At 34.4% G+C, this 72089-nt stretch overlaps 2 protein-coding genes and 1 non-coding gene across 6 annotated transcripts; all 3 read right to left on the bottom strand.

The window, feature by feature from the left end:
* Nucleotides 1-56283: 56283 nt before the first annotated feature.
* Nucleotides 56284-56409, bottom strand: LOC149989263 (U11 spliceosomal RNA). The gene has a single exon (XR_016503186.1). It is a non-coding gene; the product is annotated as a U11 spliceosomal RNA (small nuclear RNA).
* A 1949-nt stretch (nt 56410-58358) lies between these two features.
* On the bottom strand, nt 58359-59406 carry LOC141045431 (uncharacterized). The gene is made up of 2 exons (XM_073534342.2): nt 58920-59406; nt 58359-58764 (listed from the first exon to the last, which is right to left on the bottom strand). Exons 1-2 carry the CDS (start codon nt 59254-59256, stop codon nt 58709-58711), a joined length of 393 nt encoding a protein of 130 aa, XP_073390443.1. The 5' UTR covers nt 59257-59406; the 3' UTR covers nt 58359-58708.
* Nucleotides 59407-59558: 152 nt separating this feature from the next.
* LOC112282841 (uncharacterized) lies at nt 59559-64333 on the bottom strand. Of its 4 annotated transcripts, none has more exons than XM_024520917.3 (5): nt 64189-64333; nt 63746-63819; nt 61028-63610; nt 60734-60929; nt 59559-60598 (listed from the first exon to the last, which is right to left on the bottom strand). In XM_024520917.3, exons 1-5 carry the CDS (start codon nt 64331-64333, stop codon nt 59805-59807), a joined length of 3792 nt encoding a protein of 1263 aa, XP_024376685.1. In that variant the 3' UTR covers nt 59559-59804. The 4 variants fall into 4 exon arrangements, with proteins under 4 accessions (XP_024376685.1, XP_024376687.1, XP_024376686.1 ...); XM_024520919.3 differs by having other exon boundaries at nt 60734-60911; XM_024520918.3 differs by having other exon boundaries at nt 61028-63595.
* Nucleotides 64334-72089: the final 7756 nt, after the last annotated feature.

Below are 72089 nucleotides of genomic sequence, written 5' to 3'. Positions count from 1 at the left end.
GATTTAATTATGTTAAAAGCTATGTAGCTATCATGATCGTCTATTGTTACTTTTATAGGATGAGTTTCATGAGTGACATCTCTAGAAGACAAGGGACGACCATCTATGACTTCTACATGTACTGGTTTAGGTTTTTGTACAAAGGGTATTTTACGACTTTTAACAAATTATTCATCTAAAAAACATGTTGAGGCTCCCGAATCTAATAAAGCAGAGGCTTTGTAATTCTTAGGTCCTAAATATAAGTCTATTATAAAACAAGGAGAGGGTTCTGAGGAGAGGATAGGACCTTCATTAGGAATTGTACAAGGTTCCAGCTGCACGGTCCCTATTGTAGCTGGACGAATCCGTTTTCCGACATGTTGTCTTCTTTGACCGTCGTACCCCTCATTTTATAATTGCGTCGTTTCTTTGGACAATGTTGAGCAGTGTGCTTAGGTTCTCCGCAATATAAACATAATCCTTCTTGACGACGACGAATCTTTTCTTGCTCAATTAGAGGTTTAAAACGTACCGCATCAATTTGCATGTCTTCTACTTCCGAATGTACGTTTAGTAAAGATGTTGATGTTGCCATTGAGTAATAACGTTGAGATTCCTGTGAATGATTCTCGGATCAAAATTTGAAAAGTCGATTATCACATTTTACCGCAAAATCGATTGCTTGACTCAAAGTTTGAGGATCAGGTAAGTTGAGCATCAATTTCTTTACTTCATATTGCAATCCATAAAAAAATTGACTGATGAGTGCAGCATCATCCCACTTGATGTCAATTACAAGTTGTCGAAATTGTGAAGTATACACTGTTACTGAGCGATTTCCTTGTCACAGAATTTGGATCTTATTTGTTGCAACACGAGTTGCATCGTGTTCACCATACATAGATCGAAACTTCACCAAAAAAGCTTCAAAATTGTCCAATATTGGATTTCGTTGTTCAAGAAAAGATGAAAACCACGATAATGCAGAAGCAGAAAGTAGAGTGCTAATAAACCTGACTTGTGATCCTGGAGGTGGATAGCTTTGCGGTTGAAGTTCAATTGCCAATTGTACTTGATTGATGAACCCTCGAAACTTTGATCTCATACCATCAAATTTCTCCGGTAAGGCAATTCTTGGTTCTCTAGTGCTTACAAGGTGTTGTACAATTGGAGAAGGAACGTGATTTGTTGTAGATGTTGAAGCAGCTCCGATCATCTCTATATCCCCACTTTCTGCCATTCTTGTTCTTTCCTGTGTTGGTGAATTGAGTTGATGCATCGCAAGCATTAACTCCCTCATTTGCTCTTGCATTTGTGCCATTGCACTCTTCATTTCAACAAGCTCTGCCATAATAACACTAAGAAGAAAAATTTGTTTGATACTGCTCAAGACAAAAGAAAAGAAAGACTTGATAACAAAGAAGATACTAAGAACAATATCAGTTTAGAAGTGGATAATCCGCAAACTTCTAATACGCTTATGTCTTGTCAAGAGAAAGAGGTAATCCACTCTTACTCAAGAAAAAACAAAGCTCTGATATTGTAAATGTACTCTTGTCAATCTGTCAAGGACAAGAACTTGATGAAAAAACAGTTCAGACAAGTAAGCCTTCACTCAAAGAAAAGTAACAAAATATGAATAATAAGTATGTATATTGAAAAGAGAAACTAGAATGGCTATTGCCAAAAGACAAGAAAACTAGAGACCCTTGAAACTAGACTAGAAGCAAGAAAGGAGTTGACAAGAGTGAAGAAGCCTTCACTCTTGTCTCTATATATACTATCTAACTAGAGACTACGTGGCGACGTTCTATAGGACCTCCAATATGTGTTGACTTTGTAGGACACATGCCTTGACTTACAAGGCAAGTTTTTCTACGTGTGGGCCACATATTTAGCTTGATCTTCAAGCTAACAACATATGTGGTACATGGCCAACTTGTTGACCACGTTTCTAATCCAAAAAGTCAATTAAAGATACCTATGAAGTCAAAGCAGCATCTAAGAAGTTTCTAGGAAGCTTCTATATTAAATATTATAGAATTAACTTACTTTTATCTACTTTTACTTACTTCTACCTATTTCTATATGTAATTATTAGCTTACATGATTATGGCCGTGACACATGGTTTCATTCTTCAATTTAAAATTTGGTAAATAATGATGCCTCTGAGTACTAAAGATTGTAAATTTGTTGAATTTGACTTCAAAATATTTTATTAAGCAACCTTCAATGGCTTGATTGCAAAACAATGGCTTAACTTTTAATTTTGCCAAAGCTTCACCTCTTTGTCTAGCTAGAAATAAAATTTCTTTATTCTTTAAAATCTTTGATTGCAAATTTTTTTCAACTCCTTTTGACAAAACTTTATTTGCAATGGCCTCAACTTCCTTAATTTTGAATCTTGATTTTTCTTCATTTATTTGTAAAACTAAATTACTATTATTATCAATTAATATAGTAATCTCAATTTTCAATTTTATATTCTTATCTTTATATTCCAAATTGTCATAATTCATATCCTCATGCAATTGTTTGAATGTTGTTTCTTTCCTTTCCATACATTCAAGGTTTCTTTCTTCTAATTGTTGAAATTTTTCATGCTCATATTGCAATTTACTTTTCAAATTATAAATAATCTTTTTTTGATTTGAAGTTTCTTCCAATAAATCATCTTTTTCTTCCAATGAATTGATCAAGTCATTTGTTTTTGTGCATAATTCATTTTTTAAAGATTCAATACACAATTCATAATTTTTTTTATTTTTCTGCACATTATGACTAAATTTGGTAAGATTATCCTCAGCCATATCACGTTGTGCTGTAATTGTATCACAAGAACTTTGAAGCATTTCCAAATTTTTTTCCATAACTTCAATATTTAATTGATAATTTTGCTTCTTGTAGTCATCATCAAGGTTAATTTTTTTCATTTCTTCCAATTGACTACTTAATTCTTCATTTTGTTGAGTCAATTTTGAAATATCAGTTTTCAATTATAAAGTTTTACTTTCAAATGTAGAATATACCTTTAACAATTCTTCTCTTTGATATTTCATATCGAACTCTTGTTGTTTCATATCCCTAAATATCTTTTCTTCTTGCAATTGATTTTCCCGAATTTGAAAAGTTTCATGTTCTTCTCGCAATTCCAATTTTAAATCATTGATCATTTCATCTCTTATTAAAATTTGATCAATTAAATCTTTTCTTTCACCTTGGAATTTTTCAAGTTCATACAAAAATTGCAAGCCATTTTCATGGAGATAACTTTCTCTTGATGACCTTGGCCAAAAATTCTCAAAGTCTAAATCAAATATTCTTATAATCCTTTTATTCAACTTCCAATATTTTTATTATTGGAATTATTTCCCTTTTCCATTTTACATTCAATTTTTAACACTTCGTACTGTTGTTCTTTCCCCGGCAGCGGCGCCAAAAATGTAATTATCGTTTGACTCGGACTCAAAACACCAAGATATTTGATCAGTATAGGTGGGTTCGATCTCGGGGAAAGACTCGTTGTATGAATTGGATATGTTATGTCACAATTGATTATGTATTAATTATCTAAAACTTCCAAAGTTCTCTTCCTCATCTCAATTCAATCCCTTCACAATCTCTACAATCATTCACTGCCCTGCAGCTACTCAATATCAGTGACATTCCTGACATCTACAGGATGCTTAATCTCTTTCCACAGTACTTCAATTCTCAATTCCTTTACTTTTACTCAATCTTCCAGTGTTACTAATACAATGTAATAATCTCTATTATCACAATCACACTTTCTTTCTCCAAATTAATTAATTCGAATTCATAATTTTCAATATCTCAATCACAGTTTCAGCAATCCTTTTCTTAAATCCAATACTAAAGAAAAACACAAAAGCAAAGAAAACAAAAGGGTAGCTCCAAGCTTTACCCTGGCTCACGACTATCACAGTTTGGCCCGGAGGTCATCTTCCTCAACCCACTTATCCTACTCAACTGACATGGCAGTTAACAGATTCCAAAAGGTACGTATTTTGGCCTGTTAACCGCTTTTCCCGCTAACTACCAATTCCTACCAATACCAATTGGTAACCATCTGACCAATTCCAGATTTTACCAACAAAGAATTGGTACGGGGTTTCGAAGACCAATTACCAATTCTACAGTAAGTATTTAGCAGTAGCGGTTAATTACGTGACCCTAACAATTGGAGCTCATATACATGGTCTTTCCTTGTGTTTGAATCTCCCTATATGGATTTATTCTGGGAGGTTTCTTTTGAAATAAGTAAAATGATAACCACATCTTGGCGCCATTGCCGGGGATTGGCAACATTACTCAGTGTTAGGAATTAACTGTCGAAGCAGTAAAGGAGATAAGGAAGCAAACTCAGTAGAAATAATGAAAGAGTATAGTTATTAAGAATGAGAATTTAACAGCAAAGAGAATAAAGCAATCAAAAAAAAGAACAGAGCGATCACAAGCAAGAAATTTGTTACGTAATAAGCAAGATCACAAATTAAAAAAGAAGCATCAACAAAGTTGGATTAAGCCATGGTTGCATACCTATCGGCATATTTGATCATATCCAGAAGATGATCGACCTCTAATATTTTAGAAGTACATACCGTTAAAGAAATTGCGAAGAGCACTCGTGGAGAGCGCTGCTAATAGTCCAGTATACCTCTCAAAGCCATTAACAAAAAACGAGGAAGGCACAAAGGAATTAGGTACCCCACTGGGTATTTTTTCAATTGAAAATACATCTGATCCTAACAAGACTGGTTCTGAAGATCGGCATAAATCACTTGTCAATAAAGACCAATTCAGAATATATCAAAACCTGTCGTTTTTACCTCATATTCAACTAATAAAATTATTTGGGGATAATAATAGTCAATCAAGAAGGCTTGGAAGTCTGAAAAAGACTTTTGTGGGAGACAATTTTTATTTTAATAAGGAATTGAGCAGAACATCGGCATATTTAATGACGTCCGGAGGACCAGTAGTTTCGATTGTAGTTCAAATGGGTGTAGTGGGCGATCGAACGACTAGCATCATGCCATTACCTACTTTTTAGGGTTTGTCAGATGCAGATCTAGATCAATATTTTTCTCAATTCTTGACGGCGTGTGTAGCCAATAATGGAAGAACAGAAGACATTTGGCTGAGATGGCTGCTAGCGACATTGAAAGACACAGCATTTGAGTGGTATAATCGCCAACCTGTGGGACAATTTATCAATTGGAAGGCATTAAAAAATACATTTTTAGCCCATTTTTGACCAATTGGTTTTGAAGAACATCTTAGAGAAAAATTAATGAACAGTAGATTGGTACCACGGGAAGCCGTATAGTCATATTATGGTCGTGTAGCGGATATACTTCGAAAATGGCCAAATAACCAAATGCCAGAATCATTTGTGTTGTCCATATTGGTTAATGGACTATATCTACTAGAATTGAAGATGTTTGTAAAGGAGGCCCAATCAGCCACCATTGCATCATTTCTTGAGTGAGCAAAAGTATGGGAGGAATGTCACTATGACCAGAACTTAACAGTTAGAGCCACGATGATTCTATCTCAAGGAAGTTATCAAATGACAAATTGGAATGATGCATCAGGAAGTTATTTGGGAAAGAATGATTATGATATAATTCCATAGGAAATAATAGATGCCGTTCCATTGCAAGTTGTACCACCATCATTATCACATCCGTATGCGCCTTATTCCGCATATCAAAAACCAATACTTACAAAGAAATTGCCAAATGCATTGATATCAAGGGATCCCAATGAATCATTGTTGTTAATATTGACGAAAAAAATGGATGAATTGGCTGTGAATTTGGCCAAGGATAAAAAAAAAAAAAAAAAAAAAGCATAAACCAACCAATATGTGTCCCAATGTTTGATGCAGCAATTGTAAGGGGCAAGTTCATTTAATAACAAAATGTCCTTCACCACCCCAAATGACTATACAATGTACTTTTTGCAGGGGCAAGCATATTACCACCAACTGTTGGAATTTACAGAAGCAACAATAACTCAGTAATCAGATAATGATTCAACCAACTTCGTGGAATGTCAATCAAATACAAACGAATAATAGGTTTGGTTGGAATAGAAATCGAGCGAATAAACAAAACAGGAGTTATTCTAATTTCCTCAACTCTGAATTTCACCAAGAAGGTGTATCCAATACTCACGGATTGGCAATGAACTAACCAGGATACCATCAATATCCATCCATGATAAAGCCAATGCTAGACTCTACAGTAACAATGGATCAACTAGGATCCTTTACTCATTCGATATGGAACAGACCTAGCCATTATATAGTAGTAGAGACATCCATTATCCCTAAAGGAGTTGGCAGAAGACCACTTTGTTGCTATCGTTGCAGACAAATCGAAAATTATGCGAGTGAATGTCCTAATCCAAGGATGACTATGCTCCAATATGTGGAAATTGTAAGCAGTTTGGTCACACTTATCAACAGTGTAATGCACCCTTTAATTATAATAACTGGGACCAGCAAATACAAACAGGCCAACTAGTAAAGGACAAAGGCCCTGTTCAACGAGACTCACTAGCACATCATATCGAGGTGGTGAACGCAATGCTTACCAGAGGCCAACAAAAAGACAAGAATCCAATTCAGGACCTGCATGAACCAATCGCAGGAGAGCAAGTAGCGCCCTCCATGGGACTAAACGAACCAATATCGGTATTGGAACGTATCCCAATATTGAGACCTCAATAGACTAAGGAACCCAATTTGGTCCCACGTGCCAATTTGTCGGGACCATCAAGATCGATCCCAACTGACCAAGTACCAATACCTATATAGCCCAATAAAAGATCTTATGCATTAAACGAACCTTTAGTGGTAGAAAAGTTGGCAAAGTTATCAACGGCAATTCTAATCGTCAGGAAGGAATTGCTACCGAATGGAGTAAAATCAAAACCAATGAAACGCAAAAGAGCATTGGAAATTACTCTCAATATGGAACCCTATGACATTCTGAAGGATTTGGATATTATTCAGCCTTCAATTACAATGAAGCGACTTTTGGCTGTAGCACCGGAATGTCGATCTACATTGAATTCAACGTTAATACGGCAAAGATCTCGTACTACAGAAATTCATGAAGTTAGCTTAAACCCAGATCCGGGAGCATCAACAATCGATGTATCAATCCATGGCATTTTAATTCCAGGGGTACAAGTTGATGGTGGCTCCAATGTAAATTTAATGAACGTGGATACAATGGAGGACTTGGATCTAAAACAATTGCTACCTACGACATTGGTCTTGCGAATGGCAGATCATAGTTGGATAAAGTCAATAGAAATCTTGTGCAATATTGCCACTGTAATTACGGGATTGATATACAAAATCGATTATATTATATTTTGATTACAGAGTTTTATATTATCATATCCTATTTTATTGGGCAGACCTTGGCTTTATCAAGCCAAAGCTAAGAACGATTGGGACTGAGGCACATTGACAATTGAAAAAGGCCGAGACCAGATTGTTCTATAGATGTACCCGATACAATATCATGGAGAATCTCAATTGCCAGAATCAGAATTTACATTGGACAATGAGAGTCAATTGATTGAGGCAGATGATGATGCTATAGGTTCATCGTAATTTGGAGTAAGACAAAATACTTCAACAACAAAGGCAGGAGTCTATCAATGTGGAAGTCCCGGTGAATATTTACTGCATCAAGAGGATGCGACTAACTTGGATCATGCTATTGCCGAATGCATGAACAATTCTGCAGTCAATAGAGTCAGCACATTGGAACCAGATTTGGAGGTTCCCATATGTCGGATAATACAAGATATTCAGATCAGAATAAGACAATTAAATCAAAGGTTGTGGAAGACCTTGTATGTCAATCTATTAACCTAGGCACCAATGAAATGCCACAGCTAATTAAAATAAATGCCGGTATTATCGGTATAGAATTGGATGCTTGAAAATAATTTTTTGTCCATTGTCGTATTATAACACGAGTATACCGTGAAAATATAAAGAAAGGGGACTTTTATTAATGTTCAATTATCTCGAATATTGGGAGCAACGACCAATTCCAGTGCAAATACTGAGAGGCCAGGTTCAGTCACCCTGTTACAGTCAACCGAGGCATACTGAAATGCTCCATTCGATTCCAATAACGGGAGTCAGGAGAAAGAGAAAGGACCAATTCAACGATGGATGAGCCTCGTTCGAAGAGCCAATTGGATCCAATTTCAAGACATCCAATCTAGGTCCTATTACGAGCCTCTTATCCAATATGAGACCTGACTTGGTCAGGCAATCCAATGCGTTCCAATTACGGGAACATCCAGGTCTTACTACGGGCCTCTTAGCCAATATGAGACCTGAATTGGTCGGGTGACTCAATGTGGTTCCGATTACGGGAGTTTCGATTCCGTTTCAGGCTGTCCTGTTCTCTATGCCGTTTCAGGAAATGTTGTTTCCGAAAAAAGAACCTTTTAAAAGGCAAAAAATGGAGGAAAAAGCTCTGACGGTGGAGCCAACTCCGGATCTTAGACGGAAGATTGAAGAAATTCAAAGGCTAGGATTTGAAAGGGAAGAGAATTAGGGTTAAAGGGAAGGATAGATTAAGAAATGAAGAAGGGAGAATAGGAATTTTTTAAGGGTGGGAGAGCGAGCTTCATGCTTTGGGGGGGAGAAAAAAGAGAGAGAATTGGGGTTTTTTTTTCTTCATAGGGTTTTGGAAAGACTAAAGCAATCGTTGCTGAAAGTCGAAGTGCTGTACTGGTGAATCGGGGTTTTAATGAAGTGGGTGTGATTACTCTTGACTGTTTTGTGAAATCAAAGTTACGTCTGTGATTCAAGAATTAAAAGGGTGTCTATAGGATTGAGTATGCGGAGTGAATGAAATTTATTGGATTAATCTAACAAGACAGTCAGTGGATACAAGGTCGTGAGTATAAAGCAATATCGGAGATTAGCAGATCGGGTTATTTGGGGTTCTCTGTAATATCTAAAGACCTACCGGCTGGAGCAAAAAGGATTTTGGCGAGCAGTCAAAGGACATCCATATAGATTTATGGTATATTCTTGCAGTCATTTATATTCCAACAGTCAAAAACTGATAGACTGCTTGAATATTAGCGAATCTCCATACTACCTTCTACAGCCAAAGGCCTGGCGCATTCTCGAGTAGGAAAGCACGTAATACGACACAAGTGGTGAATTCAACATGAAAGCTTGAGGTGAAAGGTATTGGATTTCGTTTGATTTTATTTTTATTTTTATGGAGAACGAAAATAAAAATTTTGAAGGATCTTTGGGAGGAGTTTCTTATGGGGTTTCTTCTAAAGGACAAGGTATGCACATGGATCCGTCTATTGCTAGTATGTTTCAAGCCTTCTCATTATCAATGCAGCAACAGCAAAGCAATGATCAAAAGGAAGCTTTGGCAATCAAAGCATTGCAAGCAATGGTCAATAAAATTGATCAATTTGATGGAAGGAATATTTCAAGGTATTTAAGATGTTATGTTCATGAAATGGAATTAAATCGGATTTTTGAGAAGAAAATGGTTGCACTATTTGGACTTGCCACAATACCGGAGATAAGAGACCACATTACATCGATTACGGATTGTTATGGGAATTCATGGGAGGTTTTTTCACATGCATTGAAAGACAAATATTTCTTGGAAGGTGTTGATCGTGTTACTAAGAAGTTGTTTTTGGAATGGATTGAACGGCCTAATAAGAATTTACAAGCAACAGAGCTACTAAGGGAATTTGAAAGGGAGTACTCTCAATTATCAAAGGTAGAAAAATTGACATTAGAGCCAAACAAAGTTGATCTATTTCTTTAAGCTGCTGATGGAGAATTGCAAGGGAAATTAGAACTCCTTCTTGAAGATAAAGAAGAAGATGAAGGATTGACAACAAAGAGGAAGAACGTTGAAGATGCGGTGGGGTTGCTTATAAAAAGAGAAAAGAGGAAGGATAGGAGAAATATTCCAAAAACAGTACAAGCACCCAAAGCTCCAATACGTAGAATACCACCAACAATGCCTACAGTTCAACCTTTGACATCCTTATCAAAGAAAGCAGATATGGAGATGGAAGAAATTATACGAGGAATACGAGATCTTCAAATCAAATTCGCAAGACTTGAAGAGAATACTTCTATAAACAATTCAAAGAATGTTTCGAAGCAAGGATATGTACAAAGATGCATTTGGTGTGATAATGCTTCACACACTAGAAAAGATTGCAATGAATTTAATAATATGATACGGTAAGGAATTATTTGCTGAAAAGATGGAGAGATAGCATTAAAAGATAGGGAGGATCTTCTTCAAACCAATTTTGGTAAGGAAAGAATGAGAGCATTGGTTCAAGATTACTTAAAGGAGCATGAAACAGTAACACGAGAAAGTGCAAGTTATGGTGCTAGAGTAGATGATGACCTTGGTGGAAGTACGGAAACTAGTGAGTTTTGGGCTTCTGCCGTTTCTACAATGCAAGAAGGGAAATTACCTCGAGAAGCATTATTGAGGACTGCAGCTACAATACGAGGTGCAACAGGTTGGAAGGATCCTGTTGAATCTCTTTCACATCATGCATATATTGCTAAGAGCCAACATGAAGCTTTGATGGAAAAAAAGAGACGAGGAAATTTTGATGATACGAGAGAAGGAAATTCTTCTAAGAGGCAAATTCGAGGAATCAAGGCTCGGGAGGCAGCTTCACAAGAATTGCCTGTAAAGGATACCTCAGCATCATTGGAAGAAAAAACAAAGGAGACAAAAGATAAAGGCAAATCAATTGCTTATAAGCTACTTTCTGACATTGAAGCGGCAACAAATTTGAAAGGGGTGTTGGAAGAACGTATATTAAATGCTAAGGTGGAATTCACATTAAAAGAAGTTTTAGAAATTGCAAAGAAAGAGTTTCATGATGTTATCATTGACAACATTAAGCGAAAGAGGCAATTAATGGGTGAAACTAGAATGAGTCATGCTATTGATGCAAGAATATGTAAAGATGAAGAAGAGGTTGATATTGATTACAAGCAATTAACAAATGAAAAGAATGGATATAATCAACGAGTACGTTTCGAAGATTATAGTGATAAGGAAATGGAAACTTTGAGTCATTATACTCGAAAGCATTGGAGAAAGATAACTAATGAGGTATTGGTGAAAGTAGGAGATATAAAAGAACCAATTGTTGCTTTAGTCGACCATGGTTTTGAAATAAATCTCATGTCTAAAGATCTTTATAAGAAGCAAAAATGGCCAATTGATATGGAACATGGATGGATAATTCGAGCAACTAATAACACACGGGGCGAATTATATGGAGCTTGTCCAGATGTCAAAATTCGAATTGGGGATGTTGCGACGGAGCAACATTTCTTTGTTCAAGATACAACGTATTATCCGTTGATTTTAGGACAACCTTATATTACGGCAACACGGATGGAAACAAAAGTACTTGACGATGGTTCTGCTTATGCAAGGGTACGTAGCGAAGATGGGAGGAAAGCTGTACAATTTCTAACAGTACCTCCTAACCATGAACGAAATCGAGATAGGTTGAGGGAGAAACCATTGCCAAAGATTGTTGAAGGATTTAAGGATTTTGGGGAGGTACCACTGTAAAGCGAGATTATGGAGGTACAAAAGAAGAGGTACTCTTACGAGATGAAGGTGCCTTTGATGCGAGTTTTATTGGTATTTTGGAGAATGGAAATATTATGTATAAGAAAGTTGATGATTTTAAAAAAAAAAGAAAGAAAAAGATTATATAATATTGAAGGAGAATTACGCAAGTTAGGTACGCAGTAAGATAATGAGAGGATTTTGGGTGTTTATGAAGAAAATGGACTGGAAGATTCATTGGAATTGATTACATCTATTGGATTAGGGGATAATGATAAGATTGTTGAGATTCATTCAAGAGAGGTTTATACCATACTTGAATCTTTTCAAGCACCAGAAGTCACTATAGAGACGAGATATAAAACGGCAGATAAGAAGGTAAAGCCTGTTGTCGGACCATTACCAGAAGATTCTAAGGAACAAATGGGAGAAGCATCAAAAGAAGCAAGTTTAAGAGATCCAATGAGTATTGGACATCAGTTTACTAAAGAGACTTTTGAAAAATTGAAGATTGGTTCTGATGGTTCTTTATTACCAGAGGAAATTATTTATTTCAAAAAAATGTTGGCTAAACAAGGTAGATCGTTTGCCTTCGAATCTCATGAAATTGGGTGTTTGGATTCAAATATTATAACACCTATGATTATCTTTACTGTACCGCATGTACCTTGGAATCTAAGATCGATTCCAGTATTGAAGGCACATTTATCTAAATTGGTGGAACTATTAAAAGAAAAGATAAAGATGAAAATATTGGAATCTTCATTTGCGTTGTATTCTAGTCGATGGTTTACGGTACCTAAGAAGAATGGGTCACTACGGTTTATTCAAGATATGCAACCGGTGAATGCAGTAACTGTCAAGAATGTAGGAATTGGACCTATTGTGGATGAATTTGCTGAGGCGTTTGCAAGAAGGGTGATCTACTCAATGGGTGACTTGTATTCAGGTTATGATCAATTTCAACTTACCGAAGGAAGTAGAGATATGACAATGATGAGGACACTACTTGGATTGGTTAGAATGTGCACTCTTCCTCAAGGCGCGATCAACTCAGTTGCGCATATGATGAATGGAATGAATAAGGTATTGAGAGATTTTATTCCAGAAAAGACTGTCTTTTCTGGATGATGTTCCTATAAAAAGGGTGCAGAGAAGGAGACAAGGATGAAACTTTAGATACGAGGGGGTGTCGCAAATATGTTGTTGATCATATACAAGATTGTGAAAAGATTTTAACTTGGCTTGGAGAAGTTCATCTTACATTATCGGGTATAAAGTCCGTATTTGAAGTACGAGAGGTTGTGATTGTTAGACATTTATGTGGATCTTACAGAAGAAAACCAGATCTAACTAAAGTTGATGCAATTAGAAGGATGAAAGAGGATTGTAATTCTTTAACAGAGGTTCGCAGGTTTTTAGGTGCATGTGTATTTTATCGAATCTAGATCCCTCATTATGCTCACATAGCAAATCCATTATATGAACTGTTACGCAAGGGCTACCGATTTAAATGGGAAGAAAGGCATATTCAGGCAATGCAAAGATTGAAGAAATTATTGATGTCACCTCCAATATTGAGGAAGGTTGATTATAAGTGCAATAGACCAGTGATTCTTACTGTGGACACTAGTCCAATTGCCATTGGATGGGCTGTGGGTCAAGATGATTCAAGTGGAAATAGATTTGCAGTTCGATTTTGGGCTAAAGTTTTAAGTATTCGTCAACGTGCATATTCGCAAGTCAAAAGAGAACTTTGGGCAGTTGTTTTGACTATGAAAGCTGAAAAGGACTATTTGATTGGGGCAGTAGTAGTAATTGAAACAGATTGCTTGCCATTGCTTGGAATGATTATTAACTGTTCAATGCCAGATATTGTAATGTTGAGACGGATTGCTTATATTAAGTCACTAAATCCAGAATTTAAGCATATCACTGGGAAGGACAATTTAGTAGCAGACATGCTATCTTGAGCAAGATACGAGAGGGAGGACGAAATGGTTGAAGACATTGATGACGTCGGATTGAAATTCTATTCGATATCAAATCTCAACAAAGAAGACAAGATATTTCTTGAAAAATCTTATGAAGGAGAATTATTGGATATTGGTCATTACTTGAATACCTTGACTAAGCAGGGGAATTGGTTTACAGAAAAATTCAAACAAATAAGAAAAAAAACATATGGATTTTTGCTTCGAGATGGATTCTTATGGAAGAGATCGAAGAAAGGAATTGGGATGCCACAACAAGTGATAGGCAAAAAGGAAGAAAAACTAAAATTATTAAAGGAGTTCTATGATAGTTTATGGGCAGGGCATAGAGGAATCTGGGCTACTTTTGCTAAACTCAAGGAACGATATTGGTGGAAAAATATGTATCGAGATGTGCTCTCATTTGTACAGTCATGTGAAATCTGTCAATCGTATTCTAATATCCGACATCGAGATGGTCTTCATCCTACGTATCCTCTAGCTATTCATTTTAAATAGGTTGTTGATTTGGTTATTATGCCGGTTGGATTATAGCAGATGAGATATTTGGTTTTAGCTCGTGAAGATTTATCAAATCAAGTAGAAGGAAGAGCATTGAGGACAAAATCTATAGAGGGAATTTGTAGGTTTTTGCTTGAAGATGTCATTTGTCGCTACGGATGCATAGGAAAAATCACTGCAGATCGTGGAGAATTAAATGCACAAGAAGCTCGTAAGTTCTTTGAAAGATGTGGAGTTAAACTATCACTGACTACTGCTTATAATCCGGAATGGAATGCAAAAAGCGAACGCGATAACCCACCGATTGTGAAAGCATTAGTTAAAGCTTGTAATGAAAAAGTTAGAGAGTGGCCACGGCTTTTGTCATTTGCATTATGGGCTAATCGGACAACACATAGTTCGGTGACAGAATATATGCCAATAGAACTTATGACAGGTCGAAAATCAATTATGTCGATTGAAGAAAAGGTACTTACTTAGAGTATGCTACCATGGGAAGATGGATTGTCAAGAGAAAGACTTCTGGCTATTAGGATTCGACAATTGGAGCAAAGATCGGAAGATGTGTAGATAGCATTAGAAAGGCTAAAAAGAGCAAGGTTACAAAATAAGGCGCGATTCGATAAGCAACATCGATTGAGATCTAAAGCAATCGACGAAGGTGACTGGTTACTTGTTTATGACAATAGTCTGGATAATCAACATAGTACTTTGCGGAAATTTTCAAAACGTTGGTTTGGACCATATGTAGTAACAACTATTCATGATAATATGACTTACTCATTACGGGAGTTAGATGGTACAAAATTGAAAATACCAATTGCAGGGAAGCGAGTAAAAATATTTAAACGAAGACACTCGGAGATGAATATGGAAGACCTTAACGAAGGTATAGAGATTCCGCAGCAAGAAGATGAAAGTGATTTGGATAATGAAGGTGACGAAGATGAACTGGACAAAGACGTAGAGAATATGTTCTAAATCAAACAGTAATTGGGTAAATTGGTGCATACCTGAGGATGCACAAGTTCAGAGGGGGTAGATGTCGTGTTGTAACACGAGTATACTGTGAAAATATAAAGAAAAGAGACTTTTATTAATATTCAGTTACCTCGAATATTGGGAGGAACAACTAATTCCAGTGCAAATACTGAGAGGCTAGGTTCAGTCACCCCGTTACAGTCAGTCGGGGCATACTGAAATACTTCATTTGATTCCAATAACGGGAGTCAGCAAGAAGGGAAAGGACCAATTCAACGACGGGTGAGCCTGGTTCGAAGAGCCAATTGGATCCAATTTCAAGACATCAAATCCAGCTTTTACTCAATATGAGACCTGAATTGATCGGACAACCCAATGCAGTCCAACTACAGGAACATCCAAGTCTTACTACGGGTATCTTAGCCAATATGAGTCCTGAATTAGTCGAGCGACTCAATGTGGTCCCGATTATGGGGGTTTCGATTCCGTTTCAGGCTATTTTGTCCTTTGTGCCATTTTCGGGAACATTATTTTCGGTAAAAGGATCTCTTAAGGGTAAAATCGGGAGAGAAAGCTCTGACGACAGGAAACCAATTCCGGATCCAAGACGGAAGATTGAAGAAATTCAGAGGCTAGGGTTTGAGAGGGGAGAGAATAACTTTTGGAGAAGGATCAGAGAGCTGGCTTCATGCTTCGGGAAGGGGAAAAAAGACAGAGAATTGGGTTTTTTTTTTCTTCATAGGGTTTTGGGAAGACTGAGGCAATCGTTGCTGAAGTCAGTGTTGTACTGGTGAATCGGGATTTTTAATGAAGTGAGTTTGATTACTCTTGACTGTTTTGTGAAATCGAGTTACGTCTGTGATGAAGAATTAAAAAGGTGTCTATAGGATTGAGTATGCGGAGTGAATGAAATTTATTGGGTTAATCTAACGAGACAGTTAGTGGATACAAGATCGTGAGTATAAAGCGATATCGAAGATTAGCAGTTTGGGTTGTTCAGGGTTCTTTGTTACGTCTAGAGACCTACCAGCTGGGGCAAAAAGGACTTCGGTAAGCAGTCGAAGGGCATCCGTATAGATTTATGGTATATTCTTGTAGTCGTTTATATTCTAACAGTCAATAATCGATAGACTGCTTGAATATTGGCGAATCTCCATACTACCTTCTACAGCCAGATGCCCGGCGCGTTCTCGAGCAGGAAAGCACGTAATACGACAACGCGTCCAATGTTGCTATTGGATCCGTTCTCAGTTAAAAAGATAAAAAAGATTAGATCATCTCATATATTATGCGAGCCGATAATTTGTTGCTGCACAATGAAATTATAATACTACCGAGCGAGAGGCCCTCGGAATGATTTACTCTGTACAGAAATTCCGCCATTATCTATTTGGATACTTATTTGTGTTCCACGTTGATCATGATGCGCTTAAGTATATGATAAATAAACCTCAATTGACTAAACGAATTGTTCAATGGATGTTACTTCTCGATGAATTCAACTTTATGATTAACGTTTGACCCGGCAAGAAATATGCCAATGCGGATCACTTATCCCGTTTATCTAATATAGTCGATAATGAGCCGATAAACGATGCTCTTTCGGTATACAACTATTCGTTGTGGATGTCATTACACCCGAATATGGTGAATTGATCCAATATCTAACATTCCAGATTTTTTCCATTTCTTATAATGAAAAATTAAAGAAGCATATAATTTTAAAAGTGTGCCGTATACCATGATTGGAGATGCCTTGTACAAACAAGGGTGAAATGGAATTTTATGCTGTTGCATCTTTTAAAGTGAAGTTCGTACAATTTTGGAAGGATGTCATTTGGATAGTTGTGGTGGATATTTTACGGGAGACAATACTACTCGCAAGGTTTTAATGGTTGGTTATTGGTGGCCCACAATGTTTTCTGATGCGCACCAATTTGTTCGTCGTTGTGATCCCTGTCAACGAATTGGTCGACCCACAGGTACTTCAGCGATGCAATTAGTACCAATCTTGGCATAGGCACCATTTAAGAAATGGGGAATTGATTTTGTTGAACCCATTGCACGAGCATCGAGACATGGACAAAAGCAGTATGTTTTAGTAGCCACGGACTACGTAACCAAATAGGCGGAGGCCATGGCAACAAAAACTGATAATGCCAATACTATAGCAATATTTTTATATGAAAATATTATAACTCATTTTGGCTATCCAAAAGAATTGGTTAGTGATCATGGCACACATTTTCTTAATGCCACAATTGAAGCATTAATAGCGAAGTATGAGATCAAGCATCGCAAAACTATACCTTATCATCCATGAGCCAATGGATAGACCGAAAAGACAAACGATATCCTATACAAGATCTTAACAAAGACTATTTCAGGAATGGAAACCGATTGGGACACTAAATTATTTACAGCTTTATGGGCATATCGTACCACGTATAAAGTAACTACTAATTCTATCCCATTTCAATTGGTATACGGTCAGGAGGCAATTCTACTAATTGAATTGGAAGTCCAAAGTTTATGAATTATATTGGATGAACGTCTGGGAGACAGAGATTCTCTTCAATATAGGTTAGTCCAATTTGAAAAATTTGATGAAGCTAGGGCTACGGCTCTCTTGATCATGGAAGCTACACAACGCTACAGAAAGAGTTATTATAACAGTAAGTTATGGTCAAAATATTTTATATCCAATGATCTGGTGCTACTTTATGATAGCCGCTTTAACAACTTTCTCGGTAAATTTCAAGTACGATGGCATAGGCCATATTGGGTAGTGGAAGGTTTCCCTAATGGTTCCATTCTATAGGAAGATTTTTTGGGAATCCACTTCACAACACATGTTAATGGGAACCAGTTACGTCTGTATTATATGTAAACATGGACAGATTTACTTAGTGGAGGGAGGGAGTCTCCGTAATAATGATTACCGATAGGATTGGAAAGGTTGTCATAGTTAGATAACGATTGATGGTTAGTTTTGGATAGTGAAACTGACTAGTTAGGAACTTAGATATTCTTGATTAGACGTGAGATTAAGGTACACTGGATTAGATGTTCTTGATTCGGACCCCAAGTAAGCAGTTAGGAGTGGAGCATTCATAGAAGGTTTTATTGTTGCAAATTTCAGACATTGTGCTTTGAACTGTAAGCTTTATAACAGTAATCAGCAATAGTGTTAGCACGAGGAAGTATTGAGAGTTTGATTTTCACAATGTCGATGGAAAGAGCAAAGAGAGCACCAAAACGATCAGAAAGTCACTGCAATGTGAGGTCTAAGTGTGATCTGGGATCGCCGTCTCTTGTAGTTATCACCAATATGGAACCGATGAAGTTAGATATATGTTGGTCATTGAAAAGCCAAAAAGATTTTAGAAATGCACAGTTATTTATATTTTTGCGAAGATTGGATAAACTACCACCAATTGATGTAGAACAAGTGGCAGAATATATAAAAAATTATGATCCAGAGGATGATTCGAGTGTCGTAAGAGGAGTCCTGATTGGGATAGATGAGAATATCTTACACAAGGTTTTGCATTTATCAACCGGAGAGCTTGAAGTGGGAGAAGACGCTGTCGTATTGTGGTTCGGCTACTATATGAAAATAATGTAATTATGTACTTAATATATAATTTATTAAGTAACATGGTGAGAGCCATGTTAGTAGATTTTAGTTGGTTGTAGAATATAATTTGATTATTACTTTGAAAAGAGGTTGTTTAAAAAGATTACTATAGAATTTGTATAACTTTAATTTCTTTTTGATAGTGGCTTTTAAGAATGGTTTTGGTTGATAGTAACTTCTAAATATTTAGAGTCACCTTTGTTAGACATTGGTGACATTTGAAAACTTATTTTGGTTCTTTTATTTGGTGTTTAGAGCATACATTATGTAAATCTTATAAAAAAAAGGATTGAAGAAGGATTTTGGTAGCAAAGAGAGTAATTAGGGCACCAATATAGATGAATGGAGATGAAAAATAAAAATCTCTATTCCTATTGGTCAAAAATCATGACCAATGGGCTTTGAGGAGGCTGCCCGAGGCCATATTAGGGATTAGGGTTAGTTTCTCGATTCATTCGAACTTTGAAGGCTAAGGTCAGAAGGATTAGGTTTTTGGTTAAGGTTTTGGTGTAAGTTTTGTGTCATTTGGGGTTTTTATGAAGAAGTTATAGGCGCTCAAAGTTAAGATGTTAGTTTTAGACCTACTGTCACTCTTTTAGGCATAACGCACGTGTACGGATGGCAATTGAGGATCGGCGACCGCGAATGGTGAGAGCACTTTTTCGGCTATACTTTTCGCATACTGCTTACTGTATTCTAAGTTGGGATAAAGGAGTTATTGGATTTTGAAGTCAGCACATGCAATCTAAGGGTAGTAAGTAAACCGATTTACTAGTGTTTGTCTCTTGAGCTATATCTTGCGCAATTTGACAAGATTTTGGCTCAAAATTTCAAGGGATGTGTAATTTCATGTTAGTAAACTTTGTGCATAAGTTTTATGACATTTGGAGTTCGGATTTTTGATATATAAGGAAAATAGTTTTTTGGGTGCTTATAAATTAGGGTTTGGAGTGTCTACTAGGGTTTCTTAGATGCCAGAAGATCGGGAGTGAATTTGCGGTTGGTTTTTTTTGTAGCAAAATTTAAGGGTAAATTAAACCTATCTTGTAAATTTGAAACAAATTGAACGGTTAGATCAATAGTTATGATTTTCTAAATTTCGGGGCGAGAAAACCCTTGGCGGAAAAAATATGTTTTGAAGGGATTTTATTATATTTGGAGTTTTATGCAAAAATAAAGGAGTTTTGGAAGCCAAGAAAAGAATCATATAAAGGTTTAAGGTACACTCTCTATAGCTAGATACCCAGTGTATTCCCAGATAGCAAATCACGCCATACAACAACGCGTCAAATGATTTTAGGCCAAGAAGCTACTTCAAAGGAGGGATGTCGTCTCTCGAGCGAAATTAAGGATGGAAGGTACAGGAGGCACTTACGCCTGAACTTATGGAATGGATGTGATTCGTTCATAAGTGGTTAGTATTGAATCAGCATACGACCTACATAGCAAAGTGATTACTGTTTTTCGCGATAGGAACATTGGAAGGCATGGTATTCAATTAGACAGCTTATGTGGCCACAAGGATACATGCAGAAATAGGAGCTAAGCGGAAGATGGGAAATTTTGCTTCACTATTATGTTCCAATTATGTAAACTCAGTGATTGAGTATACATTGAAACAAGAATCTCAACCAGTAGTTCCAAGTTTACAAACGGGAACAGTTAGTCCAGAGATAATGGTGTATGAAGTGGGAGAATCTAGCAGAGCAGCAGAACGGGAAGCAAGACCAATATCTACACCAGAGCAAGTTTCAATTTGGCTGACAATAGAAATGACGACACCAATACCAGTTCCAAGGGAAAGCAACCAATTAAGATTTCAATGGAGTGTAATAGAAGGGTGGAATCTTAAGGAAGTTATATTGGGTCAAATTTCCCAGCTGCAACTTATGGTGAGTAAGCTCGAAGATGAGGGTAGCTTAAAAAGGGAAGTGGAAGTGAGCAAGAAAATAATATTGGAGAAAAATTATAAAATCAGGGAACAGGAACAAGTCATCAAGGTAGAATTGGAATCCAAGATACAAGTGAAACGTGAATTGGATGAGAAAGAAAAAAACTGGTCAAAGGAGAAACAGAGGATTCAACATATCTTGGAAAATCAAAGGCAAGAATTACTACAAACTCGTAAATCATATAGATTGGAACAGAAGAAGATGAACGCTCAATTGAAGATGGAACAAGAGAAGGAGGCATTCGAGCTTGAAAAGAAACAATTGGATGATCAATATCAAAACAATACGGATGAACTACAGGCAAAAATTATTGTTTTGAAGGAAACAGTAACGAAATTGGAGAGTGATTTGGTCAGTATTGATCAGTCAGAGACATTTGCCTCAACGGGAGTAAGAATTGGAAAATTGGAGGAAAAATTACAACAGTAGCAACAACAATTAGAAGTTAAAGATACCAGAATCTTCTAATTGGAAGCTCAGGTTTGAAAATTGGAAGCATATAATGAAGATTTAACAGCTCAATTAAGGGCAGAGATTCAAGACGAGTCAGAAGAAGAAGATAAAGTATTGGAACAAGATCAAATGGAGCCAACGCCAGAAATTGAAGAGATTGAACAATCTAATTAAAAAAAAAAAAAAAAAAAAAAAAAAAAAAATGATTTTTGTTTATCAATACTGTGTTTGCAGGGACGCTACACAGTTAGGAGTGGGGCTATGTAGAATAAGTAGTTATTTTCAAAATGTAGATACTTAGTATATAATGTAAACAGGGATAGATAACTGCTGAAAAGATGATTCAGCAGGTAGAATGGATGAATAGTCAGGAAAAGTAGTTATCATCTGTAGTATAGGAGTTGATATCTCGGGGTAGTATAAGGAGGATGGGAGAGGGGAAGAAAAGGCCAGACTGCGATAGTACTGAGCTGGGGATAAGCTCGGTGCTATCTCTTCTTCTTAGTTTTCTTGTTTCTTTTGTATTAGTATTGATTCTAGTGAAGAAAATCGATTTAATGAATTAATATTTGATTTACAAAGTTATTTATGGATAACTGTTTATCAATTGTTGTAAAAGATTGAGGACATATGGAAGTTTCCAGTCACTATTTATCGCAAGGTTGTAAGTTCAATGGAGAGGAATTATAATTGAAAGAATTGTCTTGATCAGATTCTATGGATTAAAAGTTATTCGTTCCAAGGTTTAGGATATGCTTGTGTATTCGTGAATTATACATGGTACTGAAATCGTTGTCATGGATGTTATTATATTGATATGAGAGAGTGGACAGTAGGAAGAAAAGTTAAGTGTTCTTCGGTATGGTAAGCATTCAGCAGTAGCGGTTAATTACGTGACCCTAATAATTGGAGCTCATATATATGGTCTTTCTTTGTCTTCGAATCCCCCTATACGGGTTTATTTTGGGAGGTTTCTTTCGGAATAAGTAAAACGATAACCACAAGTTATAATTTAGACAATTTCATGAGTTTTGTAGCAAATCTACGAATGTGATTTTTTATAGTTGTAAATAAAATTATGCTAATTATATGCTATAAAATTTAGCTTAATCAAATAATTTAATTAGAATTTATTGAAGTTTAATTAGGTTAAAATCTCAAAAATTAGATTTTTAAGCTTAATAAGATTATCTAAAATTTGAAAAAAAATTCTAAATGGATTGAAGTGATTTTTATTATACCTAATAATTGACTTAACTTCTAATACTTGTGAAAAATTTGACAGCAATTTAATAGTTCAATTAGGACTTATTGCTACTAAAAGATCAATATTAAGATCAAAAATAGAGGCTAGTCAACTCTCAAGTGAATTATGATGTTTTTTTTATTTTATATATTTAATTTTTTTCAAATTTATTATGCTTGTTTTTAATTAATAGATTAAAATGTGTATAAAAATTTAATCAAGATCAATGGTTTAATCAATAAATATTGAAGTACCACCAAAAGCTCTTCCTTGAAATCAATTAATCTTATCTACAACTACCTGTAATGCCTTATTTGCCATATCTTCTTTGCAATCTTTAACCTATTACTCTTGCATGAATAAAACAAAAGCCTCAAATATACTTGTAGGATTGAGATTAAAGTATATATCTTGTCCTTCAATTGTAGCTCTACTTCTAATTCCACTTAAAGCACAAATTGAAGTACCACCAAAAGCTCTTCCTTCCAGAGTTTGTTCATTGAGTTTTTATCTAATAAAAATTAAAAAATAAAAGTAAAAAATATATTTTTAGAAATTTAATTTTTTTATCTTTCCAATGGTATAAAAAAATATAAATTAGAATTAATATGGATAAGTTATGAAGGTTTAAAAATAATAAATAAATAAATAAATAATTAAGTAAATAATTTTTATCTTAATGATAACTTGCTTAAGAGTTCAAGAGTTCGAGTCTCACTAAGGCTCACAAGTAGTGTATATTGGTCTCTAAAAGAGGCCACAAGACCTTAGTCTTATCTTCTTTACTCCTTTCAAGGTGCTACAATCCATATAAGACTTATACACCTCCCTTCTTACAAGGACTACACTAGCTACTGACCCTCCTATTTTCTACTAGTAAAAATAATAATTTTATATTTTTAACTTCACTATAATGTTTAAAAATACCCAATTAGTCTAAAAGCCTTGTGTGGCCTTCAAATCTTGCTCTATTTCTTCATAATGGCTCCCGAAGTGATAAAATTCTTTTTTACCAAAGTCTTGAAAATTACTCTAAAAATTCCTAAAAAACTCTAAATAAATTCTAAATAAATTCTAAAATTCCTATAATAGTTTTATAATGCTAATATCAATTTAAAGCTATAATTTCTTATCTTGATAATTTTTATAGTAATAAAATTACTTTAAATCTATTATAAATCCTACTTTTTATATATATAATTAAAAGTCATGAGATTCTTTCTTATGCTTCTTCTAACTACTAATTAAAATTTATAGTTTTTTTATAAGTAATATTTATTGATGAAAGGCCAATATAAATATTTATTTTAATAAATACCTCTCAATATTCAATAATAATTAAAAAATAATAAACCAACTAAGATAGTTATCTCAAAGACTTACTAAGATTCCAATTGTACAACTAAAGTTTTAATTTTCTATTTTTTTAAGGATTTCTATACTATTCACCATATATTGTGGTTCTAAGCACTCTAAATGCATCTTTTTATCTTAAAATAACTAATGAATCGATTTAATGATTTATAGCTATGTAAAATAATTAGAATTGAAGCATGTTTTAGAAAAGGAGATAGTTTAATTATTTGATTTAGCTATTATACTAGAAATAATCAATTATATGAAATTCATTGTAGGAAATTTTGGAGGTTCACGGAAAAAATTATTTCAAGCATTAAAGGATGAATTGTTTTTAGAATATAGTGACAAGATTATATAGAAGTCATTTTTTTAATGGATTGAAAGGCCTAAGAAAAATCTTCTAATAAAAAAATTATTAAAGAAATTTAAAAATTAATATTCTTGTTTATCAAAGAAAGAGAGGTAAGTATTGGATCCAAATAAAATAGAGTTTTTTCTTCAAATTGCTGATAGAGAATTTCAAGAAAACTTTAAAATCTTGCTTGAAGATTAAAAACAACAAAAAAATGATGAAGGATTGACAAAAAATTGAAAAGAAGTGAAAGTAGCTGTAAAATTGCTTACAAAAAGAAAAAGAAATAAAAAATAGAATGAGTATTCAAAGACTATAGCAAGCATCTAAAGAAAAAATATATTCTATCCATCTTACATCTATGATTCAACCTTTAATGGCTACATCAAAGAAAGGAAAAATAAGCATTGATAAAATCAAATGCAAGATGAAAGATTTGTCAAACTTGAAGCAAAAGATCAATCATCAAGAATATCAATAAAACAAAATTTAAGACCAATAGAAAATGTGGTACATAGGTACAAGTGGTGTGATAACATAGATCATTCAAAAAAAGAATGTGAAGATTTTACAAAGATGATATATAAAAGAATTATTTTTTTTAAAGATGATTTCATATACTTAAAAAAAAATTAAAAATTTTAAAAAATTAGAGACAAATTTTTATAAAAGAAGAATGAAGGTGTCAGAAGGAAATGCTTTTAAAGTACATACAATCTCAAGCAATGAAGCATCAATATATTAGGTAGAAGCAAATCTAAATAAATATTTAAGCATAAATTAAGAATTTTTAGGAGAATCTAATTTATTGTAATAAAATATAATGAATTATGTTAAAAAAGAAAAATTTATTAGAGATGATTTAAAATATAATAGAAATAAGATTCAATAAATTACAAGGTGGGGTGATCCAATAGATAGATTATTGATGCATGCTCATATTTCAAAGAATGAATATGAAGCATTAATAGAAGAAAAACAAAAAAAAATAAAAATAATGAAGAGCCATCAAAAAAACTTTAAGAAAAAAAGAAAAAAATAAAAAATAAAAGAATCCTATGCATAAAGAGAGAATAGAAAATATTTCTATAAAAAAAAAATAAAAAAAAAAATAGAAAAGAAAAAGAAAAGGCTCTTATTTATAAATTACAATCAAATATTGAAGTTGCTACACATTTGAAGAAAGTATTGGAGGAGCAGATTTTAAGTGATAAGATTAAAATCATAATTAGAGAAATCTTAAGAATTATAAAGCATGAATTTCATGAAGTTATTATTGATATAATAAAGAAAAAATAAAAATCTATAGGAGATACCATGACATCAAATGCTTGAAGAACAAGAGCCATAAAAAACAATGAAGATGAAGAAGATGAAATGCAATTTTTTGGAGATGTCTCATGAGTAAGATTTATAAAAAAAATGTGATTCAAGATTCTAGTTATTATTCTTGAAGTAATTGAGCAAAAGCTACTATAGAAATTTTGATAAAATTAGAAGATTTACAAAAAATCAATTGTAGCATTGGTTCTAAAATTAATTTGATATCAAAAGAATTGTATGAAAGAAAAAAATGGCCTATTGATATTGAACATAGGTGAATGATAAGAGAAGCAAACAATTCAAAAGAAGATTTGTATGGAGCTTATTTAAATATTAAAATGATGATAAAAAATATTATTCATGAATAAAATTTCTTTATGCAAAATATGTCTATAAATCCTATTATATTAAGAAAACCATATATCATTGCTATACAAATGGAAAAAAAGATAATAGATGATGGTTTAGCCTATGCAAGGTTAAGAAGTCAAGATGGAAAGAATGCAGTATAATTTTTAATGGTTTGAGGGAATTATGAAGGAAATCAAGATAGTTTGAGGAAGTTTTATTTGCTAAGGATATACAAAGAACTTAAAGGTCTTAACAACTCAAAGGATTTTTACTAGAAACTATTATAAAATAAGGTTTTAATAATAAAAGAAATGATGACTTTTTACCTAATAGAAGAAATGAAGCCATTATAGCATTATTACTATTAAAATAAGTAAGTAAAAGTAAAAATAAAATAAATTATATTATAGATGATATTATTTTAGATAAATTATTATTGATTAAAGAATTGGCTCTTGGTATGTAAGAAGGCCAAGAGATAAGATAGATGAATAAATAAAATATCTTAAAGATATAGAAGATATGCTATAAATATATTTTTATAGTAGATAAGATAGTTATAGATAGTCTTAGTAGAATGTTGGATGGATGTATTTATTAAAAGATAGAAGTTGTCTATTAGGACAATAGCTACTATCTATAAGTAATAAGTATTGAAAGTTTGAGATATCTTACTTCATACTCTCTTTGTGAGCAACTTTGCGGATGCTATGTGTTGGTGACTTCAAAGTTCTTTTTCTTCAATAGGTTGTGGATCTACTTATCTTTAGTTGTGAATTTTGAAGTTTTTTGAAGTCTTTCTTATTATAAAGAATAGATCTTATGGTTATTTTTGATGTTATAAATTAGTATCTTCTAAAAAAAATTTTATATCTAGTTATTGATGTAGTTTTATTCTTACTTGTTGTTAAATACATCCATTGTCTTAGAAGATATCAATCTTCTTAGAATGATATTATAAAATACTAATATTATATTTTTTTGTTGAATTACATTATTGATGTATTAGTATTATACTTTTATATGTTGAATTACTTAAAAGGTCTTCTTGTAGTAAAAAAAAAAAATATTTGTGAGATTAAAAGTGTTCTTGTGAGAGTTGAAGGCGATTTGATGATAAAGAAATTTGATAATACAATCATTGTATTGAGATTATTCCATCAAATTTTGATCTTATTCCATCAAATTCGATGTTAAAGACATTGTATTGATATTACTCATGAGCCTTTTGGAGTCCTATAATTATGTCAATGTAGTACTAGAATCTATCAATATCAAGGAGCTTAACATGTATTATGTAATGTCAAGACTAGCTTATGAAATTATTAAAAAAAAAAAAAAAAAAAAAAAAAAAAAAAAAAAAAAAAACTTCTAAGTGATGATTTGGCTTTATTTTCAAGACAAAAAAATAGATATTGTCATCAATATAAAAAATTACAAAATAAATATAAAAAATTACTATATTTATCATAAATCATATCATTTTTTAAAAAATTACTATAAGATTAAAAAAAAGAGATAGAGAGAATACAAACAATACTAATAATAGTTTTGGTGGAGATAATTATACTTTTATGGTAAGTGAAGGATCTTCTATAGCTGCTATATCTAAGTGAATTATAGATTTGGATGCTATTTAGTACATGATACTATATAAGTATTTATTTGACACTTCTAAAGAAATTCTAGTAATAAATATTTAATTGGGAGATAATAGTACATTGTAAGCCATTGAAATAGGCTCCATTGTAGTAGAGATTAATGTGAAGGATTAAATAAAAAGGATTAGATTGAAAGAAGTCTTACATGTATAAAAAATAAAAAAAATAAATTCTTTCAATAAATATACTTGTATTTCATAGTTATAAGTTTTATTTTAATATGAATGGATATTTTGTGAAGACATTGAGTGGACAACATTTTGCCAAAGGCCTAAGAAATGAAAACCTCTACTTTATTAATTTTAAGAAGGTGAATAAAATTGAAGTAGCAAAATTTATTGAGTTTCCACAAAATTGAAAAAAGTTTAAAATTTGGCATCAACTTGATTATTTGAATGCCAAAAGCATGAAAGAACTCTAGTCCATCATAAGTGGCTTGGATCTTAGTCAATTCAACCACAATGCTACGAAAATTACTTGTAAAGATTGTATTCAAGGTAAATAACAAAAGGCTCCATTTCCAAGACAAGTTATAATACATCTTAGCAAATTATTAGAGATTGTAGATTTTGATATTTTTAACCAATAAAGATGTCATTAATTAGAAGAACAAAGTATTTTGTTACATTTATTAATGATTTTTCAAAAAAAGTATGGATTTACATCTTTTAAGTTAAGACTGAATATTTTTTAAGATCTAATTTCAAGTTCATATTGATTGTTATCTTATATATTGATGATTTGATCATCTTAACTATTATCTTGAAGATAATAGATTAATAGAAAGAAAAATTAAAAAATAAATATGAAATGAGTGATTTGAAAGAGCTTTATTATTGTTTAAAAGTGGAGTTTATAAAATATTGTCCTAAAAAAACTATTATAATGAGTCAAAGCAAGTACATTGAAAAGGTGTTGAAACAACTCAACATAGAAGAATTTAAACCTATTGATACACCTTTGGAGGTCGATTTGAAGTTGGTGAAGCTCACAAATTAAGAGTTTACTAAAATTGAAGATTAAATATAAGGTATTCCATACAAAGTAGTAGTAAGCTCACTTATGTATGGAATGGTTGATAGAAGGATAGATCTTACATTTACAATAAATATTATGAGCCAACACATGTCAAAGGTTGGACCAATCTATTGGCCAACCATTAAAAGGATTATGAGGTACTTAAAAGGTACTTTGTATTTCAAATTGTATCTTCGAGGTGATAATATTATTTTGCATGGTTATTATGATGCTGATTTAGTTAAAAATATAAATAATAGAAGGTCAACAATAAGATATGTATTTTTTGTTGGCATAGAAACTATTGTATGGAATTGCAAGTGACAATCCATAATTACAAGGTCAATAATAGAAGTAGAGTATATAATAGCATGCTATAATATAATGGAGGCAATATGGCTAAGACAACTTTTGAAAGATATTAGAGTAATAAAAATGGAATCAACTTCAATAAAGTGTGATAATCAAGGATGTCTTATTTTTGTAAAGAATCTAAAGAATTATTCAAGCATCAAACACATTGATATTCAACATTACTTCATAAGAAAAAAGATTGAAATAGAAGTAATTGATATGAAATATTCTGCAATAAAAAATATGATTTTTGATTTATTGACAAAGACATTAATAAAAGATAGAAATTACATGATAAGAAAGGTATTAAAATTCAAAGCCTTTGAACAATAGCAAAGTGAAAAAAATTGAATATGTAAATAAAAGTAAAAGTAGAATAAGTTGCTATTGGTTAAAGAATTGGTTCTTGATAAGTAAGAAGGCCAAGAAATAAAGTAGATGAACTAACAAAAGATCTTAAAGATATAGAAGATATGCTAAAGATATATTCTTATAGTATATAAGATAGCTATAGATAGTCTTAATAGAATATTAGATGGATATATTCATTAAAAGATAAAAGTTGCCTATTAAGACAACAACCACCACATATAAGTAACGGATGTTAGAAGTGAGAGATATATTATTCCATACTCTCTTTACGAGCAACTTTGCTAATACTACATGTTGATGATTTCAAAATTATTTTTTTTTAATAATCACTTAATGGATATATTTTATTCAAAAATATAAATAATTTTTTAAAAAAATTAAAAATATCTATAATATAGAACAAGAATTAAAGAAATGTAGAGTGATTGATGAAGATGAATACATATTAGTGGTATTTGAAGAATCTTGCTTTGATGATATTATGGATACTTTACAAATGTTATTGGATTTAGATTTTGAAGGTGGAAAAAGGTAAAAAAATATCCACTTTAACCAAATTTATAATTGAATGAAAGAATATGTAGATAAGTATAAAGTGAAGGTGAATAAAAAATATAAGACTATTGCAAAGAAGGTTAAATCAATGGCATTGCCACTACAATTGGATTTTAAGAAAAGAATTGAAAAGGCTTTTATGCAATCTAATTTAAAAGATTCAAGAAAAATAGTTTATAAAGAGGCATGGATGATAAGGTGCTTAGGTGGTACCTAAAAGATCTTGGATTCAAACCTCTATAGTGCCATATGGAAGAAGAAAGAAGAAATTATCTCTCAAAAATCCTCAATTTTATTTATTGAAGATATCAAGAGGGTTGGCCTAGCAATGCTTGCATAAGGAGATTATCTTAAATTATAAAGGCATTTATTACTTATATACAAGAAAAAAAAAATCTCTCTTAATAGTAGCATAATATGTCATGTCCACGCCTTTTATATATTCATCATCTTGATGGATTGGTATATAGCTTCCTCTAAAAAAGAAGCCAAAAGTTGGTAGTGGCTAAAGTATGATGACATCAATCCTCCAAAATCTTTAAACCAATTTTTTTTTCTTTTAAATAAATAAACTTTAAATAAAATAAAATTTAAGATTTAGGATTTAAAATTTAGAAATAAGATAAGATTTGGGATTTTGAAATAGTAGCAAATATTTTTGGAGAGAGATATAAAAACCCTCAAAAAAGGTTTTAGACTCTCTTATCTTTGTTTTATAAATATTTAATAAAAAGATTTATTGATAGTATGAAGAGTAAGGAAATTTACAAAAGATTAAAATTTTATTGAATATTGTATATGTTCTAAAAATTTTTATAAGAAAGTAGGATAATTAGTAGCAACCAAAGGTCCTATATTTTTTTAAGGCAATATTTCTTTTCACAACAATTAGGTATGTTTTAAACCTCTCATTGAGCAAAAAAAGATTTATTATTGTCAAAAAAGATTATGATTAGATTGTAGAGAATCCCAGTATAGGGCTCAATATTGTCCAAAGATCATGATTTTTCTTATGAATCTTTTCTTTATTTTAAAATAGATTTTTTTTTAGAATCTAAAAATTAAAAATTCTTTACCTTACTAGAATTAAAAGTCTTAATTTCTTTCTTAGATGAAAAGTTTGTTAAGAGATATGTAATTCTTTAAAAAAAAAAAAAAAAAAAAAAAACTAAATTTGTATATAAAAGATTATCTATTTTTTTTTAGAGAAATTAATAATAAAATATTTTCTACACAAGTAGCAACAAAAAATCATAATAATCTTACAATATTTAATATAAATAAAAAATTTTCTAATCTAATCATCCGGATTTATTAAGATTAAAAAAATATAATCTTCAAGATAGATTTAATTTCTTATAATCTTAAAAAAATTTAAAGTACAATTAAGAATTTTATTAATTAAATAAATATTCATAAATCTAGTACAACTGAATTCTTATTTATAAGTGCAAGAAATTTTATACATGCTACAAAAGAATCGTCATCTTTTATCATTTATCCTATATCTATTTTTAATACTAAAAAGATTTCAAGTTGCATTCTAAGGTAATATCAAGATTATTAAGATTATCATGATATTTTTGAAAATAAAATATTGATAATATTTTCAAGTATGGTCTTTATAATTGCTTAATTGACCTTTATAGATAGCTCAATTGTCATTTAGACTAATTAATAATTTATTACAAAATTATTTTTTATTAATATATTCTTTGACTTTTATAGGCCATTTAAAATCTCTACTAGGAACTTTTATCTTATTTGTAAAGAAAAAAGATGGATCACTATAGATATATATAGATTATTAAAGATTCAATAAGATTATCACCAAGAATAAGTATTATCTACTTTTATTATTTAGAATTTTTGATCAATTGAATCAAGTAAAAATATATACAAAAATAGATATATAAAGAGCATACAATTTATTATGTGTAAAAAAAGGATAAATAGAAGACTAACTTTTGAATCAAATATAGACATCTCAAATACAATGTTATGCTTTTTGGACTTGCAAATGTACTAATTGCTTTTCAACATGTTATGAATGATTTTTTTTAAGATTTTTTAGATTTTATTATTTAGATGATATTTTAATATAATTCAAGAATATAAAAGAGAGTAAACTTTATATTTATTTTATATTACAAAAACTCAAAAATACAAGATTATATGTATATATAAAAAAAAGTGTGTATTTCACACAATTCAAGTTGATTTCTCAAAATAAATCATTTCAAATAATGGCCTTTTAATGGATCCTAGAAAATTTATATTATTATGGATTAAAAGATTTCAAAAATAATAAATGAAATCTTATATTTTTTAAAAATTATCCATTATTATCAAATTTTTATTATGAATTTATTTTAATAAAGAATTTTTTATTATTATGGATTTATTTTTAAAATGGCATCATTAACTAGAAAACAAATCTAGTCCAATGATTATTTATACAAATCATAAAAATCTCAAGTATTTAATATTAGTATGTATTTCAAATTGTCAAAAAGTCTATTTGTACATATTCTTGTTAAGATTTCTATTCAATATAACTTATCAACTATAAAAAAAAATGGTCTATCTAATACCTTCTTTCAACATTCTTATTTTGGACTAAAAAAAAGAGATGCAATTTTTTTATCAATAACAAATTATGTTTTTGAAGCAAGAGTAATTTTATCTTTAAACAATGATATCAATATTGATTATTGATTCAATCTTTTTAATCAAGTCAAATCAAGTATATTCTTATATCTTCTCCAACTATTCATTGATCAATTTGAAGGAAAGGATATTACAAAATATTTAAGATGTTATGTAAAAGAAATGGAATTGAAGTGTATTTAAGAAAGGGAGATGGTTCAATTATTTGAATTAGCCTCTACATGAGAGATAAAAAAAATCAAGTAAAGTCTTTTAAAGGATATTTTGGAGATTCATGAGAGAAATTTTTTCAAGCATTAAAAGATGAGCTTTTCTTAGAAGATAGTGATAGGGTTACAAAAAAGTCTTTTTTTAAATGGATTGAAAGGCCAGAGAAGGATTTTCTAGCAATAGAATTATTAAAGGAGTTTGAAAAGCAATATTCTTCTTTATCAAAGAAAAAAAGACAATTGTTGGATCTAAGTAAGGTGGAGCTCTTTCTTCAAGCAGTTGATGGAGAATTGTAAGAGAAGTTGAAAATCTTGCTTGAAGATAAAGAAGAAGATGAAGAATTGACAACAAATTGGAAAGAAGTAGAAGAGGCAGTAGAGTTGTTGGCAAAAAGAGAAAGGAGAAAAGATACGATGAGTATTCAAAGACCATTACAAGCATCTAACATAAAGGTGTCTAGTATCCATCCAACATCTTTCATTCAACCTTCAATGACTACATCAAAGAAAGAAGAAATGGGCATCGATGAATCATATGTGGGATGAGAGATTTGCAAATAAAATTTGCAAAACTTGAAGAGAAGAGTCAATCATCAAGAGTATCAACAAAACAAAGACTAGGGCCAATAGAGGGTGTAATACATAGGTGCATGTGGTGTCATAGCATAAATCATTTAAGGAAGGAATGTGAAGATTTTATAGATGCATTATATAAAAGAATTATTTTTTTAAAGATAGTATGATACACTTAAAAGAAAGTGAAAAAAAATTAAAAATAAATTTTGGTAAAAAAAAGAATGAAATTATTTGTCAAAGATACTTTTAAAGTACATACAATCTGAAGCAATGAAGCATCAATATATTGGGTCGAAGCAAATCCTAGTAAATATTTAAGTATAAATCTTGAATTTCTAGGAGAATCTAGTTTTTTGTGGACAAATGCAATGAGTTATGCTGAAAGGGAAAATTTTACTAGAAATGATTTAAAACATGTTGGTAATAACATTTGACAGATTATTGGGTGGGATGATCCAATAGATAGATTATCTGTGTATACTCATATTAAAAGGAATCAACATGAAGCGCTAATAGAAAAAAAATGAAGGAAAGATGAAAATAATGAAGGGCCCTCAAAAAGAACTACAAGGAGAGAAAAAGCATGACAACAAAAGAATCCTATACATAAAGAGACAACAAAGAGTATTTTCATAAAAAGAAGAAAAATTATAAAAAAAAAAAATAAAAAACAAAAAAAAAAAAAACAAAGGTTCTTGCTTATAAATTACAATCAGATAGTGAAGTTGCTACAGATTTGAAGAAGGTATTGGAGGAGCGGATTTTAGGTGAAAAGATTGAATTCACAATTGATAAAATTCTAGAAATTACAAAGCATGAGTTTCATGAAGTTATTATTGATACAATAAAGAAAAAATGATAATCTATAAGAGACTCTATGACATCAAATACACAAAGAACAAGGGCAATGGAAAGCAATGAGGATGAAGAAGATGAAATACAAAATTTTGGAGATGTCTTGTGAGTAAGATTTTCAGAAAAAGAAGATGTCATTTAAGCTTCTAGCCATTATTCTAGAAGTCATTGGGCAAAGGCTATTACAAAAATTTTGATAAAATTGGGAAATTTAAAAGAATCAATTGTAGCTTTGATTGATCATGGTTCTGAAATCAATCTAATGTCAAAAGAATTGTATAACAAGAAAAAATGGCCTATTGATATTGAACATGGGTGGATGATAAGAGCAGCAAATAATTCAAAAGGAGATTTGTATAGAGCATGTCCAAATATCAAAGTGACAATAGGAGATATTATTCATGAACAAAATTTCTTTGTCCAAGACATGTCTACATATCCTATTATATTAGAACAACCATATATTATTGCCACACAAATGGAAATAAAAATAATGGATGATGGTTCAGCCTATGCAAGAATAAGAAGCCAAGATGGGATGAAAGTAGTTCAATTTTTAACTGTTTGCACTAATCATGAGAAAAATCTTGATAAGTTGAGAGAAGCCATTATTAAATGAAAAATTTGAAGACCTTGAGGATTTTTACGACACACCATTATAAGGCAGGGTTGCAATGGATTAGAGAAAGAAAAGCCTACGCTTAGTTTAGAAGAAGAAATATTATCTATCAGACTTATTGAGATAACACAAGATTATGTATTGACTTTTAAGACTATTGACAAGATGAAAAGAATGGACAGATGTTATATTAGATAAATATGCTTTTGATACTGGAATTCAAAGGGATGTAGGAAGTTTGTGGCAGATCATATTGAAGATTGTGAGAAGATTTTGAAAAGGTTAGAAGAAGTTCATTTAACCTTATCAGTGGCAAAATCAATGTTTGGAGTAAAAGAAGTTTTGGTGGTAGAACACATGTGTGGTTCATATGGACGTAAGCTAAGTATAGAAAAGATTGATATTATTAAAAAGATGAAAGAATGTACAAATACAATGGAAGTGAGAAGATTTTTATGAGCATGTATTTTCTATCATACATAGATATCTCACTTTGCACATATAGCAAATCCATTGTATGAGTTGTTAAGAAAGAATCAAAAATTTCAATGAAAAAAAGAACAACAAAAAGCTATGGAAAAATTGAAAGAACTTCTTTCTTTATCTTCAACTTTGAAAAAAGTAAATTATGAAGGTAGAAGACCAGTGGTATTAATAGTTGATGCAAGTCCAATTGGAATAGGTTGGGTAGTTGGAGAAGATAATGAATAAAGGAATAGATATGTAGTAAGATTTGGAGCAAAGGTATTGAATTCTTAGCAAAGGACATATGTGCAAATCAAAAGAGAATTATGGGGTGTAGTAATAGCTATAAAAAATGAAAAAGAATACTTGATTGGGATATCAATAGTTATAAAAATAGATTGTCTACCTTTGTTAAGCATGATTACAAGTTGTTCAACTCCTGATATTGCTATGTTGAGGTGGATAGCATATATCAAATCTATGAATCCAAAATTTAAACATATTACAAGGAAAGAAAATTTAATTGCAGATATATTATTAAGAGGAAGGTATAATGATGAAGAAGAGATGATTGATTACGAAGATGATGTGGATATAAAATTTTATACTAATGCATTATCAAAGAAAAAAGGTGTATGTGTCACGGTGTCGTATTACATGCTTTTCTACTCGAGAACGCGCCGGGCGTCTGGCTGTAGAAGGTAGTATGGAGATTCGCCAATAGTGAAGCAGTCTATCAGTTTTTGACTGCTGGAATATAAACGACTGCAAGAATACATCGTAAATCTATACGGATGCCCTTCGACTGCTTGTCGAAGTCCTTTTTGCCCCAGCCGGTAGGTCTCTAGACATTACAGAGAACCCCGAACAACTCAATCTGCTAATCTCCGATACCGCTTTGTACTTACGATCTTGTATCCACTGACTGTCTTGTTAGATCAACCCAATAAATTTCATTCACTCCGCATACTTAATCCTATAGACATCCTTTTAATCCTTCAATCACAGACGTAACTCGATTTCACAAAACAGTCAAGTGTAATCAAATCCACTTAATTAAAAAATCCCGATTCACCATTACAACACTGACTTCAGCAATGATTGCCTCAGTCTTCCCAAAACTCTATACTTAAGAAGAAAAATCCAATTCTCCGTCTTTTCTTCCCCGACCCGAAGTATGAAGCTCCTCTCCAATCCTCTTGATCTTCAAAAACCTCCAATGAAACCGAACTAGTAACCTTCCTAAGAGCTTGAAGCTAGCTCTTCCTTATCTTCCCAAAAAAAAACCTCCCCAAAACTTATTCTCCCCCTAACCTTATCCTCTGAATTTCTTCAATCTTTCGTCTTGGATCCGGAATTGGCTCCCATCGTCAGAGCTTAGATCCAAAATTGGCTCTCGCCGTCAGAGCTTTCTCTTTTTTTTTTACCTTTAAGAGATCCATTTACCAAAAACAACCTTCCTTGAAACGGCACAGAGAATAGGACAGCCTGAAACAGAATCAAAATCCCGTACTCGGGTCCACATTGAGTCGCCCGACCAATTCAGGTCTCATATTGGATAAGAGTCCAATACTAAGACCCGAATTTTTTCGTAATTAGACTGCATTGGGTTGCCCGACCAATTCAAGTCTCATATTGGATAAGATGCCCGTAGTAACCTGGATTTTCCCGTAACTAGACTGCATTGGGTTGCCCGACCAATGCAGGTCTCATATTAGATACGATGCCTGTAGTAACCTGGATGTTCCCGTAATTAGACTGCATTGGGTTGCCCGACCAATGCAGGTCTCATATTGGGTACGATGCCTGTAGTAACCTGGATTTTCCCGTAACTAGACTGCATTGGGTTGCCCGACCAATGCAGGTCTCATATTGGGTACGAGGACCCGGATTGGATTCTCAAAATTGGATCCAATTGGCTCTTCGAACCAGACTCACCCGTCACATGAATTGGTCCTTTCCCTTCCTGCTGACTCCCGTTATTGGAATCGAACGGAGCATTTCAGTATGCCCCGGCTGACTGTAACGGGGTGACTGAACTTGACCACTCAGTATTTGCACTGGAGTTGGTCGTTGCTCCCAATATTCGAGGTAACTAATAATTAATAAAAGTCCCCTTTCTTTATATTTTCACGGTATACTCGTGTTACAACACGACAACGGACACAAAAATACAGACTTGAGATCTAACAAGAAGTTCAAGAAGAACTGGCAAGAACTAGATTAATCAGATGAATACAAGACCAACACCAGAGAGGTAAGCTAGAGCTCCAAGAGATGTGTTGTCGAGACTGAAGAACTCTTCAGCCTCGATTCCAATATATATTCCTATTTAGGAAGCTTCTCAAGCAACTTCTACCAACTAGGAAGCTTTTAGAAGGTTCCAGAGACTTGCTTCTAGAAGATTCTAGAAGCTTGTCTCTAGAAGGTTCTAGAAACTTGTCTCTAGAAGGTTCTAAGGACTATGTCCCTAACATCACCCTCTCCTTTAGCTTCGAGGTCTCTGAGAAGCAATGTTGTTGTCAATCAGTACCAACGCAAGAAAATGAAGATCTGTCGCATAACGTCTGTTATGAACTCCAACTATTGTTCACGAGGTAAGTAGTTCATCGGCCCTTGAAGCCAACGGTAGTGGTCCACTCCTTCAACTTCTGACCAAGCATGAACTTCCGTGTCTTCATTGTGAAATTTTCTTACAAATATGCCTTCTGGTTGACCATCGTAAGCAGGCTCGGACTCAAATACAATCACCAGTGATCGGTTACTTGGTATCCTCCGTCGTCGTCATGGTGCAGGTGGTTCTTCATCTCGGGGTCGCCTTCGTGAGTTAGTTGGTTGAGATAATCTAACTGGCATAGTATCTATCTCTTGGCTATCCATATCAAAAGACCAAACTATGGCTACTGAAAAAATTCTATTTTATCTTGGAGAAAATAACTACATCAACTACGAATTTTGGTGGTGCTCTCCCCCTTTCTTATATTCTTGGGTGAGCAAGCTTCAGAAAGAAGCTATCGTCAAACCGGCTTAGGTTTATGAGGATGTTGTTGATGAAACTCCTGTACCTTTTGCAGCGCATTGGCAAGATTTTCAGCTAGCTCCCACGTTTGCTCATTAATGTCGTAGCTGCATCAATGAACAAGATACTCAAACTTGCCCCACCTTCATCGTGAATCCAGTACCTTTTCAACCTCGTATTCCTTGTAGTTCTCGATCTCAATACTAGGTGGTGGACATTGCACTCTTCCAAGAAAAGACGACTCTCGATAAGGCTCCAACAGAGAAACATGAAAGACTGGATGTACCTTCATAGAAGCCGGTAATTCCAGGCAGTACGCCACTGGATTGATTTGCTTCTGGATGATAAATGGTCCCAATCTTCGATAGTCCAACTTATCACATCCTCGCTTGGTCTTGATATTCCGTCAAAGAAGCCATGCTTTATCTCCAATTTTGAAAGTAGGTGCTTGATTTCGAAATCTATCTGCAGACGCCTTCTAGGATTCTTGAGCAGATTGTAATTGAAGCTTCAACATATTTTGAAGCTCTGATAGTTGTTTCGCAAATCCTTCAACTGCTGAATTGTTATTTATTGATGGACTCAATAAATCAAGCTTCGGATGATACCCATAGTTGGAAAAGAATGGTGTGTATTGAGTCGACGCATGGAGGGTGTTGTTATATGCAAACTCGGCTAGCGGCAGATATGTGGTCCAATCATCTTACTGATAGTTGATGCTGCATCGTAAGTATTGTTCCAAGACTTGGTTCATCCGTTCCATTTGGCCGTCAGTTTGAGGATGAAAAGTCGAAGAAAGCTTGATATCCACCTTCAGTATCTCAAAGAGAGATCTCCAAAACTTTGATACAAACTGGGTTCCTCGATCTGATACGATATCATCTGGTAGTCCATGATATCGATACACATTATCGAGAAAGAGCCTTGCTATGACTTCACTCGACGATGTCTTCTTGCAAGGGACAAAGTGTGTCATTTTTGTAAATCGATCTACCATGACAAAGATACTGTCAAATGAGTTCGATGATGGCAGGTCCGTGATGAAGTCCATGGAAATTGAAGACCATGGTCGACGTGGAATCAGCAATGGCTGTAGAAGTCCATAAAGGCGATGCGGAGGATTCTTGGATCTTGAACAGATGTCACAGGAGAGGACAAAATCTTTCACATCCTTCTACATTTGGGGCCACCAAAAATCTCGAGAAATAAGCTCCAAGGTCTTGTTGAATCCAAAATATCCCGTAGCTGGAAAATCGTGGCAAGATTGAAGAACTCGGAGTCGTGTTGGTCCTTTTGGGATATATAACCGCTCCTCAAAGTATAAAAGATTTCCCTCCACCTTGAACTTGTCGTCATTGGCACGCTGCTTAATATCAATGGCTACTGAATCTTCAATGGTCATGGCACGTACCTGATTCAGGAAGTTAGCATCAATTGGTAAAATAGTAGCGCAAAGCTGAAATTGCTCTGGCTTCAACATTATCATGCATTGTTGATCAAACGCTACTTCTCCAGCCTTTGGTACAAGATACGATCTCCTTGATAAGGCATCAGATAGGCCTTGCTGCTTTTCAGGTCGATAAGTGATAACAAAATCGAACCTAGATAGCAACATACTCCACCGAGCTTGACGTTGATTTAGAACTCGAGCCAACATGAAATACTCCAAATTCTTGTGATCTGTGTATATGGTCACTGGATGTGTAGCTCCTTCAAGAAAGTGATGCCATTCTTGGAAAGAATCCACTATAACAAGAAGTTCCTTATCATGGATCTCATAATTGATTTCAGCAGCAGAGAACTTTCGAGAATAGAATGCAACCAGATGGAGCTTCTTGTCTTCTCCCATTTGTGAAAGTACAGCTTCTAAAGCAAAATCCGAAGCATCAGTTTCTAAATAAAAGGCCTTTGTAAAGTCTGGATGTACCAAGATTGGAGCTGTAGTAAATGCGGTCTTCAGGTCTTGAAACCCCTTCTCTGCTAGAGGTCCCCATTCCAGCTTATCCTTGCATGTCAACCGAGTGAGGGGAGCAGTAACTTGAGAATAATTTTTGATAAAGATTCGATAGAAGTTAGCAAAACCAAGAAAGCATTGTACGTCTCTAACCGTCTTCGGAACCTCCCAGGACACGATAGCTTCCACCTTCTTGAGATCCATCTTCAAGCCTTCCGTAGTCACAACAAACTCCAAAAACTCCATCTCTATTTGGTGAAATAAACACTTCTCCAACTTGGCATATAGTCCTCGCTCGCGTAGTTTTTCCAAGACCAAACGAACGTGTTTTTCATGTTCTTCCTTATTTTTGGAGAATATCATAATATCATCTAAATAGATGACAACAAAATCATCAAGGTGCTCTTGGAAAATATCATTCATCATATCTTGAAAGACCGCTGGAGCATTGGTAAGACCAAAGGGCATGACATTATACTCAAAATGGCCATACCTTGTACGGAACGCTGTCTTCCACTCATCTCCTTCCTTGATTTGTACAAGGTTGTAAGCTCCCCTTAGATCAATTTTTGTAAAGATCCTTGCATATCCAAGTTGTTCTAAGAGACCACAAATTAAGGGTAACGGATAACGATTCTTCTTTGTTACCTTGTTGAGGCCTCGATAGTCCACGCACATCCACAATGAGCCATCTTTCTTCTTCACAAATAAGATAAATGCTCCAGCTGATGATTTTGAATGATGGATGAAGTTCTTGGCTAGATTCTCGTCGATGTACTTCCGCAACTCCGTCAACTCTGTCTGCGATAGATTGTAGATTGGGCCAAAAGGTGATTGTGCTCCTTCCTGTAAGTCTATGGCGCAATCATATGATCTGTGTTCCGGTAGCATGTCGGCATTTTTCTTTTGAAACACGTCTTTTAAATCCTTATATTGCTCTGGTATACTTGCTCTCGAGATCTTCTCCCCGGTAGTTGGTGTCGCATAAATGACAAACGGTGTGCCTTCCTTAGACGATCTTATAAACGTTCTTGCTCCAATAAATAAAGATTTCTCTATTCGGGATTTTCTACTAGGCTTGCTCTTGGGTGGTTTTGTGAGAAAGGTTATCTTGCGCAACTTCCAATCTATGGATGGGTTATGCTTTTCCAACTAGGAAAGACCAAGAATAATAGGATTTGATGGGGTTCTAATAATATTAAAAATAATATGACTACTATGGCCCTTAAACGTCACTTCTATAGGTTCTGATTCATGGGTGATACTACCAGGCAATAAAGGTCGTCCATCTATGACCTCAACGTGAATAGGTTTGGATTTTTGTACTAAAGGGATCTTATGACACTTCGCAACTTCTTCGTCTAAGAAACAAGCAGATGCTCCTGAATCTAATAATGATAAGGTTCTCAGTTTCTGAGGGCCAATAAACAAAGGGATTGTAAAATAAAGGGCAGATTGAGCGGAAAGAAAAGAACCTGGTTGTTGTTGCGATATTTCACTGTCCAGCCGCACGGTTCCTATTGTGGCCAGGCATCCTCGTTTTCTTGAATAAATGCGCCCCTAGTCTTGATAATACGTCGATTTTACTTCTTAGGGTAGTTTCCAACTTTGTGGCCTTCTTCACCGCAATACAAGCATAGACCTTCCTCCATACGCCGCTTTTTTTCTTCTAGAGTAAGAGATTTGACACGTACCGCATCAATTTACATGTCTTCTACCTCTGAATGTGAATTCATGCTGCTTGTCGACATAGTTGGGATATGGCGAACCATATGTTGTCTTTAACGTTGGTCTTGGTGACATTAGAATAGGCAGTTATCGCACTTCACAGCTTGGCTAATAGCTTTGTTGAGCATTTGCGGATCAGGAAGAGTTAACAGCAAATCCTTCACATCGTCCCTTAAACTCCAATAGAATTGACTCATCAACGCTTCTTCGTCCCAATTGATGTCGCATGCTAATTGCCTGAAGTCCGATGCATAGATTGATGTAAAACGCATCCCTTGTCATAGTGACTGAATCTTTGTTGTAGCCCATCGAACCTTATCGTGTTCACCAAATGCTTTCGTAAACACTTCCAAAAAGGTTTCAAAGTTGTTTAGTATGGACAATCGTTTCTCAAACAAAGGAGCAAACCATGATAGAGCTTGCCCTGTAAGTAAGGTTCCAACAAGCCCAACACGTGACTCCTCCATTGGATAGCGTTCGGGCTGTAAAACTGTTATCAACTTGATTTGGTTGACGAATCTTTGAAACTTGGAACGCGTACCATCGAACTTTTCTGAAAGGCTAACTCGGGGCTCTTTATGTTGTAGAACCAGTGGTGCTTGTCGAACCTGAGGCAAAGTTGCTTCTCCAAGTGTAGAAGTTTGAGGCTGGTGCAACCTAGATTGTGCAATCCCAGATGCTCCATCATTATGAAGCCTTGCCACGACTCCTTCAATCTCTGTAGTTCTTTGCGATAACGTAGCGAGGGCATTCATAATAGCATCTAACTTGGACTCTGAACTTTCCGTCATACTAATGTCTTGGCCCCCGGCCATTCTAAGAGAAGGACAGAAATGACTCTATAAGAAGACAATATTGGTTTAGAGGAGGGTACTCTGCAACCTCTAAAATGCCTTAAGAGCTTCAAGAAAAGGGATAATCGACTCTCTCCAAGAAGAATAAGACTCCAATATTGTAACAAAAGAAGTATCAGTTTAGAAGAGGGTAATCCGCAACCTCTAAAATGCTAGTACACTTCCAAGCAGAGGGGTAATCCACACTCTAACAAAGAAGAAACTAGCTCTGATATCTGAGGTGAGTGAAGTCTCAACAAACTGTCACGGACACAGAAATACAGACTTGAGATCTAACAAGAAGTTCAACAAGAACTGGCAAGAACTAGATTAATCAGATGAATACAAGAACAACACTAGAGAGGTGAGCTAGAGCTCCAAGAGATGTGTTGTCGAGATTGAAGAACTCTTCAGCCTCGATTCTAATATATATTCCTATTTAGGAAGCTTCTCAAGTAACTTCTACCAACTAGGAAGCTTCTAGAAGGTTCCAGAGACTTGCTTCTAGAAGATTCTAGAAGCTTGTCTCTAGAAGGTTCTAGAAACTTGTCTCTAGAAGGTTCTAAGGACTATGTCCCTAACAGTATGTTTGAATATATCATTGGAAATATTTTTAAGAGATTTATATGAAAATGAATGGAAAGATGTTGGAAAGTATTTGAGCACATTAAAGCAACAAAAAGGTTGGAAAAATCAAGAATTTAAAAAAATCCATAAGAAAGCCTATGGATATTTTTTACATGATGGATATTTATGGAAGCATCAAAAAAAAGATGAGAAGTACCACAAAGGGTGATATGTGGTTTAAAAGATCAATTAAGGATTATTAAAGAATTTCATAAAAATTTATGAGTAGGGCATCGAGGTATTTGGACAACATTCACTAAGTTAAAAAAAAAATATTGGTCGAAGGAATTGTACAAAGACGTAGCAAATTTCATAGGATCTTATAAGACTTGCCAAGTGTATTCAAATATTCGACATAGAGATTGATTACATCCAAAATATCTTTTGGCTTTATATTATAAGTAGGTAGTGAATTTAGTGGCAATGCCTATGGGACTTGGACAAATGAAGTATTTGGTACTTGCATGAGAAGATTTATCAAATATGGTTGAAGGACGAGGATTAAGAACAAAGAATACTAAAGGTGTATGTCAATTTCTATTAGAAGAGGTTATTTGTTGCTATGATTGTATTCAAAAAATTATAGTGGATAGGGGTGAATTGGATGCAAAGGAAGCACAAGAATTCTTTAATAGAATAGGAATTAAACTTTCTTTAACAACACCATATAACCCAGAAGGTAATGGTAAAAGTGAACATGGACATTCATCTATTGTTAACGCATTAGTAAAAGCATGCAATATCAAAGCATATGAATGGCCTAAACTACTACCATTTGCACTATGGACAGATTGTGCAACTCATAGTTCACTAACAAGTTATATGCCTTTTGAATTAATATATCCGTAAAAATAAGTAATGCCAATAGAAGATGTAGTACCTACATCTGGTGTATTGCCTTAGAAGAATGATCTCAATAGAGAAGAACTTTTAACATTATGGATTCAACAACTAGAAAGAAGACCTAATGATATTGAAGTAGCAATAGAAAAATTGAAAGAAGGAAGGGAAAAGAATAAGGAAAGATTTGATAAAAAGCATCGACTACAACCTAAAGCAATTAAAGATGGTGATTGGGTATTAGTTTATGATAGTAGCTTAGACAATCAACATAGCATTAAGAAAAAATTTGTAAAGAGATAGTTTGGACCTTATATTATCAAAAAGGCATACAACAATGGATTATATTCATTACAAGAACTTGATGGTACAGAATTGAAGGTACTCATAGCAGGCAAATAAATCAAGTTATTTAAACAAAGAGATGAAGACATTTGTTTTCATGAAGAACAAAATTCAATACAAGATATTGAGATTGGAACAAAGAGCATATTGAACATCAAGAATTAGACCAAGTTGAAGAACATTCTATATCAATATATTGACGAATCATTGGCACATACCAGAGGATGTACAGATTCAAGGGGGAGGGAGGAGGGGGGGGTGGATGTCGAGATGTACCATGACTAATAGGTGAAAGAGTGTAGAAATTATTATAATATATGAGATCTTAGTTCAAAGTATTGGAGCAAATTATCTTAAAAATATAGTTAATAGTCAAAAGGATAGTAAAACTAAAAGATACCAATGCTGCCTTTTAGAAAGGTGACTTCTACTTACTTGTAGGACCATAAATAAAACAAAACAAAGTAGATTGGAAAAATAAATGATATAAGCATCTTTAGAAGGAAGTTAAGAGTAAATTCTAGTAAAATTTATTTAGAAAAATTAGATATTGATACTTAGAGAGGGTCAATTAGCAACCTAGGTTGAAATCAGACCCTGAGGCACAAAACTGAGTCTCGACGATGACTTTGGGGTTTTTTCGCAAATCAAAGAGTAGAATTTGATAGCAGATTGAATAAAGTTTCTATGAGTATTATTATTGGGCAATTTAGAGTTGTTATGACTTTGTAAGAGCTTTACAAAGTCAAGATTTTTTTTGGATGACTTAGGATTTGTGAAATAAAATAAGATTGATGTTTTTAGTGATTTCAAGAGTTTTATAATAGATATATGCATGAAATTTTGTGAAATAATGGTCATAGTTGTGCTTAATATGTGTTGTGAATCTTAGCTTGATCTAACGGTTGAATTGAGGATTATTGAGGTTTAAATGAGTTGAGATCTCAAAAAGTAGAATTTTAGGTCTAGTGAGGGTTTTTAAAATTTCTTGTAATCTACTAATTGGATTGAAGTGAAATTTATATAAGAGGATATTAGACTTGTTTTTCTATATATATGAGAATTTTGAGATCAATCGAATGGTGAAAAAGAGAGATATTGGCTTTGGAAGATTGGCATCAAGGTTGGAGAAGGAGGCCAGCCAATATCTAAGCACGTTTTTGAGGTTATCGTCTATTTGGTAATTCCAATCCTTTTCAAACATTTTGTGCTTGTTTTCAACTTAGTTTTTAAGAAGTGTGCAAAATTTGAGTTAAGATCAACGGTTCTTTCATTAGTTATTGAGGTTTAATTTTGTTGTAGAAATTACAAGGTTTGGTTAGGATTTGAATTAGGGTTAGGGTTTGGTTAGGATCTGATTTAAGATTAGGATTTGGTTAGGATTTGGTTAGGATTTGGTTAGGATTTGGTTTAGGGTTAAGATTTGGTTAGTGTTTGATTCAGGATTAAGATTTGGTTAGGATTTGGTTTAGGATTTAGGATTAGAATTAGGATTTGATTTAGGATTTAGGATTTGGTTAGGATTTGATTTAGGATTAGGATTTGGTTTAGGGTTTGATTTAAGATTTAGGATTTGGTTAGGATTTGATTTAGGATTAGGGTTTGATTTAGGATTTAGGATTTTGTTAGAATTTAATCAAGATTTGATTTAGGATTTAGGATTTTATTTGAGTTTGGTTAGGATTTAAGATTTAGTTAGTTTTTGGCCTAAAGTTTGAATGAAGTAAGGTTTCAACTAAGATTAAATTAAGATTGAATTGAGATGTATTTGAGATTTGTTTATAATCATTCTAATATTTCTTTAAGATTTCTTATTATTTCTTTGGAATTCCTTTGAAGTTTCTCTGAATATGATTAAAGCTTATTTAGCATTATTAGTGTTTTATTAGAATTAGGATTTTGTTATTACAATTTCTTTTCTACCTTCCATAATCAGGTGCTTGGAGCATTCTCAAGTAAGACTTCATGTATTACGATAGCATGTTAATTAAGTTTTGAAACAATAATTAAGATGTACCATCAACTACCAAGAAGGTAATTGGACAATTTTTTTGCCATTGGCAGAGTTTGCTTATGATAACATGGTGTCATGTTGTTGTTCGGCTACCATGTGAAAATAATGTATTTATATATTTAATGCACAATATATTAGACAACATAGTAAAAGCCATATTAATAGATTTTTATTAGTTGTAGGATGTAGATAGATTATAACTTCAAAAAGAGATAGTTTAAAAGGATTTTTATTAGAATTTATATAACTTTATTTCTTTTTAATAGTAACTTTGAAGTTAATCTTATTAGTAGTAAGTTTTAAATATTTAGAGTCACCTTTGTTAGAAATTGGTGATCCTTAAAGACTTATTCTATTTCTTTTATTTGGTACTTAGGACATATATTGAAAAAATCTTGTAAAGAAAAGAATTTGAGAGGAGTTTTGGTAGCAAAAAGAGAGTTAAAGGCATCCATATAGATGAATGGAGATGGATGATAAAAATCTCCATTCTTATTGGTCAAAAATCATGACCAATGGATTCAAGGAGGCTGCCTAAAGCCATATTAGATATTAGGGTTAGTTTTTTGGAAGCATTTGAGCTTTGGAGGCTAGAATCAACAAGTTTAGGTTTTGACTATGGTTTTGGGATAAAGGAGATATTGGAAGTTGAAGTCAGCATTTGGAATCTAAGAAGTTGTAAGTGACCCAAATTATTGGTAGTTGTGTTTTGAGCTATATCTTGTTTAATTTGATAAGATTTTAGCTAAGAATTTCCAAGAATGTCTATTTTAATATTACTAAAGTTTATATATAAGTTTTATAATATTTAGATTTTAGATTCATGAGATATAAAGAAAATAGTACTTGGGTGCTTGTGAATTAAGGTTTTAGAGTACGTGCTAGGGTTTTTAAGATGCTAGACAATCAATAGAAAATTTATAGTTGAATTTTTGTAAATTAAAGCTTAAGAGTGAATTTTAAGATATCTCTGAATTTGGCAAAATCGGAACAGTTGGATCAAGAGATATGAATTTCTAAAATTTGGAAAGAAGAAATCCTTTGTAGAAATATTATATTTTGAAGGGACTTTTTTATAACTTGAGCATTTTATACAAAATAAAGGAGTATTTTAGAAACTAAGACTTTATATATATGTTGAAGATAGATATATAGAGCAATGGTTGGATTTTTGTATAAAGATGAGCTTTTGAGAAGAGATTTTGGATTTCCTTTGAAGTTATTAAAAACCTAATCTATCAACAAATGGTTAACTATGATTTGGTATAGCCAAGAATGTTAGAAAATTTTTAGATATTTTAGAAAGCCTTATGTACAAACCTTCTTAAATATAAAAGAGTTTATTAGTACAATATCTTTTTGATATTGTAGCATTTATTTATCTTCTACTTTTAAGATTAAATAACTTATTGGAGCTTGGCCAATAAGTTAAAATTAAACTCTCTACAGCTAAGTACCTAATGTATTCTCAAATAGAAAATCATGCAATACAACAATAGTACATTCTTCTATAAAAAAATACCTTTCTTTGCCAATTATGGTTATCATCCACAATTTAATACTTTTGACTTTTCAAAAGCTGATAATCCTATGGCAAAAGATTTAACAAATCATTTGTCAGAGCTATATGCAACAATAAAAGTGTAGTTAAAAGAAGCTAAAGAATAACAAAAGATCTATGGAGATGTCTATTGAAAGGAATAACCACCATTCTATATGGGTGACAAGGTATGCTTATTTCGTCATAATATCAAGACTACTTGTCTTTGTGACAAGTTGGACTATCGTAGGCTTCGACCATTTCCTATTATTGTACAAATCAATCTAGTTGCATATCATTACACCTATCAAAGTCAATAAAAATCTATCCAATATTCCACGTATCTCTTCTTCAACCATAGAAGATAGTAGACATATCAAGAAGAAGACAAGCTCCACTTCTTCTTATAGAAGTAGATAATAATGAAGAGTTTGAAGTGGAAGAAGTTCTAGATTCAAGGCGGTGCCAAAACAAATTAGAATATCTTGTCCATTGGTACGGATATGATATTAGTGAATGCACATAAAAGTCAGTAAAGAATCTTATAAATGCAGCAAAGGCGGTGGAGGCTTTTTATTGACTACATCTATCAAAATCAAGACAAAGACCTTTCCTATAAAAAAAAACAAGATCTAAGCGAGATAAATTTCTACTTTCAATCCTTGTTTGTAGCTTCTTTATAGTTGTGATACTAAGGAGGTGGAGAAGCAACAATCAACGGATTTGATTGAAGAACCTTCATTTGCTGACTTATCAGATAAGGCATTGCGATTGTCACAACCTTCAAGATGATGCAATCAACATGAAGATCCTCAAGAATAATATGTTTTTTCACAAATAGATGGCAAGATATAATACGTTTGATATTATGACCTTGGAAGAGACTTCCAATGATTTATAATTTTATTAGAGGTCAGAACAACTCTTGATAGTGTTCCAAATATTTTATTTGAAGGAAGATATGAAGGCCTCAAAAATGATTAAATAACAGGATGGTCTTTCCACCTTGGTTTGAAATACTATTGATGGTTGAGAGGCCCTAACAACCATCTTTGAAGAGAACAAAGATCTGAATATGGAATGAATACAATTCGTTGCATCATAGATTTCCTCAACATATGATGATTTCTCCTCATAGAATTCGTCCCTAAAAGGCGAGGTAATGTCATGGACATACACATGTAAGCTAATAATTACCTATATAAATAGGTAAAAGTAAGTAAAAATAAATAAAAGTAAGTTAATTCTATAATATTTTCTATAGAAGCTTTTTAGAAGCTTTATAGACATTGCTTTGACTTTATAGGTGTCTATAATTGACTTCTTAGATTAGAAAAGTGGTCAATAAGTTGGCCATGTACCACACATATTGTTAGCTTGAAAACCAAACTAATTATGTGGTCCACACATAGAAAAACTTGCCTTGTAAGTCAAGGAATGTGTCCTACAAAGTCAATACATATTGAAGGTCCTATAGAACATTGCCATATAGCCCCTAACTAGATAGTATATATAAAGACAAGAGTGAAGTCATCTTCATTCTTGTCAATTCTTTTCTTGCTTCTAGTCTAGTTTCAAGAATCTCAAAATTTCTTGTCTTTTGACAATAAGCCATTCTAGTTTCTTTTTAATATACATACTTCCTTATTCTTATTTTGTCACTCTTTCTTTGATATGGATTTCATTGGTTTATGCATCATCTTTTAGTTCATGTCCTTGACATCTTTAGCAATTTGCTAGTTAGATTGAAATGAAATTTATGTGTATACATAGTAGACTTGTTTTTCTTTAAATATATATATATATTTTGAGAGATATTTAACAATGGAATTAAGAAATATTGGCTAAAAGAGTTTAGCATCAAGATTGAAGAAAGAGATTGGCTAATATTTAAGCATATTTTAGGATTTACTATCTATTTGGTATGTGTAATCCTATTCAAAAATAAATTACTTATTTTTAACTTAGTTATTACAAGGTATATAAAATTTGAGTTAAAATCAATAGTTAAATTATTTTTTATTGAATTATTAATCTACTCTAAAATTATTAAGAGTTTTATTTAAGACTTAGAATTTAATTAAAGATTGATTAAGATTGATTTAGGATTCAAGATTTTATTAGAACTTGATTAGAATTTAGGATTTTTCTAAGATTTGGTTAAGATTTAAGATTTATTTTGGATTTTATTAGGTTTTAATTAGGATTTGATTGATATTTGATTAAAAGTTTATCAAGATTTAATTAGAATTTTTCTAGGATTAGTTTAAGATTTAGAATTTTATTAAGATTTCATTAGGATTTGACTTAAGATTTGACTAAGGTCTATTAGGATTTTTATTAGAATTTTAATTAGAATTTCAATTAAAATTTTAATTAGAATTTAATCTAAGATTTTATTAAGATTCATTAATATTTAATTATAAATAAATTAGAATTTGATTAGCATTTATTAAGAATTTTTATTTTTACTATTTTTTAAGATTCTTTTTTTTCTTTAAATTTTTTATTTTTAATATTTTTTTACAATTATTTTATTTGTAAAGGTTTATTTTTATATTTTTTTAAAATTTCTTGTTATTTTTCTTTGAATTTAATTTCGGACTTTTTTGTGTTTCTTTTGTAATTTTTAAAATTTCATTTTCGATTTTTTAAATTTTGATTAATATTATTAAATTTTATTTAAATTTTATTAAAGATTTTATTAGACTTGATAAGATTTTTGTTACATTTCTATTTACCTTCCATAGCTAGGTGCCTAGTGCATTCTCAAATAAGAACATAAGTAATATAATACTAATGTCATATTATAGTTTAGCTAGCATGTGAAAATAATAAATATATATAAATATATATATATATATATATATATATATATATATATATATATATGTAATTTACTATACAATATAATGAGAGCCATGTTATTAGATTTTAATTGATTACAAAATATGGTTAGATTGCTACTTTGAAGTAGTTAGTTTAAAAAGACTTCTATTGAGGTTGATTTTTATATTGTTAATAATTTTTATATATTAAAAATAATCTTTATTAGACATTGGTGGCTCTTAAAATCTTATTTTGTTTCTTTTATTTTATATTTAAGTCACATATAATTAGAGAAGGATTTTTATATAAAAAAGGGTAGTTAGACCATTCATATGGATGATAAAAATTTCCACTCTTATTGGCCAAAGTCATCCCTAATAGGCTTCAAGGAAGGAGCCCAAAGCCTTATTAGTAATTAGGGTTACTCTTTTAAAAACATTTGAATATCAAAGATTAGGAATTATCAAATTTAAGATTTTGGATATAGTTTTGGTATAAATTTTGTGCAATTTGGAGTTTTTGTGAAGGAGATATAGGCGTCCAAAGTCAAAGTATTAATTTTGTACCTACTATTATTCTTTGAGCCATACTATGAGGATAAATTTCTCACTCCACTCAAATTACAAGATGGTCTAAATTAAGAGTTACTTGTAATTAGTCGTATGAAGTAGAAGTAGTAAAAATAAAAAATTTTAAAAAAAACACAAAATACAAAATTCAAAATAAGTGAATAAATGTAATCAAGCAATTGTATATTACAAAACTAGTCACTATCTATTTACTAGATTTTAATCAAATAAAAAGTAAAAATAAAAAATAAAAAATGTATTTTTAGATAGATAATTCTTTTATTTTTCCAATTACATAAAAACATGTAAATTAAAGTTACTATGAATAATTTATGATGGATTAGAAATAAAAGATAAATAATAAAAAGTTAAGTGAATAATTTTTACTTGATGGATAACTTGCTTTAAGAGATCAAGAGTTCAAATATCACCAAGGCTCACAAGTAGTGTATATGGATTGTTGAAAGAGGCCACAAGGCCTTAGTCTTATCTTCCTACCTATATTCAAGGTGATACAACCCATGTGGGACTTATGCACTTTTCTTTCTATAAGGACTACACTAACTACTAGTCCTCCTATTTTCTACAAGTAATTTTTTTTTTTTTTTGCATTTTTGACTTCACCATGGTTTTTAAAAACATCCGATTAGCCTAGAAACCTTGTATGGCATTTGAATCTTGCTTCATTTTTTCATAATGGCTTCCAAGGTGGTAAAATTTAATTTTATCAAGGTCTTAAAATCTTCAATAAAAATTCCTAAAAAATTCTTAATAAATTCTAAAAAATTATATAAGATTTTTATAATAAAAATTTATATTTCAGGCTATATTTTCCTATATTTTTGATTTTTTATAGTGATAAAATTAATTTATATCTACTAAAAAATCCTATTTTTTATAAAATTAATTTAAAATATATGAAATTATTTTTATACTTCTTCTAACTATTAATTAATCATTGATAGGATTTTTATAAGTAAAAATTATAGATAGAAGGCCAATAAAGACATTGCTTTCAATGACTAAACTTTAATACTTACCAATAAGTAAAAATACAAAACTAACTAAATTAATTGCCTCTTAGACTTACTAAGACTCCATATTTATGACTTTTCTTCCAATAAGACTTTTGTACTTATAAATACTTCTAAATTATAATAAATAATTAAATAGTCAAAAAGACTTTCAAATCTTAATATTTGTATAATAAATGATTAAAACTATATTTTTAATCAAACCACCAATTAAGATGAATTGGTGGGACTCACACATAGCACATGTATATAGAAGGCTTTTGAGGATTGGATTATGTGGTTGAAAATTTGGTTTAAAGGACTATGTTTTGCATATAAAAAATAAGAGGTTTAGATTGATTTGAAAGAGCAATAATTGCTTAAAGATAGCACTTCCAAACTGAGATATTTCAATGAATCAATTTCTTGAGAGATTTGGTTCTAACTATATCTTGAGAATTTTGAAAAATCTTCAGCAAAACATTTCTACAAATGTGTATTACTATATTTTAAAGCTACGTACTAAATTTTTTAGCATTTAAATTTTAGATTTTTGAATTATAAAGAAAATAGTACTCAGGTGTTTGTAAATTGGAATTTAGAGTACCTACTAGTATTTTCAAGATATTAGAGGATCAAGAGTAGATCTACAATTTATTATTTTTGATAATAAATCTTGAATATATAAGCTATATTTTCAATAAATTTTTTTAAAAACTAAATAGTTGGATCAAGAGGTATCAGATCCTAAAGTTCAAAAAAAATAGAATCTTTGTAGAAAAGAAGGCATGGGAGGATTTTGGCCATAATTTTCGATCTTTTGAGTAAACCAAGAGATTTTTGAGGATTAAGACTTTATACATATGTTAAAGTTGGATATATGGAGCTATAATAAAATTTTGATATAAAGATGAATTTTAAAAGGAGATTATGGATTTTCTTTGAAATTATTAAAAATCTAACTTATCAACAAATGGCTAGTTATGATTTGATATAGCAAAAGATGTTACAAAATTTCTAGATGTTCTAGAAAGCCTTATATATAAACCTTCATAAATATGAAAAGATTTTATTAGTAAAATATATTTTCATATTTTTATATTTATTTATCATTTATATTAAGAATAAATCACTTATTAGAATTTGGCCAACAAGTTAAAACTAAATTCTCTACAATTACATACTTAATATATTCTCATATCATAAATTATGCCATACAACACTAAATAAGATATTATAATTATTACAACCTTCAAGATGGCATAAAAAAAATAAAGACCTTTAAAAATAATATGTTTTTTTTCAAATAGATAGTGGAATATAACAAGTTTAGTTTTACAACCTTCAAAGAAACTTCCAATATTTTGTGATATTATTAGAAGTAAGAATTACTTTTGATGGTGTTCCAAATGTTTTATTTGAAGGAAGTTATGAAGGCTTCAAACATAATCAAATACCAAAGTGGTCTTTTTATCCTAATATGAAATACTATCAATGATTGAGAGGACCTATTAACTATCTCTTAAGGAAATAAATATCAAAGTATATCACAAATATAATTTCTTATATTTTAGACTTTTTTAATTAATAAATATTATATTTTGTAGAAATTTTTTAAAAAAAAGATGATAAGAAGAGGATAATATTATGGACATATATATTATTTAATAATTATTAAGATAATATGAGTAGATAGAAGTAAAGAAAAGTAAATAAATTTGATAATATATTGTAGAAAAGATTCTTAAAAGCGTCATAGATACAACTCTTTTTTTCTTTGTGTCTATTGGTGATTGATAGATTGAAAACTTAACCAACAAGTTGGCTATATATCACATGTATTGGTCACTTGTGGTACAACTTAAACAGATAATGTTTATATAAAAAACTTGTCTTACAAATTAGATATATACCTTGCAAGTTGGACATGTGTTAGAGATCTTATAGAATGTTGTTACATAGCTCCTAGTTAGATAATATATATAGAAGCACAAGTGAAGCTTTCTTTACTCTTATCAATTCATTTCTTACTTCTAGTCTAATATTAAGAATTTTTAATTTTTTTAGACTTTAATAACAATCATTTTAATTTCTTCTTCAGTATAATATATATATATATATATATATATATATATATTATCTTTCTTTAAAAAAAATCTCATTTAAATATTTACATTCCTTAAGCTCTTATCCTTCATACTTAATCTTAAGTAGATTCTATACTATTAATTCTTCTTTTGCTAAAATACCTTATAATTATATTTTTTATTTTTTTATTTTTTTTATATTCCAATCTCTTTTAAAGATCTAAGATATATCCTATTGCAAGTGGTTAATTATTTTTTCTTCTTCTTTATTGATTTTCTCATACTTAATTAATATGTAGATGTTACTAATATCAAAGGTGTCTCAAGATAATCTTTTGAAGGTAATCTTTAGATAACCTATATTATTTATTAATTATTTTACATATAGCAAGATAAGAATACATCCTCTTTTTTGTGCATTAGCTCTATTTGGATTTATAAAAACAAAAAAACTTTAAATTCTTTAAAGAATATAAAAGCTAGTCTTCAACCATAGTATTCTTCTTAAATCTTATGATTTTTAATTATAGAATTTTTACTCTTGAATTAGTATGATATTACAATTAGATTGATGAATTTAATTGTCAAATCTATCATTTCTAGAAGTTGCAAAGTTTAAAAAAAAAAAAAAAAAAAAAAAAAACTATTGCTACTTCGAATTTAAGAATCTCATGAATCCCGTTCTATCTATGGAACTATTTTATACTACGCATAAAATGAAAACATCTTCACTTACACAACTCATATCAATATAGCAATTCCAAAACCCAAATCCCAATGGTTGGCCTATATACAGATAAATCTTGTGACGGAATAAAAAATAGTTTTGTGCAAACTGCCAGACTCCGTCTCTAATAGTGGCCTCTTCAGCGATGGGACAAGTCAGTGAAGGCGATAAGTTTGCCTCATTGACAAATATGTAGTTGATCTAGACCCTTTTGTTTCGATCCAATGTGGGGTGATTTCACACATCTTTTGAGCCCAATTCCATGTCATGACAGGTCCTGTGGCTTGCTTGTGCTGCTTTGTCTCGGAAAGCTCTGAACAAACTTCAGAATGGAGTTCAACATGTTAACCATTTCACCTCAACCATGAGTCTATTGTAATGAAGCTCCCTTGTCTCGAGCCTGTCGTCGAAGTCTTGGAGGAATGTTGAGTCGACGACGTCGTCTTCGGTATTTTTTACGATTGGATGCGTATTATGGCAATGCCCCAGAAACATGAGCAACCACATTCGATGACCTGGCTAGAATTCCATTGCCATCCTAGTGATGCTTCGTCGAAGGTAAACAACTCGTACATGGGGTAAAATGGGGAATAGCATTCTTCCTTGGATTGGGGTGTTGCCATTCTTGTCAACGGAAGATTTATTGTCTATCCTGAAATATTGTGCGAACCAATTCGAACAAGAATGATCGTGTTTACACAAAAGTCATGCAAAGAAATACTATAAATCAGTGTGTGCAGCGAAAGGGTTTCATTGATCACACAAGAGCACAATACTGCACCCTGTATGGCAGTAAATGAGAAACTTGAGGGGTTTGGTGAATATTTATACGCGGTCCGATAACTTATATTCGTAACACCCAGTTCGGGGTCACTGAAAAGTAAAAACTACCAGAATACTCTCCCTGTGCCAAGTCACAGAGATCTGCGTGTTACCAATTGTATAACTGCAGTTATCTAGCGTTCCTATCTGCGAGTGTTGGGATTTTGAGCGTGTGTTTGGAGGGTCGGCAAAGCGTGCTAATCCTACAAGGTCACAAAAATAATGTCGGCCATATGTCTTGATAGTCCATTCAGCTCAAGTCCGAAGACCTGCATAGTTTATTTAACCAACCGATCCTTTTTAAAGGTTAAAGCGTTCGTGCGCACTTCAAATAGTTTCGATGGACCTTCAAGGCGTCCAGGAGATGTGGGACCAAGGCAGTGGACTTGGTTCAATGTGATGCTCGATTCGTGGAAATGAGTTTATGGACGACGTTGTGGGAGGCTTTTGTTTAGGTCTAAAATTGTTGGCATTTCGCAATTGTGTTGTTCGTGGAACGAGGTTACGAGAGGCGATAGTGATTCTGTGTTGTCGATGCTTGTGTTCAATCATGGCGTGAGGCGCATCATGTTGTGGTGTTCGAACGGGCGGTGAGAATTAGATTCTTGTGCACTTGGAGGTTGGCAGTATGCGATGCATGTGTGAAAACTGAGGACAATTTGGATTCGTGATTTTAGGATTAGGGTTAAGAGTTTAGTGCTTAGGGCTGTGGAGTTATCCTGTCCGGGAGCTTGATTGAAATGGGCGTTGGACATGATCGGACTTCTTTGATCATCTTTTAAGGGCCGCAACGAGTAATAGGTGGGACCAATAATATCTATTCTATTAAATGGATATAAAAAATATGACTTCTTGCTAAATTTGGATCTAAAGTTTATTATTGGCACATTCAAGATTGACAACTTAATATATCATAATGTACAATGTGATTCTCTCTCTCTAGATAGATATATATATATATATATATATATATATGTGTGTGTGTGTGTGCGTGTGTGAAATGTATGTATACATATGTGTACATACATACATATATATAAATCTATGAAATAATCTATAAAAAATAATCATTATAAATTAACTTTTATTTTTACATAAAGATATAGCTGTTCTGAATATTTATCATGAATTGGATGTAATTATGCTAGCATTAAAAATAATAAGTTGTGATGTTTGTATTAATTATAGGATTAAAAACATTATAAAAGATTTCAAGTTTTAACTTAGTATTATAAAAATGAAGAGCATGTCAACAATATTATACTACACTCTTAAACAGAATCTTTAAATGAAGTAATTTAGGGTTTAAAAAAACTTTAATTCAAGATACTGAAATGAAACCAACAAATGAGTACAAAAATATAAAGAAATAGTTATAGATATTTACATTGATTTAATATAAATTAAGAATAAACTAAAAGAAAGCCAAATTCACAAATGTTATTCTTTTACACCTCTTTTTTGGTTTCTTTTTTTGTTTTTTTTGTTTTCTTTTTTCTTTTTTCTTACTTATGCTTCGCCTTCTTTCCATTTCTTTTTTTGTTCTATTCTGTTCTTTCTCTTGCATTTTATTTTATTTTCTCCAATGTATATGTATGTATGTATCTGAGTTTGTGGTTTTTTTAATTTTTAAAATTTTTACAAAAAAAAATTAAAAAATTCTCAACAAATCACTGGCCCCGTCACCATCATGTAAGAAATACATTTTCTGCTTTAGAAGTGAACCATGATTAATAAGTGATTACTTACAAATAAAAAGCCTTTTTAAATTGGGGATGTTCACTTCTCTCAGCCATTGTTGTTTATTGAAATGTCCTTGTGAGACATGCATTCTGAAGCTAGTCCAAAAGTTTCTTTTACATACCAACATTTGCACATTGATTGGTGATGCTCAAAGGCAAGATTAATTGGAGCACAAACTAAACCAGCAAATATGTATGTGTAGACATGTGCAAAATCCGCTTATAAATATAAATAAGCTTTCAATTCTTTCTTGCTTCAGACCTTTCAGCTCCTCCTTATTCTAAGAATATTCCACCACTCAGGTTTGGCAACAGAGTTGTAATATGAGTGAACACGATTGGATGCTGTTTGGTGTTTGGTGTTTGGTGTAAATTCTGTTACAGGTTATAGTTCTGAGTTAACGAACTCACCATTCCCCAATATATTTCGAACTTGTTATGCACATTCAAAAACTTTCAAACTTTCGAGATGAATTTTAATAATTTTCAACTTACTATGAGTTTGGAAGTTTGTACTTCTTTACTACAATCATTATATTTATTTATTTATTTAGGCACAGAAACTCATGACTTTGAAATAGGGTGTTGCCGTCACACCTATCATACCCACCCTATAAACCATGCAACATATAAACACGCTTCCCTATCATTTATTCAAACTCGTTTATACACTCTGGACCAAATCCTGCTACCCTTCCTCGCAAACCTGAGCTTGAGATCAGCCCAACTACGATTGACCCACACACATACTTCACAATGAGAAACAACCCACTCTGCAATCTGCAGCAATTTTTACTCCCCTACACACAAATCTGATGGCAATCGACATATCTCACACCACGCAAGACTTTGTTGCTCACTAGAAGAGCTTGAGTTTGCGACCTGGTGGCAATACACTCGAAGGAACTCGGATCCCTGAACATGTTACAGAACAACAACACGAACCTTAAGTGGAAAATCAAGCGCTAGTAACATTCAATTCTCTCATGCAGAAGCTGCAACTGCAGGACTTGGTGGAGTTGTGACGAAACATGGAAGATTGAAATGGAAAAGTGGGTGGATGCACTCACCGTTGCAGGTGAAGTTGGCAGGCATAACGCGACCACACTGCTCGGGCAGCGACATAGCGTACCTTTCGTTGATAGACGGACTGTTCTCATAGCCGGCGAAAGCGTTGCAGTAGCAACTTGGCTCTGTGGTTCGAATCACATAGCAGCAGCCGGCATTCGGAGGAACAGGGCGTGGGCCTTCAATGGAAGGCATGCATGACTCCAGGGTGGCCCACACTTCCAGAGGAGTGGGGCACAAATATAAACCTGACACCAGCTCCATGGCAAAGGTGATCATTAGTAGTGCTCCTACCACACCGTAAGATGCAGCAGCTGTGGATCGTTTCGGCATAGCCATTGTTTCAGTTTAGCTCAGAGGTCGACAACGAGGAGATCCTGAGGATTTCGAGGATATTGCACAGGCTTCAGTAATCTGAATGCTGAAGAGCAATTTATTCATTCTGAAGGGAAAGAAGAGTTTGCTGGAAGGTCCGAGGGTATTCGGCCATGTTGCAACATGGTGGCAGCACGTGGACGCCCTATTGATGAGTTTCACCTGCCCCTGGCCTTTTCGTTTCAAGGACACAGAGTTGCAGATGAGGACACAATCCTCGTTGCCTCGAAGTTGTTAAGGAACCACATAAAGCATGTTCACAACAATTATTAAAGGGTAGTGTTGGGCCTTTTATGTACAAATTCTCGGCAGAGTGGAGCCATATAAATACGTCTCAAATGGGTCAGTCTATGGCCTAAACCTCAAAACAGTCTTTTGCCAGCTTCTCCCTGGCGGCGTAATTTATCTACACACAAGGCCAGCCGGGGTGCTCCTCGGTCGAATGATTGTCAATCTCTCCCTAATTCCTAACAGTCCAAAAATCTGCGCTACCGTGGTTGCAGTAAATCGTTTCACATTTGATGGTTTCTTACATAGGATTGGCACTTTTTTGAGGCTGACCCGATGTCGATCACAAGCTCCTCAAGCATGGATTTCCAAAGGGAGCTCTCGATATCCATTCCAACTTCAGCGACCTCGGGATGCAGGTTCGTCCAGTTGCCGAAGTGCATGTTCATGTCCCGCTCGATCAAAGAATCTATTGCGAATGACGCTAGCTTCCGCCACTCTTTTATCTTTCTGAATACTTCTTCTACCAGGCTCTGCCCTCTGGGACGTGGAATGTACGCGTGAAGATCTTGCAAGTATACCTTCGGGCATCTGTGGTGCCACAGCGTTAAGGCAAACGCCTCGTTTATGCAATCGAAGCGGAGTTTTCGATCACAGCGCCATTCGCCGCCCAAGGTCTGGAACCAATTGTCGACGACGCCTGACGATTGGGGGGGTTCGAGACCCTCAATATCGCCGCTTTCGAGGCCGTCGAATAGAGACGGATCCATGGGTAAGTCGCGGCTGAACCAATTGGGTGACGATCCAGGCGTGCAAAGAAAATGCGCGGCGGAGAGCACTTCCCGGACGAAGCTCTGCTCATCTTCGGGGCCCAGTGAAGTCCGCTCCTTGAAATCAAACGAGCTCACCTCCAAGGTCCGGAACATAGATATGTCCAAGAGTGCTTGGCGGATCTTGTGGGCATTGCTGGATTTCGCGCTGGAGCTTTCAACTGCGCAGTGATAACTGGAGGGGACGTCTGAATCACCTGTTCCCTGATAGTCGTCGACAACCTCTGAGTTGAACTGTCGCAGAGACTCTGCAACAGAGGAATTCGTCAGAATTGCGCACATAGATGCAATCAATTACCACCCATTTCATTACATAACAATAACCTGGAGGCATTCATCTGAAGAGGACTTCACCATCTTTGATATTGAAAGGATTTCACTACCTGTTAGACTAGATTCGGAAGTAGTGCAAGCTTCGTCAAGGAAAGGTGAATTCAGGATGGACACGGGGCTGGGTTGCCCGGCCTCATCTGCTTCCGAAGCTGTTGCGTCGGCACTACCTTCCAGTGTCTTTTTCACAAACATTGGAGACGACTCAAGCTCCACGTCTATCTCGGGAAGCTGCAGCACAATCGAGGACTACTTTTCATGTTCAAGTGCGTCTAAAGAGCATCCGAGAGAATAGATCGGCATATAAAAAACGGCTGCAGTGGAGGGAGATTTGGGCGCGTCTTTACCTCAAAAGTTCTGCTAGGGGAATCGTGGTCTGCAGGGTTGTAGGAAGCGCAGGAACTCCACGCATCGTTTCGTTCGTCTTCAACATCAGAAGAAACACTTCGAGAGGAAATTGACGGGCCAGAGCAGCTCCTTTCACAACACGGCGCACTGAGGATTGTTTCAACGATGTCATCCTCCCAGAGGATGCTATCCGACCCCGCTGCGAAAAACTCTCGGTCTACGAGTTCAGTATGGATTTCGGTCTCCACATAAGCAGCCGAACCTGGTCTCGAAGCACGAAGCTTTTGACAGTCGGTCAGAGGACCAGTGGAGAGCACATCCTGCGAGCAACGAAGCTCCTCGTAATCAACCAAAGGACTCGTTGAAATTCTTCCCAGTGTACAGGCTCCGCTTGAATACTCTTCCCTCGAAAAATGTAGTTCATGGGATTCAACCAAAGGGCTGTGAGAAAGCCCACCAAGCGCACTATTATCATGCAAATACTCTGCAAAATCGAGGCTCTTTTCTTCCATCGGCGAAAACTCCTGTCCAAACATGCACTCTACAGACCGACTGAGCGAACTCGACGGGAAACCTCTGTCTGTTTTCACTTCGTCAGGCGCGGAGGTGACTACAGTAGGGAGGAAGTCTAGGGGAAGCTCAGGAAACACATCATCCACACTGCGTGCTCGCGAATGCTTGAGATTCTGCGATTTCTTTTTTTTTAAGCGTAGAGTAGCGTCAGTGTCGTCCAGTGTTACTGTGCTACTCTGTACAGCCATTTCCTCAGGCTTCTCCCCCTTCAATCTATTGCCAGGAGCTTGTATCGGAAGCTCCGATGCCTCGCTTGACGTGCTTGTTCCATGATTCCCTTGCGATGTATTGCTCGTCGTCTGCATAGCCACCTTCTCGGTGAATCTCTGAAGCGTGGGTGACGATGACCGCATGTTGACGTCTCGACCTCCCCGTTTAGGCTTGTCCCATTCCTTTCGCCCCCCGAAGAGTCTGCCATACCTGAGAATGCTCGACTTGGGAAGATCATTCTGTGCAACTGGAGCTGGCGCTTTGGAGGGGCTAATAGCTGGAAACACACGGCTGCCGGACATCGAAGCTGCCTTCTCCTGCTGCGCGTTTTGTTTTATGCCCTTGGGGACGCGGTTTCCTTGAATCGGTATAGGCTTTCCAGGTGCCACACCAGATCGGGAAGATGAACGTGACGCAGTCTCATTCTTCTCCACGCGCTGTTCATCCTCCTCCTTAACCTTGCTCCTTGTCGATGTCGCATCAGTTTTCAGTTGAACAGGCTTTGATGACGAGGCAGACTTGGCCACAGCTGAACGCGCTCCTTCAGTACCTGACTTCGCACTTTTACCCCTCGCTCTTGAAGAGACGGATCGTTTAGCATTTCCTGCCGGCAATGAGGTTTGCGACGTTGTCGATGACTCGTGGGATATCACTGAGCTTGTTCTAGAACACTCTGGGTTGATGCTAGCTTCCACATTTGTGATTCTGGGACCCTTCGGGAGAGAACCTCGTCTGACAGTTTTGAATTCCCCCACAGCCGCCTCACGGCGGCCAACATTGCTGTTGACAGATTTCGATCGACCATTTCGGTGACGCGGCGGTGACTGTGATTGCACAGGCGTTGTTGCTTTCTTCGAGGTTGCTCTACCAACGCGAGGCTTTCTACGAGAATGCCTTGCACACTTGTCCATTTGCTCCTCACGAGTCGTCTCGCTGTCTTCGCTCCCGTTCCATGAGGTCGTTGTTCCTCCCTCTGGCAGCAGTTTGCTCCCAGAATATGACACGAAGAGTTGCGACGTTGCAGAGTCTGTTATAGGTTGACTACCGACACTCTTGAAACTCTCCTGCAGGGAGCTTTCCAGGCTCAAGAAAGAAGGGCTGTCATCATCGTGATAAATATCACGGGGGACATTGTGTTGCCCCGCCAATGGCCACCCTTGGAGAATTTGGTGTCGTTTGCTACCTTGCAAGCCGAGCTCCGGAATCTTACCAACAAGCTGGCTGACTGCTTTGATCGTCGAAGGACTCTCGCTTGGCGTGTCCAACTGCGATGACGGTGGAAGGCGAGAGAGAAACGGTTGCTTGCCACCCTTTGCTTTCTGTGCGTAAAAACGGCTCTGCAATTCGGGGATGTCAATGGCATACGGCGATATGCACGAAGAGTCCTCTCGTGAGGTGCAGCGAAGGGCAATCAAAGCTGACGCGCTTCGTTTCGTGAACCTGCTTTCGAATGGCTCCTGCGTTTTTCTAGCAAATCCTGGAATTCTGTCCCGCAGGGTTTTCTTGGAGCTTTTGAAGTCTCGCTTGAGCAAATCCTGGAGTAACACTGGCGTCGATCTGCGGTGTTCGTCTCTATCGATGTTTTGGGCAACAAATTCTTCTCCGGAGTAGCTCTGGCAGCGGCGATGGCTATGTCGGGGCTGGTAAGGGCCGTCCGGGAGAGATTCTAATCCCATGAGGCGGGCAACCACGCCTGGGGCTCGTGTGCTTGCATCCTCGTCGGCAGCTGCAGGAACGTCGTCACGTTGATTTGCTCCGTTTCCCCGCACTTGAACGTCACACATCTGCAACTCAAATGCCTACGGTGGTTATGAGAAAATCACAACAGACGATCATTCGAACCCACAAAAAAAAAAAAAAAAAAAAAAAAAAATCAAACAATCAAAACATTCATACAAATAGTACCCAAGCTCTAATTCTCAAGTGTGCTATACCATTCGCGACTTCGATGCCGAACCATGGTCGCTGCAAAAACTTCTTGATCTTCGAAACGCTTTCTCTGCTTTACCTGCAATAACAGATGATAACACGGTCAGTGATGCAACACTATTAGGCTTCCATTTCTCCTGAACAAGCCTCAAAGAACTCATCAAGAATACTCATATCTTCCACATCGTCTTAAGACTTTGATCAATAACTAAGACTTTTGACCCTCGGACTTCGATCCAATCCACAACGAAAAGGACTTCTCGAACATCACAAAGACGCCGGCTTATTCTGGGGTTGAGATACCTCACTTTAACATTTCATCTACCTTCCGTTAAGGATGGAAGCTTCAAACTTACACTGGCAACCAATTACAACACAGCTGATTTCTAAGCTATATCGTGTTCTTCCAAAATCCCTGACGCTGCGAGAGAGGAAACGCAGTACTCACTTGCTGGCAGCCTTTTATTGGAGGAGAAGCGCTTAGCGGGGTTCCACTCGAACAATTGAAAGAAAGCACTCACGCAGCCTCCGTATCGCGGTGACTGCATGGTTGGGTATGACGGCGTTCTGATCTCCCCCGTTACCATTTCCATGACTACGGATAATCACTGATGCAGCAAAGTGTGAGCTGAGATTCTCCCTGTCCAGCTCAGGATAGGTTGCATGTCCACAATTGTGATTGCACCAGCTACAACCCTGAATCCCCGAGAGATGAAGGAAAAAAGAGGACTGTAATCTTCACGACATGTATTCCGTCAGCGACTCAACACCTAAGCTGGTCTCCATCGGGTCGGCATCGGAGCGCTTGAAGGGCGTCATTACTTGCTTCGACTACGAGCTTACTGCAGGACTCATGGCAGTGGCGAAGAGTCCTCCATCCAATTCCACCGGACTTTTGTCCCTTGCCATGTGGAGGTGAAGAGGAAAGGATAGCGCCATTGAAATCAGCTGGGCGGTGCTTATGACCAAGTTCGCATTCGGTGTCGCACATTCGAAGTGACTGTTCGATCGGAAAACTGCCGGCCATTCACTACAATCTATACGTCTACTACTCCCCCCACACTCAATTGCACACAGAGTAATAGTATCCCCAAATTAGTAACTAGGATGGTTGATCAACCCCGGGAGAGTTATCTTGTCTCGCGCTACCATTGAGCTATGGGGGAGCTGTAACGCAACAGAAACACGACTGCACTCACCTCCGCGATCAATCAGGAGCTACGACTAATCTACCGAAAACAAAGGAAAAAGGGAAAAAAAAAAAAAAAAAAAAAAAAAAAGAGGTCCGAAACTCGAAGTAGCCCACGCTCTCAAGTATTAGCACGAACCAGGTTGAAAAGGAGACCGCTTCACGAGTTGCAGCCAAAACTTCGAAGATTGGACGTCCCCCAGAGCGTGCTAACTTACGCCCTCACACGTACACACACGCACAACACTCAATGGGACCAAAACATCCCACCACTCACAGCGCTGCGACTCTCTACAAGTTTGAAGAACATGACAACCGATCACCACTAAACTCTACCTCAAGCTACTATGGACACACTATCCCGTGCTGCCGCCCAGCGACTCAACCTCCGCACATCCCAGCGACGCGCATTGGAAAGTCCACAAAGCCGCATTCAATCGAGTGAACAACCAACCTCAAGGTCCCTCGCTCTCCCCACAAACACACACACACACCTCCACACAGCTCGATCTAATTACTCCCCGCCCTGCTGAATTACTTCTCCACCACCGGCACACTAGTTGTCAGGTATGATTGTGACGAGATTCTAGAGCTTGACTGGTAGCGCGCGAGATTGAGCGAGTATCTGAGCAAATCCGGGGGCCGCACACTACCATGCGAACCTACGGTGGAATGCTCCTCCACAAGGCCTGCAAAATGAACCAACCTGGGATGCTGCTGCTCCACAGCCTGGGATTCATTCCATCATAGGTGAGAGAAGGTTGGGTCAATACCAACACTCTTGCCAGCGGCTAAAGAGAAACACAAATCAGCGATGAGCGTTGGTAGAAAGTGCAACCCAAAAAAGAAAAAAAAAGAAAAAAAAAAATGGGGGCAAACAAAAGAAGAAATGAAGTGGCCGGCGCTGCCAAGGAATCTCTCTCTGCGCGCACAGACACCGCGAGACTGGACTCTCATAATTGAGTGTGGATATGCCACTGAGAACGTCGTGGGGGAACATAATGTTCCCCTCCCTCCCTCTGCCATTCCATTTAGGGCTGATAGTTAACCTAGTTTCCAGCCTGAGTCAAGGCTCTTCTTCTTCTCCTTCTTCTTCAATCTTACCACTTGCTCACTCTGCCCAGTTACTCTTCACCCTTCCCATTTTTCATCACCTTGTGGGAGATGATTTTTAGAGTGACTTTTATGAACTTAGGTTAATGGGGGTGGTAAGTGTGTCACACTGTGACTTTCAAGGTTTGGTTTTACTGATTTGTTGTGAATGCCTATGTGACTAGCTCTGTGATGCTCAAAAATAAAGAAAATAAATAAAAGCCTCCTTGGGATATGGGTTGTTATACCTGTTGAGGTATCATGGAATGGTGGAATTGACTTTTGGCAATGCAGTGGAAAACATAACTGAAAATTGAATGGCATGTTGAATGGAACTCTCACATGTGTTGAATGAAAGGGCATTGTGATCATGAGTCTGTTTGTGGTGTGATGGTATAAATGATGCATTCTGAAAACTGTGTCTTGGATTGGCACATTGTTCTTGCTTGGTTCAATGTTTACCAGAGGACATAATTCCTTTGTTTTATTTCTTTATTTTCTTTATTGCTACAGTTCCCTTGTTTTTGTGAACTTGAGGTGCAGATGAATCCATTTTTGCTAAGCTGACAGCACAGAAAATGATATCTGTATTTTTAGATGTTAAATCATTTTCTTGGGGAGATTCTCCAGATACCATAGTGTCTTGAGAAGTAGAGATTGATGAAGATCATTTTCAAGACCTGTAAATTTTGGGAATGCAATGAAGATTATAAAGTAAATAAATAAAGAATAAATAATTCAAAATAAAATAAAATAAAATAAAAAGTGCAGAACTCAGCTGAAGAATAACAATTATGTAGTTCAAAGACAAAAATTGCTTTCCAGAGCAAAATGGCCCACATATTCCTACCAAAGGCTTTTCTCCATCATCTTCAGCAATTGAATCTTTCTCCAAACCACAGGGACTCCATGTTTGTCATTTGATGTTGTCACAGAAAGTGGTAAGTACCAAGATTATTAACAAAAAAAAAAACTTATATCAAAGTACAGTAATTAGCAATCTAATTTCAAGTTAACTATGCTTTCATTACATAAGTTTAAGAATATGATACACAAATCAGGTCTGTCTGTTTTTTATTGTTAGGCTGGCAATTTGTTGCAAAGAAGGCACAATGCACCATGTTCTCTAAACCTGTTCTAGAAATGTAAGACATGGGGCACAATTTACAGCAACTTCATGTGAAAAACAGAGATTTCATGTGGCGAGAAAACATGAACTCCACCATCAAGGCACACTAATATTAACTTGCCTTCAATCCATGGTAAAAACATCATAGTTCTGTTTTCCCCTCTTCTTTACAAAGTGGGTCTGTTTCAGCAGCTGGGTTCAATCTTGCATGATGATTTTGTTCTACATGCTTCAGCAACCAAAATTCTATTATTGTTGTTATGCTTTAGGTCCTTTTTCTTTTCTCTTTTTTTTTTTTTTTTTTTCATACAAGAATCTCAATTAAAAGTATCATTGCTCAATATCAAAATTGGCTTTCCTTTCCATAAGAAGCAGGGAGGGGGGAATGATGTGAGCCATGGGGCAATCAACTTCTCATTCATTGAGGAAAAAAACCCATTATCAACTTTAGAGAGAGATGAGTGATGGCTTTGAATGGCTTGAAAGTTATTGGCCTCTACCAATTTTTCTTTTAAACCTGCTGAGGATGGACGCATCAATTCAAGGCATTGATTTCAAAATCTCAACTATGTGGGCATTGCAAATTTGCAATGATTTTTTGCACAGGATGTTTGGTGCATGATTTTCATTCATCCTTGATGATTCTGGATGAATTTTTTTGTCACCTGGTTGGAATCCCAACAGTTGGATATTGTTGCTTTCTGTATAGCAAATATATGAGCTTCCAAAAGAAGATCCAATGTTAGTAAGGATTGTTCTTTTAAAAATATAAATGAGTGTGAACATATATTGAATTATCAGGATGAAAACGGTGTGCAAGTGGATGGATGATAATTGGGAAAATAAATAAGAGATTCGTCCACAGAGCAACAGCCTGGAGAATGAACCCTCGTGCTGAAGGCCATTTCCATGACAGAAGGTGAAGAAAAGTTAGCTGTCCAAGTGTAACTTTAATTCAGGTCTGTGGGTACTCTCATCAAATCCTGCTACTTTTTCAAGACCTCGCTCTCTCTCTCTCTCATCTCTTGTTTTTTGATTTTACACAGTTTTATTTGTTGCAAAGGAATTAAAATGTACACTTTGAAACTATTGCAAATCGTTGAGAAGAGGCAAGAAAGATAATTAAAAAAAAAATTAAAAAATATATAAATAGATGATTCTTTTGGAGATAGACCCCCATCAAAATTCTATTTCCCTTCATTGAAATGGTATGATAATGGCTTTTGTCCACAAATACTTCACTTGAATATGCAATACATTAATGATAACTACAAATTGGGAAAGAATTGTGTGATTGGTCTTGACGTTGAGATGATCATCCTGGAAAGTAATATCAATCTATTAATTACAGTCAGCTTATTCCCCACAAAAGGTGGAAACAGTGAAGCTGTGGTTCATTCAACAACAGGCAACATCTCATATCATTTAATTTACCATTCAATACTCCAGACACTTGCCCTGTTTGGAGCATCAAAAGCAAACACAAGCAAGTCCACACTACTTCAGCAACCATTGAGAGAAAAACCCCCAAAAATTGCAATTAGCGGGTGGCCTTTCTTATCTACTTAAGTTTGATTACTCTTTCCATGTCTTAGGCCAGCCATTTTTGAAATCTGATAGGGTATAATCACATTCATGTTGAGCACTATGGTACCACAATACACTCAGTTTCTAAAACAAAAGGATAGATTGGCTATTTAGGGTTTGGACACTCATCCATTGGTATCATCACATCAGGCAGTGCCTCCAATGGACCTCCACCTTCGAAGATTCTACTTGGGAATAGGGAATATTGAGGCTTTTTTGTTTTTCATTTTTTGTTTTTTTGCATGGTAGACCCAAACTTCCAAGCTTCTAGAGCCAAATGGTATTCAGATAGATAGCTTTCAGGACAGAAGAATTCCAAGGCTGAGATCAGCGCTTTTAAAAAGCAGCTGACACACCCGTACACACATGTTCCCTTCAGAGTTGTCCATGGGAGAGAGGGCTTAGTACCACAACAATAATTAGGTTAAGTCCATACCACACAGACACACACACACACACACCCCCCACTTGTTTTTCAAATTTCAACTGCTTTGGGTGTCATGGGGAACAGGGCATGGGAACCAGTGCTGCATCTCCCTCCAATTGAGGCTACCACTAGAATTTAGTAACCCAGTACTGCTGTAAGGGTGTGTTAGTCAGTGGGGTTTAAGTTTTGAAATGGATAGTTTGAGGTGGATCCATTGAGTGTGGATGGAGTTATTGCTGCTGTGTCTCTGTTTTGTTGATTGGACACTGCCAGGGCTCATGTGAACCCTCCAATTGATTCAATGCCATGACATTATACTAACTCCATGTCAATCAACATGGTTTGGTGTTTGAATTTCATTAGAGCCCATCATTAACAGCATCCTTTGTTGATATCTAATATTCCTCTACTGGTTTAGAATCTCTTCAGTATGTTTGTAGAGGTGTACCATTTTTCTTAGAATTGGTATAAAACTAGGATGTTGTGACTGTTACCATAATTTGCCATTCACCACATGTCACCATGATTTTTGCTATTGCCACCACAACTTATTTTCAATATTTCTTTTTATCATTTAACATTAAATTTAACATTTTTGTTTGAATAGATTATTAATATGAAAATTAATTGAAATTAACCATAAAAAATTAGAAAAATATGTCAAGTGGGTGGCAGTGGCAAAAATTGTGGTGGCATTAGAAGCACCCTAAAACTAACATGATTGTTTCAAAGGAAAGATGACACAAATTTAGTGACATTATTATTACTTCCAGAATTCAACAACAATGACCGAGGATTGTCAGTAAGCACAAGGTCCAATCCTAACCTTGTGAGAGAAGGTTTCAGTTGGGAGGTTGAATTGAAGAGGGGAGCATAACCTAGTGAGAGAAGGTTTTAAGTGAGAAGCTGAATTGAAGAGGGGAGCATATGCTTTAGCATTAAAAACTCCTTTTCTCCAGGTTTTAAGATGCAAATCAAAGTAACACTAAAGGCACACATGCCGTGAGTCTAGATAGATCCTCCTCTGCCAAATTAAACAGTTAACTAACTAACTTCCAGAATTCACACAGAATGCAAAGAAAAAGACAAAAGCCCACCTGCAATTAGATTAAAACTCTAATCCTCATCACAAGTTCCAGCTATTTCTGGGAAAAGTCGAGACATGAATCCCCACACGGGTGATTTAGCCGTACAGAGGTATCAATAAGGGTATCAATACGGGCCTCAATGCCAAATTTGCAAAGAGCCTATTTTTCGGTCCCAATCCAAATTCTGCCAAATAATGCTTGATCCTCATCCAGATTCCACTGCTCCATTCAATTTAGTGGAGAATTGATTCTGACTGTGTTTCCTTCTTTTTCGTGACTATTAAATAGATTTTGGATTTTCCCTCCTGATTTCTTATATAGAATGAAACGGGCCCTGATTTCCCTGCCAGGTAAAGGGAAATGGGACACACACACACACACACACACACAGATGGTAAGGGAGATAGTTCTGTGAGCAACTGCAAGCAAGCAGAGCCAGCCAGCATAGCCCAGTCAGGCAGCCAAGTACCTGCCATTGCAGCAACAATTAAGGGGTCCAACCAATTTGCAGGGTACAGCATTTAGAAAAAAGGGTCAAATCTCACCATCTTCATTGCTATTGTACTGGAAGAAGAACCCCAGCCAGCCTTTGCAATAACCAAGCTTGTGGCCATGCCTGTCTAGCTATGCCCCCCTCCCTGGAAACCCTAAATCTGACTTCCTGGATATTGTGTGGGAAGAAGCATAGTGGGTTTGAGTGTGGAATGCTGAAAACTCACCCTGAAACAAAACCCTAAAACATAGGTGTAGGCAACTGAGTGTAGTTGTTTGAGCATTGAGAAAGACAATTATAAATAGAAGTATCAAATCTTTTCATATGTGTGCATTGTGTTGTGGACAAGATGATGATGTGGGTGAGCCCGGAATGGAATGGGGCTGGGCTGTGCAAAGTAGAGCCCAAAACTGTTTCCAACTTGGCACACCCCCTTTGGAAACACAGAGACACACTGCCCATTAACACTCACATGGGAATGAATGGATTAATGAAATGAAATGTAATGAATGTTCAATAAATGAATTTTTGTGGATGGATATATATATATATATATATATATATATACATACATACATACATATCTGAAAATGTGGAGCAAACAAAGGAATTTTAAATAAACCTAAGTTTTTACTAAATTGACCCATCCATCCTATCCATTGAGAAAGAAAAAATAAACAAATAAAATAAAATAAATCTCTAGATTCATTTCTCTACTATTAGATTTACAACCAATTAAAACCAACCACATTCATCATGATTACCATATTCTTCTTAATCATATTCTTCATCAAGAGTGGGTTTATTTAGTAAAAGCATGGATCTATTTAACATTCATGTATACATATACATATACATAATCGAGAATCAAGGGATTTTGGGTTTATTGTTGATAGATATATTTATTATATATTGATCTTTAAACCTTAATAATAAAATGTCAACATTCACTAAATTCCCTACTAAAATCTTTTATTGCTTTTGGTGTGTATGTATATATTTCTATATATGGAGGTTTTCCAACTGCTTTTTTCAATAAATGGGTGATAAAAAAGAAGAGAAAAGAAATGGAACTTCTTTCAACAGTTAATATCCATTGTTTGAAAAGTATTCAAAAGTTTTGTAAATAAGCATGCATTAGTTTGGGCAAATGTTTTTGTTTCATTCTTGTTTCTCATAAATAATTTTATAATGTGTTTCAATATTTTTGTTGAAAAAATAACTTGTGAGGTATTTATTTCACCTGAATAAAAGTTGGCTAATCAATTGGATAGTGGATTTCGAAGGATGTAAATGATTTAGATTCACCCAATTATATACATCTGAAAGAATTTAGGTGATTAT

This window comes from Physcomitrium patens, chromosome 5 (assembly GCF_059467195.1).
Source record: "Physcomitrium patens ecotype Gransden chromosome 5, ASM5946719v1, whole genome shotgun sequence".
Classification (NCBI taxonomy): domain Eukaryota; kingdom Viridiplantae; phylum Streptophyta; class Bryopsida; order Funariales; family Funariaceae; genus Physcomitrium; species Physcomitrium patens.
Note: the sequence above shows the minus strand (reverse complement) of the source record. Positions and strands in the feature narration are given on the sequence as shown.

Excerpts from the sequence above, each read along its gene's own strand:
- LOC141045431 (XM_073534342.2), bottom strand. The coding sequence starts at position 59,256 with ATGGCTATGCCGAAACGATCCACAGCTGCTGCATCTTACGGTGTGGTA. Across the intron at positions 58,765-58,919 it reads TGCCAACTTCACCTGCAACG|GGATCCGAGTTCCTTCGAGT; the intron begins GTGAGTGCATCC and ends TAACATGTTCAG.
- LOC112282841 (XM_024520917.3), bottom strand. The coding sequence starts at position 64,333 with ATGGAAATGGTAACGGGGGAGATCAGAACGCCGTCATACCCAACCATG. Across the intron at positions 63,820-64,188 it reads CAATAAAAGGCTGCCAGCAA|GTAAAGCAGAGAAAGCGTTT; the intron begins GTGAGTACTGCG and ends CTGTTATTGCAG. Across the intron at positions 63,611-63,745 it reads CGGCATCGAAGTCGCGAATG|GCATTTGAGTTGCAGATGTG; the intron begins GTATAGCACACT and ends TAACCACCGTAG.